Raw genomic sequence first — 71289 nt, forward strand, 5'->3', positions numbered from 1 at the left:
AAGGGAGCCCCCACAGGCAACAGTGGCTGGTTTGACAGTGCCAAGTGCCTCCTGCAAACTGACATCAGGAACCTGGCCTGGTGATTTTGTTTCTCTGGGGACAGGCCATTGTATATGTACAGGGCCTGGATGCTCTGAATGGCCGTCCGCCTGCTGAAATTCCACACGGCTGAGGATATCTCCCAGATGCAAGGTGCCCCTACAGGCAACTGTGGCTGGTTTGACAGTGCCAAGTGCCTCCTGCAAACTGACATCAGGAACCTGGCCTGGTGACTTTTGTTTCTCAGGGGAAAGGCCATCGTTCGTGTCCAGGGCCGGGTGGCCCGGCCTGCTCGGCTGCCTGCTGAAATTCCGCACGGATCAGGATGCCTCCCAGATGGAATGTGCCCCCACAGGCAGCTGTGGCTGGTTTGACAGTGCCAAGTGCCTCCTGCAAACTGACATCAGGAACCTGGCTTGGTGACTTTTGTTTCTCTGGGGACAGGCCATTGTACATGTCCAGGGCCCGGTGGCCCGGATTGGCCAGCTGCCTGCTGAAATTCCAAACGGATCAGGATACCTCTCAGACCGAAGGTACCTCCACAGGCAACAGTGGCTAGTTTGACAGTGCCAAGTGCCTCCTGCAAACTGACATCAGGAACCTGGCCTGGTGAGTTTTGTTTCTCTGTGGACAGGCCATTGTATATGTACAGGGCCTGGATGCTCTGAATGGCCGTCCGCCTGCTGAAATTCCACACGGCTGAGGATATCTCCCAGATGCAAGGTGCCCCTACAGGCAACTGTGGCTGGTTTGACAGTGTCAAGTGCCTCCTGCAAACTGACATCAGGAACCTGGCCTGGTGACTTTTGTTTCTCAGGGGAAAGGCCATCGTTCGTGTCCAGGGCCGGGTGGCCCGGCCTGCTCGGCTGCCTGCTGAAATTCCGCACGGATCAGGATGCCTCCCAGATGGAATGTGCCCCCACAGGCAACTGTGGCTGGTTTGACAGTGCCAAGTGCGTCCTGCAAACTGACATCAGGAACCTGGCCTGGTGACTTTTGTTTCTCTGGGGAAAGCCATGGTTCACATCCTGGACCCGAAGGCCCGGATTGGCCGGCTGCCTGCTGAAATTCCGCACGGATCAGGATACCTCCCAGATGCAAGGTGCCCCCACAGGCATCTGTGGCTGGTTTGACAGTGCCAAGTGCCTCCTGCAAACTGACATCAGGAACCTGACCTGGTGACTTTTGTTTCTCAGGGGAAAGGCCATCGTTCCTCTCCAGGGCCCGGTGGCCCAGAGTGGCCGGCTGCCTGCTGAAATTCGAAACGGATCAGGATACCTCTCAGACCGAAGGTACCTCCACAGGCAACAGTGGCTGGTTTGACAGTGCCAAGTGCCTCCTGCAAACTGACATCAGGAACCTGGCCTGGTGACTTTTGTTTCTCAGGGGAAAGGCCATGCTTCATATCCTGGACCCTTAGGCCCGGAGTGGCCAGCTGCCTGCTGAAATTCCGCACGGATCAGGATACTTCCCAGATGCAAGGTGCCCCCACAGGCATCTGTGGCTGGTTTGACAGTGCCAAGTGCCTCCTGCAAACTGACATCAGGAACCTGGCATGTTGACGTTTGTTTCTCTGGGGAAAGGCCATCGTTGCTATCCAGGGCCGGGTGGCCTGGATTGGCCGGCTGCCTGCTGAAATTCCGCACGGATCAGGATACCGCCTAGATGAAGGGAGCCCCCACAGGCAACAGTGGCTGGTTTGACAGTGCCAAGTGCCTCCTGCAAACTGACATCAGGAACCTGGCCTGGTGACTTTTGTTTCTCTGGGGACAGGCCATTGTATATGTACAGGGCCTGGATGCTCTGAATGGCCGTCCGCCTGCTGAAATTCCACACGGCTGAGGATATCTCCCAGATGCAAGGTGCCCCTACAGGCAACTGTGGCTGGTTTGACAGTGCCAAGTGCCTCCTGCAAACTGACATCAGGAACCTGGCCTGGTGACTTTTGTTTCTCAGGGGAAAGGCCATCGTTCGTGTCCAGGGCCGGGTGGCCCGGCCTGCTCGGCTGCCTGCTGAAATTCCGCACGGATCAGGATGCCTCTCAGATGGAATGTGCCCCCACAGGCAACTGTGGCTGGTTTGACAGTGCCAAGGGCCTCCTGCAAACTGACATCGGGAACCTGGCTTGGTGACTTTTGTTTCTCTGGGGAAAGGCCATTGTACATGTCCAGGGCCCGGTGGCCAGGAGTGGCCAGCTGCCTGCTGAAATTCCAAACGGATCAGGATACCTCTCAGACCGAAGGTACCTCCACAGGCAACAGTGGCTGGTTTGACAGTGCCAAGTGCCTCCTGCAAACTGACATCAGGAACCTGGCTTGGTGACTTTTGTTTCTCTGGGGACAGGCCATTGTATATGTACAGGGCCTGGATGCTCTGAATGGCCGTCCGCCTGCTGAAATTCCACAATTCTGAGGATATCTCCCAGATGCAAGGTGCCCCTACAGGCAACTGTGGCTGGTTTGACAGTGCCAAGTGCCTCCTGCAAACTGACATCAGGAACCTGGCCTGGTGACTTTTGTTTCTCAGGGGAAAGGCCATCGTTCATGTCCAGGGCCGGGTGGCCCGGCCTGCTCGGCTGCCTGCTGAAATTCCGCACGGATCAGGATGCCTCCCAGATGGAAAGTGCCCCCACAGGCAACTGTGGCTGGTTTGACAGTGCCTAGTGCCTCCTGCAAACTGACATCAGGAACCTGACCTGGTGACTTTTGTTTCTCTGTGGAAAGGCCATGCTTCATATCCTGGACCCTTAGGCCCGGAGTGGCCAGCTGCCTGCTGAAATTCCGCACGGATCAGGATACTTCCCAGATGCAAGGTGCCCCCACAGGCATCTGTGGCTGGTTTGACAGTGCCAAGTGCCTCCTGCAAACTGACATCAGGAACCTGGCCTGGTGACTTTTGTTTCTCTGTGGAAAGGCCATGCTTCATATCCTGGACACTTAGGCCCGGAGTGGCCAGCTGCCTGCTGAAATTCCGCACGGATCAGCATACCACCTAGATGAAGGGAGCCCCCACAGGCAACAGTGGCTGGTTTGACAGTGCCAAGTGCCTCCTGCAAACTGACATCAGGAACCTGGCCTGGTGACTTTTGTTTCTCTGTGGACAGGCCATTGTATATGTACAGGGCCTGGATGCTCTGAATGGCCGTCCGCCTGCTGAAATTCCACACGGCTGAGGATATCTCCCAGATGCAAGGTGCCCCTACAGGCAACTGTGGCTGGTTTGACAGTGCCAAGTGCCTCCTGCAAACTGACATCAGGAACCTGGCCTGGTGACTTTTGTTTCTCAGGGGAAAGGCCATCGTTCATGTCCAGGGCCGGGTGGCCCGGCCTGCTCGGCTGCCTGCTGAAATTCCGCACGGATCAGGATGCCTCCCAGATGGAAAGTGCCCCCACAGGCAACTGTGGCTGGTTTGACAGTGCCTAATGCCTCCTGCAAACTGACATCAGGAACCTGACCTGGTGACTTTTGTTTCTCTGTGGAAAGGCCATGCTTCATATCCTGGACCCTTAGGCCCGGAGTGGCCAGCTGCCTGCTGAAATTCCGCACGGATCAGGATACTTCCCAGATGCAAGGTGCCCCCACAGGCATCTGTGGCTGGTTTGACAGTGCCAAGTGCCTCCTGCAAACTGACATCAGGAACCTGGCCTGGTGACTTTTGTTTCTCTGTGGAAAGGCCATGCTTCATATCCTGGACACTTAGGCCCGGAGTGGCCAGCTGCCTGCTGAAATTCCGCACGGATCAGGATACCACCTAGATGAAGGGAGCCCCCACAGGCAACAGTGGCTGGTTTGACAGTGCCAAGTGCCTCCTGCAAACTGACATCAGGAACCTGGCCTGGTGACTTTTGTTTCTCTGGGGACAGGCCATTGTATATGTACAGGGCCTGGATGCTCTGAATGGCCGTCCGCCTGCTGAAATTCCACACGGCTGAGGATATCTCCCAGATGCAAGGTGCCCCTACAGGCAACTGTGGCTGGTTTGACAGTGCCAAGTGCCTCCTGCAAACTGACATCAGGAACCTGGCCTGGTGACTTTTGTTTCTCAGGGGAAAGGCCATCGTTCGTGTCCAGGGCCGGGTGGCCCGGCCTGCTCGGCTGCCTGCTGAAATTCCACACGGATCAGGATGCCTCCCAGATGGAATGTGGCCCCACAGGCAACTGTGGCTGGTTTGACAGTGCCAAGTGCCTCCTGCAAACTGACATCAGGAACCTGGCCTGGTGACTTTTGTTTCTCTGGGGAAAGGCCATTGTACATGTCCAGGGCCCGGTGGCCCGGATTGGCCAGCTGCCTGCTGAAATTCCGCAAGGATCAGGATACCTCTCAGACCGAAGGTACCTCCACAGGCAACAGTGGCTGGTTTGACAGTGCCAAGTGCCTCCTGCAAACTGACATCAGGAACCTGGCCTGGTGACTTTTGTTTCTCTGGGGACAGGCCATTGTATATGTACAGGGCCTGGATGGTCTGAATGGCCGTCCGCCTGCTGAAATTCTACACGGCTGAGGATATCTCCCAGATGCAAGGTGCCCCTACAGGCAACTGTGGCTGGTTTGACAGTGCCAAGTGCCTCCTGCAAACTGACATCAGGAACCTGGCCTGGTGACTTTTGTTTCTCAGGGGAAAGGCCATCGTTCGTGTCCAGGGCCGGGTGGCCCGGCCTGCTCGGCTGCCTGCTGAAATTCTGCACGGATCAGGATGCCTCCCAGATGGAATGTGCCCCCACAGGCAACAGTGGCTGGTTTGACAGTGCCAAGTGCGTCCTGCAAACTGACATCAGGAACCTGGCTTGGTGACTTTTGTTTCTCTGGGGAAAGCCATGGTTCACATCCTGGACCCGAAGGCCCGGATTGGCCGGCTGCCTGCTGAAATTCCGCACGGATCAGGATACCTCCCAGATGCAAGGTGCCCCCAAAGGCATCTGTGGCTGGTTTGACAGTGCCAAGTGCCTCCTGCAAACTGACATCAGGAACCTGACCTGGTGACTTTTGTTTCTCAGGGGAAAGGCCATCGTTCCTCTCCAGGGCCCGGTGGCCCAGAGTGGCCGGCTGCCTGCTGAAATTCGAAACGGATCAGGATACCTCTCAGACCGAAGGTACCTCCACAGGCAACAGTGGCTGGTTTGACAGTGCCAAGTGCCTCCTGCAAACTGACATCAGGAACCTGGCCTGGTGACTTTTGTTTCTCTGTGGAAAGGCCATGCTTCATATCCTGGACCCTTAGGCCCGGAGTGGCCAGCTGCCTGCTGAAATTCCGTACGGATCAGGATACTTCCCAGATGCAAGGTGCCCGCACAGGCATCTGTGGCTGGTTTGACAGTGCCAAGTGCCTCCTGCAAACTGACATCAGGAACCTGGCATGTTGACTTTTGTTTCTCTGTGGAAAGGCCATCGTTGCTATCCAGGGCCGGGTGGCCTGGATTGGCCGGCTGCCTGCTGAAATTCCGCACGGATCAGGATACCGCCTAGATGAAGGGAGCCCCCACAGGCAACAGTGGCTGGTTTGACAGTGCCAAGTGCCTCCTGCAAACTGACATCAGGAACCTGGCCTGGTGAGTTTTGTTTCTCTGGGGACAGGCCATTGTATATGTACAGGGCCTGGATGCTCTGAATGGCCGTCCGCCTGCTGAAATTCCACACGGCTGAGGATATCTCCCAGATGCAAGGTGCCCCTACAGGCAGCTGTGGCTGGTTTGACAGTGCCAAGTGCCTCCTGCAAACTGACATCAGGAACCTGGCCTGGTGACTTTTGTTTCTCAGGGGAAAGGCCATCGTTCGTGTCCAGGGCCGGGTGGCCCGGCCTGCTCGGCTGCCTGCTGAAATTCCGCACGGATCAGGATGCCTCCCAGATGGAATGTGCCCCCACAGGCAACTGTGGCTGGTTTGACAGTGCCAAGTGCCTCCTGCAAACTGACTTCAGCAACCTGGCTTGGTGACTTTTGTTTCTCTGGGGAAAGGCCATTGTACATGTCCAGGGCCCGGTGGCCCGGAGTGGCCAGCTGCCTGCTGAAATTCCAAACGGATCAGGATACCTCTCAGACCGAAGGTACCTCCACAGGCAACAGTGGCTGGTTTGACAGTGCCAAGTGCCTCCTGCAAACTGACATCAGGAACCTGGCCTGGTGACTTTTGTTTCTCTGGGGACAGGCCATTGTATATGTACAGGGCCTGGATGCTCTGAATGGCCGTCCGCCTGCTGAAATTCCACACGGCTGAGGATATCTCCCAGATGCAAGGTGCCCCTACAGGCAACTGTGGCTGGTTTGACAGTGCCAAGTGCCTCCTGCAAACTGACATCAGCAACCTGGCCTGGTGACTTTTGTTTCTCAGGGGAAAGGCCATCGTTCATGTCCAGGGCCGGGTGGCCCGGCCTGCTCGGCTGCCTGCTGAAATTCCGCACGGATCAGGATGCCTCCCAGATGGAAAGTGCCCCCACAGGCAACTGTGGCTGGTTTGACAGTGCCAAGTGCCTCCTGCAAACTGACATCAGGAACCTGACCTGGTGACTTTTGTTTCTCTGTGGAAAGGCCATGCTTCATATCCTGGACCCTTAGGCCCGGAGTGGCCAGCTGCCTGCTGAAATTCCGCACGGATCAGGATACTTCCCCGATGCAAGGTGCCCCCACAGGCATCTGTGGCTGGTTTGACAGTGCCAAGTGCCTCCTGCAAACTGACATCAGGAACCTGGCCTGGTGACTTTTGTTTCTCTGTGGAAAGGCCATGCTTCATATCCTGGACCCTTAGGCCCGGAGTGGCCAGCTGCCTGCTGAAATTCCGCACGGATCAGGATACCACCTAGATGAAGGGAGCCCCCACAGGCAACAGTGGCTGGTTTGACAGTGCCAAGTGCCTCCTGCAAACTGACATCAGGAACCTGGCCTGGTGACTTTTGTTTCTCTGGGGACAGGCCATTGTATATGTACAGGGCCTGGATGCTCTGAATGGCCGTCCGCCTGCTGAAATTCCACACGGCTGAGGATATCTCCCAGATGCAAGGTGCCCCTACAGGCAACTGTGGCTGGTTTGACAGTGCCAAGTGCCTCCTGCAAACTGACATCAGGAACCTGGCCTGGTGACTTTTGTTTCTCAGGGGAAAGGCCATCGTTCGTGTCCAGGGCCGGGTGGCCCGGCCTGCTCGGCTGCCTGCTGAAATTCCGCACGGATCAGGATGCCTCCCAGATGGAATGTGGCCCCACAGGCAACTGTGGCTGGTTTGACAGTGCCAAGTGCCTCCTGCAAACTGACATCAGGAACCTGGCTTGGAGACTTTTGTTTCTCTGGGGAAAGGCCATTGTACATGTCCAGGGCCCGGTGGCCCGGAGTGGCCAGCTGCCTGCTGAAATTCCAAACGGATCAGGATACCTCTCAGACCGAAGGTACCTCCACAGGCAACAGTGGCTGGTTTGACAGTGCCAAGTGCCTCCTGCAAACTGACATCAGGAACCTGGCCTGGTGACTTTTGTTTCTCTGGGGACAGGCCATTGTATATGTACAGGGCCTGGATGCTCTGAATGGCCGTCCGCCTGCTGAAATTCCACACGGCTGAGGATATCTCCCCGATGCAAGGTGCCCCTACAGGCAACTGTGGCTGGTTTGACAGTGCCAAGTGCCTCCTGCAAACTGACATCAGGAACCTGGCCTGGTGACTTTTGTTTCTCTGGGGAAAGGCCATCGTTCGTGTCCAGGGCCGGGTGGCCCGGCCTGCTCGGCTGCCTGCTGAAATTCTGCACGGATCAGGATGCCTCCCAGATGGAAAGTGCCCCCACAGGCAACTGTGGCTGGTTTGACAGTGCCAAGTGCCTCCTGCAAACTGACATCAGGAACCTGGCCTGGTGACTTTTGTTTCTCTGGGGAAAGGCCATCGTTCCTCTCTAGGGCCTGGTGGCCCGGAGTGGCCGGCTCCCTGCTGAAATTCGAAACGGATCAGGATACCTCTCAGACCGAAGGTACCTCCACAGGCAACTGTGGCTGGTTTGACAGTGCCAAGTGCCTCCTGCAAACTGACATCAGGAACCTGGCCTGGTGACTTTTGTTTCTCTGGGGAAAGGCCATCGTTCCTCTCTAGGGCCTGGTGGCCCGGAGTGGCCGGCTCCCTGCTGAAATTCGAAACGGATCAGGATACCTCTCAGACCGAAGGTACCTCCACAGGCAACTGTGGCTGGTTTGACAGTGCCAAGTGCCTCCTGCAAACTGACATCAGGAACCTGGCTTGGTGACTTTTGTTTCTCTGGGGACAGGCCATTGTACATGTCCAGGGCCCGGTGGCCCGGATTGGCCAGCTGCCTGCTGAAATTCCAAATGGATCAGGATACCTCTCAGACCGAAGGTACCTCCACAGGCAACAGTGGCTAGTTTGACAGTGCCAAGTGCCTCCTGCAAACTGATATCAGGAACCTGGCCTGGTGACTTTTGTTTCTCTGTGGACAGGCCATTGTATATGTACAGGGCCTGGATGCTCTGAATGGCCGTCCGCCTGCTGAAATTCCACACGGCTGAGGATATCTCCCAGATGCAAGGTGCCCCTACAGGCAACTGTGGCTGGTTTGACAGTGCCAAGTGCCTCCTGCAAACTGACATCAGGAACCTGGCCTGGTGACTTTTGTTTCTCAGGGGAAAGGCCATCGTTCGTGTCCAGGGTCGGGTGGCCCGGCCTGCTCGGCTGCCTGCTGAAATTCCGCACGGATCAGGATGCCTCCCAGATGGAATGTGCCCCCACAGGCAACTGTGGCTGGTTTGACAGTGCCAAGTGCGTCCTGCAAACTGACATCAGGAACCTGGCCTGGTGACTTTTGTTTCTCTGGGGAAAGCCATGGTTCACATCCTGGACCCGAAGGCCCGGATTGGCCGGCTGCCTGCTGAAATTCCGCACGGATCAGGATACCTCCCAGATGCAAGGTGCCCCCAGAGGCATCTGTGGCTGGTTTGACAGTGCCAAGTGCCTCCTGCAAACTGACATCAGGAACCTGACCTGGTGACTTTTGTTTCTCAGGGGAAAGGCCATCGTTCCTCTCCAGGGCCCGGTGGCCCAGAGTGGCCGGCTGCCTGCTGAAATTCGAAACGGATCAGGATACCTCTCAGACCGAAGGTACCTCCACAGGCAACAGTGGCTGGTTTGACAGTGCCAAGTGCCTCCTGCAAACTGACATCAGGAACCTGGCCTGGTGACTTTTGTTTCTCAGGGGAAAGGCCATGCTTCATATCCTGGACCCTTAGGCCCGGAGTGGCCAGCTGCCTGCTGAAATTCCGCACGGATCAGGATACTTCCCAGATGCAAGGTGCCCCCACAGGCATCTGTGGCTGGTTTGACAGTGCCAAGTGCCTCCTGCAAACTGACATCAGGAACCTGGCATGTTGACGTTTGTTTCTCTGGGGAAAGGCCATCGTTGCTATCCAGGGCCGGGTGGCCTGGATTGGCCGGCTGCCTGCTGAAATTCCGCACGGATCAGGATACCGCCTAGATGAAGGGAGCCCCCACAGGCAACAGTGGCTGGTTTGACAGTGCCAAGTGCCTCCTGCAAACTGACATCAGGAACCTGGCCTGGTGACTTTTGTTTCTCTGGGGACAGGCCATTGTATATGTACAGGGCCTGGATGCTCTGAATGGCCGTCCGCCTGCTGAAATTCCACACGGCTGAGGATATCTCCCAGATGCAAGGTGCCCCTACAGGCAACTGTGGCTGGTTTGACAGTGCCAAGTGCCTCCTGCAAACTGACATCAGGAACCTGGCCTGGTGACTTTTGTTTCTCAGGGGAAAGGCCATCGTTCGTGTCCAGGGCCGGGTGGCCCGGCCTGCTCGGCTGCCTGCTGAAATTCCGCACGGATCAGGATGCCTCCCAGATGGAATGTGCCCCCACAGGCAACTGTGGCTGGTTTGACAGTGCCAAGTGCCTCCTGCAAACTGACATCGGGAACCTGGCTTGGTGACTTTTGTTTCTCTGGGGAAAGGCCATTGTACATGTCCAGGGCCCGGTGGCCCGGAGTGGCCAGCTGCCTGCTGAAATTCCAAACGGATCAGGATACCTCTCAGACCGAAGGTACCTCCACAGGCAACAGTGGCTGGTTTGACAGTGCCAAGTGCCTCCTGCAAACTGACATCAGGAACCTGGCTTGGTGACTTTTGTTTCTCTGGGGACAGGCCATTGTATATGTACAGGGCCTGGATGCTCTGAATGGCCGTCCGCCTGCTGAAATTCCACACGGCTGAGGATATCTCCCAGATGCAAGGTGCCCCTACAGGCAACTGTGGCTGGTTTGACAGTGCCAAGTGCCTCCTGCAAACTGACATCAGGAACCTGGCCTGGTGACTTTTGTTTCTCTGGGGAAAGGCCATCGTTCATGTCCAGGGCCGGGTGGCCCGGCCTGCTCGGCTGCCTGCTGAAATTCCGCACGGATCAGGATGCCTCCCAGATGGAAAGTGCCCCCACAGGCAACTGTGGCTGGTTTGACAGTGCCTAGTGCCTCCTGCAAACTGACATCAGGAACCTGACCTGGTGACTTTTGTTTCTCTGTGGAAAGGCCATGCTTCATATCCTGGACCCTTAGGCCCGGAGTGGCCAGCTGCCTGCTGAAATTCCGCACGGATCAGGATACTTCCCAGATGCAAGGTGCCCCCACAGGCATCTGTGGCTGGTTTGACAGTGCCAAGTGCCTCCTGCAAACTGACATCAGGAACCTGGCCTGGTGACTTTTGTTTCTCTGTGGAAAGGCCATGCTTCATATCCTGGACCCTTAGGCCCGGAGTGGCCAGCTGCCTGCTGAAATTCCGCACGGATCAGGATACTTCCCTGATGCAAGGTGCCCCCACAGGCATCTGTGGCTGGTTTGACAGTGCCAAGTGCCTCCTGCAAACTGACATCAGGAACCTGACCTGGTGACTTTTGTTTCTCAGGGGAAAGGCCATCGTTCCTCTCCAGGCCCCGGTGGCCCAGAGTGGCCAGCTGCCTGCTGAAATTCGAAACGGATCAGGATACCTCTCAGACCGAAGGTACCTCCACAGGCAACTGTGGCTGGTTTGACAGTGCCAAGTGCCTCCTGCAAACTGACATCAGGAACCTGGCCTGGTGACTTTGTTTCTCTGTGGAAAGGCCATGCTTCATATCCTGGACCCTTAGGCCCGGAGTGGCCACCTGCCTGCTGAAATTCCGAATGGATCAGGATGCCGCCCAGATGCAAGGTACACCTACAGGCAACTGTGGCTGGTTTGACAGAGCCAAGTGCCTCCTGCAAACTGACATCAGGAACCTGGCCTGGTGACTTTTGTTTCTCTGGGGAAAGGTCATGGTTCATGTCCAGGGCCCGGTGTCCCGTGGTGGCCGGCTGCCTGGTTAAATTCCGCATGAATCAGGATAGCCTCAAGATGACAGGAGACCCCACAGGCAACAGTGGCTGGTTTGACAGTGCCAAGTGCCTCCTGCAAACTGACATCAGGAACCTGGCATGGTGACTTTTGTTTCTCTGGGGAAAGGCCATCGTTGCTATCCAGGGCCTGGTGGCCTTGATTTGCCGGCTGCCTGCTGAAATTCCGCACGGATCAGGATACCGCCTAGATGAAGGGAGCCCCCACAGGCAACAGTGGCTGGTTTGACAGTGCCAAGTGCCTCCTGCAAACTGACATCAGGAACCTGGCCTGGTGAGTTTTGTTTCTCTGGGGACAGGCCATTGTATATGTACAGGGCCTGGATGCTCTGAATGGCCGTCCGCCTGCTGAAATTCCACACGGCTGAGGATATCTCCCAGATGCAAGGTGCCCCTACAGGCAACTGTGGCTGGTTTGACAGTGCCAAGTGCCTCCTGCAAACTGACATCAGGAACCTGGCCTGGTGACTTTTGTTTCTCTGGGGAAAGGCCATCGTTCGTGTCCAGGGCCGGGTGGCCCGGCCTGCTCGGCTGCCTGCTGAAATTCTGCACGGATCAGGATGCCTCCCAGATGGAAAGTGCCCCCACAGGCAACTGTGGCTGGTTTGACAGTGCCAAGTGCCTCCTGCAAACTGACATCAGGAACCTGGCCTGGTGACTTTTGTTTCTCTGGGGAAAGGCCATCGTTCCTCTCTAGGGCCTGGTGGCCCGGAGTGGCCGGCTCCCTGCTGAAATTCGAAACGGATCAGGATACCTCTCAGACCGAAGGTACCTCCACAGGCAACTGTGGCTGGTTTGACAGTGCCAAGTGCCTCCTGCAAACTGACATCAGGAACCTGGCCTGGTGACTTTTGTTTCTCTGGGGAAAGGCCATCGTTCCTCTCTAGGGCCTGGTGGCCCGGAGTGGCCGGCTCCCTGCTGAAATTCGAAACGGATCAGGATACCTCTCAGACCGAAGGTACCTCCACAGGCAACTGTGGCTGGTTTGACAGTGCCAAGTGCCTCCTGCAAACTGACATCAGGAACCTGGCTTGGTGACTTTTGTTTCTCTGGGGACAGGCCATTGTACATGTCCAGGGCCCGGTGGCCCGGATTGGCCAGCTGCCTGCTGAAATTCCAAATGGATCAGGATACCTCTCAGACCGAAGGTACCTCCACAGGCAACAGTGGCTAGTTTGACAGTGCCAAGTGCCTCCTGCAAACTGATATCAGGAACCTGGCCTGGTGACTTTTGTTTCTCTGTGGACAGGCCATTGTATATGTACAGGGCCTGGATGCTCTGAATGGCCGTCCGCCTGCTGAAATTCCACACGGCTGAGGATATCTCCCAGATGCAAGGTGCCCCTACAGGCAACTGTGGCTGGTTTGACAGTGCCAAGTGCCTCCTGCAAACTGACATCAGGAACCTGGCCTGGTGACTTTTGTTTCTCAGGGGAAAGGCCATCGTTCGTGTCCAGGGTCGGGTGGCCCGGCCTGCTCGGCTGCCTGCTGAAATTCCGCACGGATCAGGATGCCTCCCAGATGGAATGTGCCCCCACAGGCAACTGTGGCTGGTTTGACAGTGCCAAGTGCGTCCTGCAAACTGACATCAGGAACCTGGCCTGGTGACTTTTGTTTCTCTGGGGAAAGCCATGGTTCACATCCTGGACCCGAAGGCCCGGATTGGCCGGCTGCCTGCTGAAATTCCGCACGGATCAGGATACCTCCCAGATGCAAGGTGCCCCCAAAGGCATCTGTGGCTGGTTTGACAGTGCCAAGTGCCTCCTGCAAACTGACATCAGGAACCTGACCTGGTGACTTTTGTTTCTCAGGGGAAAGGCCATCGTTCCTCTCCAGGGCCCGGTGGCCCAGAGTGGCCGGCTGCCTGCTGAAATTCGAAACGGATCAGGATACCTCTCAGACCGAAGGTACCTCCACAGGCAACAGTGGCTGGTTTGACAGTGCCAAGTGCCTCCTGCAAACTGACATCAGGAACCTGGCCTGGTGACTTTTGTTTCTCAGGGGAAAGGCCATGCTTCATATCCTGGACCCTTAGGCCCGGAGTGGCCAGCTGCCTGCTGAAATTCCGCACGGATCAGGATACTTCCCAGATGCAAGGTGCCCCCACAGGCATCTGTGGCTGGTTTGACAGTGCCAAGTGCCTCCTGCAAACTGACATCAGGAACCTGGCATGTTGACGTTTGTTTCTCTGGGGAAAGGCCATCGTTGCTATCCAGGGCCGGGTGGCCTGGATTGGCCGGCTGCCTGCTGAAATTCCGCACGGATCAGGATACCGCCTAGATGAAGGGAGCCCCCACAGGCAACAGTGGCTGGTTTGACAGTGCCAAGTGCCTCCTGCAAACTGACATCAGGAACCTGGCCTGGTGACTTTTGTTTCTCTGGGGACAGGCCATTGTATATGTACAGGGCCTGGATGCTCTGAATGGCCGTCCGCCTGCTGAAATTCCACACGGCTGAGGATATCTCCCAGATGCAAGGTGCCCCTACAGGCAACTGTGGCTGGTTTGACAGTGCCAAGTGCCTCCTGCAAACTGACATCAGGAACCTGGCCTGGTGACTTTTGTTTCTCAGGGGAAAGGCCATCGTTCGTGTCCAGGGCCGGGTGGCCCGGCCTGCTCGGCTGCCTGCTGAAATTCCGCACGGATCAGGATGCCTCCCAGATGGAATGTGCCCCCACAGGCAACTGTGGCTGGTTTGACAGTGCCAAGTGCCTCCTGCAAACTGACATCGGGAACCTGGCTTGGTGACTTTTGTTTCTCTGGGGAAAGGCCATTGTACATGTCCAGGGCCCGGTGGCCCGGAGTGGCCAGCTGCCTGCTGAAATTCCAAACGGATCAGGATACCTCTCAGACCGAAGGTACCTCCACAGGCAACAGTGGCTGGTTTGACAGTGCCAAGTGCCTCCTGCAAACTGACATCAGGAACCTGGCTTGGTGACTTTTGTTTCTCTGGGGACAGGCCATTGTATATGTACAGGGCCTGGATGCTCTGAATGGCCGTCCGCCTGCTGAAATTCCACACGGCTGAGGATATCTCCCAGATGCAAGGTGCCCCTACAGGCAACTGTGGCTGGTTTGACAGTGCCAAGTGCCTCCTGCAAACTGACATCAGGAACCTGGCCTGGTGACTTTTGTTTCTCTGGGGAAAGGCCATCGTTCATGTCCAGGGCCGGGTGGCCCGGCCTGCTCGGCTGCCTGCTGAAATTCCGCACGGATCAGGATGCCTCCCAGATGGAAAGTGCCCCCACAGGCAACTGTGGCTGGTTTGACAGTGCCTAGTGCCTCCTGCAAACTGACATCAGGAACCTGACCTGGTGACTTTTGTTTCTCTGTGGAAAGGCCATGCTTCATATCCTGGACCCTTAGGCCCGGAGTGGCCAGCTGCCTGCTGAAATTCCGCACGGATCAGGATACTTCCCAGATGCAAGGTGCCCCCACAGGCATCTGTGGCTGGTTTGACAGTGCCAAGTGCCTCCTGCAAACTGACATCAGGAACCTGGCCTGGTGACTTTTGTTTCTCTGTGGAAAGGCCATGCTTCATATCCTGGACCCTTAGGCCCGGAGTGGCCAGCTGCCTGCTGAAATTCCGCACGGATCAGGATACTTCCCAGATGCAAGGTGCCCCCACAGGCATCTGTGGCTGGTTTGACAGTGCCAAGTGCCTCCTGCAAACTGACATCAGGAACCTGACCTGGTGACTTTTGTTTCTCAGGGGAAAGGCCATCGTTCCTCTCCAGGCCCCGGTGGCCCAGAGTGGCCAGCTGCCTGCTGAAATTCGAAACGGATCAGGATACCTCTCAGACCGAAGGTACCTCCACAGGCAACTGTGGCTGGTTTGACAGTGCCAAGTGCCTCCTGCAAACTGACATCAGGAACCTGGCCTGGTGACTTTGTTTCTCTGTGGAAAGGCCATGCTTCATATCCTGGACCCTTAGGCCCGGAGTGGCCACCTGCCTGCTGAAATTCCGAATGGATCAGGATGCCGCCCAGATGCAAGGTACACCTACAGGCAACTGTGGCTGGTTTGACAGAGCCAAGTGCCTCCTGCAAACTGACATCAGGAACCTGGCCTGGTGACTTTTGTTTCTCTGGGGAAAGGTCATGGTTCATGTCCAGGGCCCGGTGGCCCGTGGTGGCCGGCTGCCTGGTTAAATTCCGCATGAATCAGGATAGCCTCAAGATGACAGGAGACCCCACAGGCAACAGTGGCTGGTTTGACAGTGCCAAGTGCCTCCTGCAAACTGACATCAGGAACCTGGCATGGTGACTTTTGTTTCTCTGGGGAAAGGCCATCGTTGCTATCCAGGGCCTGGTGGCCTTGATTTGCCGGCTGCCTGCTGAAATTCCGCACGGATCAGGATACCGCCTAGATGAAGGGAGCCCCCACAGGCAACAGTGGCTGGTTTGACAGTGCCAAGTGCCTCCTGCAAACTGACATCAGGAACCTGGCCTGGTGAGTTTTGTTTCTCTGGGGACAGGCCATTGTATATGTACAGGGCCTGGATGCCCAGAATGGCCGTCCGCCTGCTGAAATTCCACAATTCTGAGGATATCTCCCAGATGCAAGGTGCCCCTACAGGCAACTGTGGCTGGTTTGACAGTGCCAAGTGCCTCCTGCAAACTGACATCAGGAACCTGGCCTGGTGACTTTTGTTTCTCGGGGGAAAGGCCATGCTTCATATCCTGGACCCTTAGGCCCAGAGTGACTGGCTGCCTGCTGAAATTCCGAACGGATCAGGATGCCGCCCAGATTCAAGGTGCCCCCACAGACACCTGTGGCTGGTTTGACAGTGCCAAGTGCCTCCTGCAAACTGACATCAGGAACCTGGCCTGGTGACTTTTGTTTCTCTGTGGAGAGGCCATAGTTCGTGCCCAGCGCCGGTCGCCCGTAGTGGACGGCTGCCTCCTGAAATTCCAAACGGTTGAGGATACATCCCAGATGAAATGTGCTCCCACAGGCAACAGTGGCTGGTTTGACAGTGCCAAGTGCCTCCTGCAAACTGACATCAGCAACCTGGCCTGGTGACTTTTGTTTCTCTGGGGAAAGGCCATGGTTCACATCATGGACCCGAAGGCCCGGAGTGGCCGGCTGCCTGCTGAAATTCCGCACGGATCAGGATACCTCCCAGATGCAAGGTGCCCCCAGAGGCATCTCTGGCTGGTTTGACAGTGCCAAGTGCCTCCTGCAAACTGACATCAGGAACCTGACCTGGTGGCTTTTGTTTCTCTGGGGAAAGGCCATTGTACATGTCCAGGGCCCGGTGGCCCGGAGTGGCCAGCTGCCTGCTGAAATTCCAAACGGATCAGGATACCTCTCAGACCGAAGGTACCTCCACAGGCAACAGTGGCTGGTTTGACAGTGCCAAGTGCCTCCTGCAAACTGACATCAGGAACCTGGCCTGGTGACTTTTGTTTCTCTGGGGACAGGCCATTGTATATGTACAGGGCCTGGATGCTCTGAATGGCCGTCCGCCTGCTGAAATTCCACACGGCTGAGGATATCTCCCAGATGCAAGGTGCCCCTACAGGCAACTGTGGCTGGTTTGACAGTGCCAAGTGCCTCCTGCAAACTGACATCAGGAACCTGGCCTGGTGACTTTTGTTTCTCAGGGGAAAGGCCATCGTTCGTGTCCAGGGCCGGGTGGCCCGGCCTGCTCGGCTGCCTGCTGAAATTCTGCACGGATCAGGATGCCTCCAAGATGGAAAGTGCCCCCACAGGCAACTGTGGCTGGTTTGACAGTGCCAAGTGCCTCCTGCAAACTGACATCAGGAACCTGACCTGGTGACTTTTGTTTCTCAGGGGAAAGGCCATCCTTCCTCTCTAGGGCCCAGTGGCCCAGAGTGGCCGGCTGCCTGCTGAAATTCGAAACTGATCAGGATACCTCTCAGACCGAAGGTACCTCCACAGGCAACAGTGGCTGGTTTGACAGTGCCAAGTGCCTCCTGCAAACTGACATCAGGAACCTGGCCTGGCGACTTTTGTTTCTCTGTGGAAAGGCCATGCTTCATATCCTGGACCCTTAGGCCCGGAGTGGCCAGCTGCCTGCTGAAATTCCGCACGGATCAGGATACCGCCTAGATGAAGGGAGCCCCCACAGGCAACAGTGGCTGGTTTGACAGATCCAAGTGCCTCCTGCAAACTGACATCAGCAACCTGGCCTGGTGACTTTTGTTTCTCTGTGGAGAGGCCATAGTTCGTGCCCAGCGCCGGTCGCCCGTAGTGGACGGCTGCCTCCTGAAATTCCAAACGGTTGAGGATACATCCCAGATGAAATGTGCTCCCACAGGCAACAGTGGCTGGTTTGACAGTGCCAAGTGCCTCCTGCAAACTGACATCAGGAACCTGGCCTGGTGACTTTTGTTTCTCTGTGGACAGGCCATTGTATATGTACAGGGCCTGGATGCTCTGAATGGCCGTCCGCCTGCTGAAATTCCACACGGCTGAGGATATCTCCCAGATGCAAGGTGCCCCTACAGGCAACTGTGGCTGGTTTGACAGTGCCAAGTGCCTCCTGCAAACTGACATCAGGAACCTGGCCTGGTGACTTTTGTTTCTCAGGGGAAAGGCCATCGTTCGTGTCCAGGGCCGGGTGGCCCGGCCTGCTCGGCTGCCTGCTGAAATTCCGCACGGATCAGGATGCCTCCCAGATGGAATGTGCCCCCACAGGCAACTGTGGCTGGTTTGACAGTGCCAAGTGCGTCCTGCAAACTGACATCAGGAACCTGGCCTGGTGACTTTTGTTTCTCTGGGGAAAGCCATGGTTCACATCCTGGACCCGAAGGCCCGGATTGGCCGGCTGCCTGCTGAAATTCCGCACGGATCAGGATACCTCCCAGATGCAAGGTGCCCCCAAAGGCATCTGTGGCTGGTTTGACAGTGCCAAGTGCCTCCTGCAAACTGACATCAGGAACCTGACCTGGTGACTTTTGTTTCTCAGGGGAAAGGCCATCGTTCCTCTCCAGGGCCCGGTGGCCCAGAGTGGCCGGCTGCCTGCTGAAATTCGAAACGGATCAGGATACCTCTCAGACCGAAGGTACCTCCACAGGCAACAGTGGCTGGTTTGACAGTGCCAAGTGCCTCCTGCAAACTGACATCAGGAACCTGGCCTGGTGACTTTTGTTTCTCAGGGGAAAGGCCATGCTTCATATCCTGGACCCTTAGGCCCGGAGTGGCCAGCTGCCTGCTGAAATTCCGCACGGATCAGGATACTTCCCAGATGCAAGGTGCCCCCACAGGCATCTGTGGCTGGTTTGACAGTGCCAAGTGCCTCCTGCAAACTGACATCAGGAACCTGGCATGTTGACGTTTGTTTCTCTGGGGAAAGGCCATCGTTGCTATCCAGGGCCGGGTGGCCTGGATTGGCCGGCTGCCTGCTGAAATTCCGCACGGATCAGGATACCGCCTAGATGAAGGGAGCCCCCACAGGCAACAGTGGCTGGTTTGACAGTGCCAAGTGCCTCCTGCAAACTGACATCAGGAACCTGGCCTGGTGACTTTTGTTTCTCTGGGGACAGGCCATTGTATATGTACAGGGCCTGGATGCTCTGAATGGCCGTCCGCCTGCTGAAATTCCACACGGCTGAGGATATCTCCCAGATGCAAGGTGCCCCTACAGGCAACTGTGGCTGGTTTGACAGTGCCAAGTGCCTCCTGCAAACTGACATCAGGAACCTGGCCTGGTGACTTTTGTTTCTCAGGGGAAAGGCCATCGTTCGTGTCCAGGGCCGGGTGGCCCGGCCTGCTCGGCTGCCTGCTGAAATTCCGCACGGATCAGGATGCCTCCCAGATGGAATGTGCCCCCACAGGCAACTGTGGCTGGTTTGACAGTGCCAAGGGCCTCCTGCAAACTGACATCGGGAACCTGGCTTGGTGACTTTTGTTTCTCTGGGGAAAGGCCATTGTACATGTCCAGGGCCCGGTGGCCCGGAGTGGCCAGCTGCCTGCTGAAATTCCAAACGGATCAGGATACCTCTCAGACCGAAGGTACCTCCACAGGCAACAGTGGCTGGTTTGACAGTGCCAAGTGCCTCCTGCAAACTGACATCAGGAACCTGGCTTGGTGACTTTTGTTTCTCTGGGGACAGGCCATTGTATATGTACAGGGCCTGGATGCTCTGAATGGCCGTCCGCCTGCTGAAATTCCACACGGCTGAGGATATCTCCCAGATGCAAGGTGCCCCTACAGGCAACTGTGGCTGGTTTGACAGTGCCAAGTGCCTCCTGCAAACTGACATCAGGAACCTGGCCTGGTGACTTTTGTTTCTCAGGGGAAAGGCCATCGTTCATGTCCAGGGCCGGGTGGCCCGGCCTGCTCGGCTGCCTGCTGAAATTCCGCACGGATCAGGATGCCTCCCAGATGGAAAGTGCCCCCACAGGCAACTGTGGCTGGTTTGACAGTGCCTAGTGCCTCCTGCAAACTGACATCAGGAACCTGACCTGGTGACTTTTGTTTCTCTGTGGAAAGGCCATGCTTCATATCCTGGACCCTTAGGCCCGGAGTGGCCAGCTGCCTGCTGAAATTCCGCACGGATCAGGATACTTCCCAGATGCAAGGTGCCCCCACAGGCATCTGTGGCTGGTTTGACAGTGCCAAGTGCCTCCTGCAAACTGACATCAGGAACCTGGCCTGGTGACTTTTGTTTCTCTGTGGAAAGGCCATGCTTCATATCCTGGACACTTAGGCCCGGAGTGGCCAGCTGCCTGCTGAAATTCCGCACGGATCAGGATACCACCTAGATGAAGGGAGCCCCCACAGGCAACAGTGGCTGGTTTGACAGTGCCAAGTGCCTCCTGCAAACTGACATCAGGAACCTGGCCTGGTGACTTTTGTTTCTCTGGGGACAGGCCATTGTATATGTACAGGGCCTGGATGCTCTGAATGGCCGTCCGCCTGCTGAAATTCCACACGGCTGAGGATATCTCCCAGATGCAAGGTGCCCCTACAGGCAACTGTGGCTGGTTTGACAGTGCCAAGTGCCTCCTGCAAACTGACATCAGGAACCTGGCCTGGTGACTTTTGTTTCTCAGGGGAAAGGCCATCGTTCGTGTCCAGGGCCGGGTGGCCCGGCCTGCTCGGCTGCCTGCTGAAATTCCGCACGGATCAGGATGCCTCCCAGATGGAATGTGCCCCCACAGGCAACTGTGGCTGGTTTGACAGTGCCAAGGGCCTCCTGCAAACTGACATCGGGAACCTGGCTTGGTGACTTTTGTTTCTCTGGGGAAAGGCCATTGTACATGTCCAGGGCCCGGTGGCCCGGAGTGGCCAGCTGCCTGCTGAAATTCCAAACGGATCAGGATACCTCTCAGACCGAAGGTACCTCCACAGGCAACAGTGGCTGGTTTGACAGTGCCAAGTGCCTCCTGCAAACTGACATCAGGAACCTGGCTTGGTGACTTTTGTTTCTCTGGGGACAGGCCATTGTATATGTACAGGGCCTGGATGCTCTGAATGGCCGTCCGCCTGCTGAAATTCCACACGGCTGAGGATATCTCCCAGATGCAAGGTGCCCCTACAGGCAACTGTGGCTGGTTTGACAGTGCCAAGTGCCTCCTGCAAACTGACATCAGGAACCTGGCCTGGTGACTTTTGTTTCTCAGGGGAAAGGCCATCGTTCATGTCCAGGGCCGGGTGGCCCGGCCTGCTCGGCTGCCTGCTGAAATTCCGCACGGATCAGGATGCCTCCCAGATGGAAAGTGCCCCCACAGGCAACTGTGGCTGGTTTGACAGTGCCTAGTGCCTCCTGCAAACTGACATCAGGAACCTGACCTGGTGACTTTTGTTTCTCTGTGGAAAGGCCATGCTTCATATCCTGGACCCTTAGGCCCGGAGTGGCCAGCTGCCTGCTGAAATTCCGCACGGATCAGGGTACTTCCCAGATGCAAGGTGCCCCCACAGGCATCTGTGGCTGGTTTGACAGTGCCAAGTGCCTCCTGCAAACTGACATCAGGAACCTGGCCTGGTGACTTTTGTTTCTCTGTGGAAAGGCCATGCTTCATATCCTGGACACTTAGGCCCGGAGTGGCCAGCTGCCTGCTGAAATTCCGCACGGATCAGGATACCACCTAGATGAAGGGAGCCCCCACAGGCAACAGTGGCTGGTTTGACAGTGCCAAGTGCCTCCTGCAAACTGACATCAGGAACCTGGCCTGGTGACTTTTGTTTCTCTGGGGACAGGCCATTGTATATGTACAGGGCCTGGATGCTCTGAATGGCCGTCCGCCTGCTGAAATTCCACACGGCTGAGGATATCTCCCAGATGCAAGGTGCCCCTACAGGCAACTGTGGCTGGTTTGACAGTGCCAAGTGCCTCCTGCAAACTGACATCAGGAACCTGGCCTGGTGACTTTTGTTTCTCAGGGGAAAGGCCATCGTTCATGTCCAGGGCCGGGTGGCCCGGCCTGCTCGGCTGCCTGCTGAAATTCCGCACGGATCAGGATGCCTCCCAGATGGAAAGTGCCCCCACAGGCAACTGTGGCTGGTTTGACAGTGCCTAGTGCCTCCTGCAAACTGACATCAGGAACCTGACCTGGTGACTTTTGTTTCTCTGTGGAAAGGCCATGCTTCATATCCTGGACCCTTAGGCCCGGAGTGGCCAGCTGCCTGCTGAAATTCCGCACGGATCAGGATACTTCCCAGATGCAAGGTGCCCCCACAGGCATCTGTGGCTGGTTTGACAGTGCCAAGTGCCTCCTGCAAACTGACATCAGGAACCTGGCCTGGTGACTTTTGTTTCTCTGTGGAAAGGCCATGCTTCATATCCTGGACACTTAGGCCCGGAGTGGCCAGCTGCCTGCTGAAATTCCGCACGGATCAGGATACCACCTAGATGAAGGGAGCCCCCACAGGCAACAGTGGCTGGTTTGACAGTGCCAAGTGCCTCCTGCAAACTGACATCAGGAACCTGGCCTGGTGACTTTTGTTTCTCTGGGGACAGGCCATTGTATATGTACAGGGCCTGGATGCTCTGAATGGCCGTCCGCCTGCTGAAATTCCACACGGCTGAGGATATCTCCCAGATGCAAGGTGCCCCTACAGGCAACTGTGGCTGGTTTGACAGTGCCAAGTGCCTCCTGCAAACTGACATCAGGAACCTGGCCTGGTGACTTTTGTTTCTCAGGGGAAAGGCCATCGTTCGTGTCCAGGGCCGGGTGGCCCGGCCTGCTCGGCTGCCTGCTGAAATTCCACACGGATCAGGATGCCTCCCAGATGGAATGTGGCCCCACAGGCAACTGTGGCTGGTTTGACAGTGCCAAGTGCCTCCTGCAAACTGACATCAGGAACCTGGCCTGGTGACTTTTGTTTCTCTGGGGAAAGGCCATTGTACATGTCCAGGGCCCGGTGGCCCGGATTGGCCAGCTGCCTGCTGAAATTCCGCAAGGATCAGGATACCTCTCAGACCGAAGGTACCTCCACAGGCAACAGTGGCTGGTTTGACAGTGCCAAGTGCCTCCTGCAAACTGACATCAGGAACCTGGCCTGGTGACTTTTGTTTCTCTGGGGACAGGCCATTGTATATGTACAGGGCCTGGATGCTCTGAATGGCCGTCCGCCTGCTGAAATTCTACACGGCTGAGGATATCTCCCAGATGCAAGGTGCCCCTACAGGCAACTGTGGCTGGTTTGACAGTGCCAAGTGCCTCCTGCAAACTGACATCAGGAACCTGGCCTGGTGACTTTTGTTTCTCAGGGGAAAGGCCATCGTTCGTGTCCAGGGCCGGGTGGCCCGGCCTGCTCGGCTGCCTGCTGAAATTCTGCACGGATCAGGATGCCTCCCAGATGGAATGTGCCCCCACAGGCAACAGTGGCTGGTTTGACAGTGCCAAGTGCGTCCTGCAAACTGACATCAGGAACCTGGCTTGGTGACTTTTGTTTCTCTGGGGAAAGCCATGGTTCACATCCTGGACCCGAAGGCCCGGATTGGCCGGCTGCCTGCTGAAATTCCGCACGGATCAGGATACCTCCCAGATGCAAGGTGCCCCCAAAGGCATCTGTGGCTGGTTTGACAGTGCCAAGTGCCTCCTGCAAACTGACATCAGGAACCTGACCTGGTGACTTTTGTTTCTCAGGGGAAAGGCCATCGTTCCTCTCCAGGGCCCGGTGGCCCAGAGTGGCCGGCTGCCTGCTGAAATTCGAAACGGATCAGGATACCTCTCAGACCGAAGGTACCTCCACAGGCAACAGTGGCTGGTTTGACAGTGCCAAGTGCCTCCTGCAAACTGACATCAGGAACCTGGCCTGGTGACTTTTGTTTCTCTGTGGAAAGGCCATGCTTCATATCCTGGACCCTTAGGCCCGGAGTGGCCAGCTGCCTGCTGAAATTCCGTACGGATCAGGATACTTCCCAGATGCAAGGTGCCCGCACAGGCATCTGTGGCTGGTTTGACAGTGCCAAGTGCCTCCTGCAAACTGACATCAGGAACCTGGCATGTTGACTTTTGTTTCTCTGGGGAAAGGCCATCGTTGCTATCCAGGGCCGGGTGGCCTGGATTGGCCGGCTGCCTGCTGAAATTCCGCACGGATCAGGATACCGCCTAGATGAAGGGAGCCCCCACAGGCAACAGTGGCTGGTTTGACAGTGCCAAGTGCCTCCTGCAAACTGACATCAGGAACCTGGCCTGGTGAGTTTTGTTTCTCTGGGGACAGGCCATTGTATATGTACAGGGCCTGGATGCTCTGAATGGCCGTCCGCCTGCTGAAATTCCACACGGCTGAGGATATCTCCCAGATGCAAGGTGCCCCTACAGGCAACTGTGGCTGGTTTGACAGTGCCAAGTGCCTCCTGCAAACTGACATCAGGAACCTGGCCTGGTGACTTTTGTTTCTCAGGGGAAAGGCCATCGTTCGTGTCCAGGGCCGGGTGGCCCGGCCTGCTCGGCTGCCTGCTGAAATTCCGCACGGATCAGGATGCCTCCCAGATGGAATGTGCCCCTACAGGCAACTGTGGCTGGTTTGACAGTGCCAAGTGCCTCCTGCAAACTGACTTCAGCAACCTGGCTTGGTGACTTTTGTTTCTCTGGGGAAAGGCCATTGTACATGTCCAGGGCCCGGTGGCCCGGAGTGGCCAGCTGCCTGCTGAAATTCCAAACGGATCAGGATACCTCTCAGACCGAAGGTACCTCCACAGGCAACAGTGGCTGGTTTGACAGTGCCAAGTGCCTCCTGCAAACTGACATCAGGAACCTGGCCTGGTGACTTTTGTTTCTCTGGGGACAGGCCATTGTATATGTACAGGGCCTGGATGCTCTGAATGGCCGTCCGCCTGCTGAAATTCCACACGGCTGAGGATATCTCCCAGATGCAAGGTGCCCCTACAGGCAACTGTGGCTGGTTTGACAGTGCCAAGTGCCTCCTGCAAACTGACATCAGGAACCTGGCCTGGTGACTTTTGTTTCTCAGGGGAAAGGCCATCGTTCATGTCCAGGGCCGGGTGGCCCGGCCTGCTCGGCTGCCTGCTGAAATTCCGCACGGATCAGGATGCCTCCCAGATGGAAAGTGCCCCCACAGGCAACTGTGGCTGGTTTGACAGTGCCAAGTGCCTCCTGCAAACTGACATCAGGAACCTGACCTGGTGACTTTTGTTTCTCTGTGGAAAGGCCATGCTTCATATCCTGGACCCTTAGGCCCGGAGTGGCCAGCTGCCTGCTGAAATTCCGCACGGATCAGGATACTTCCCAGATGCAAGGTGCCCCCACAGGCATCTGTGGCTGGTTTGACAGTGCCAAGTGCCTCCTGCAAACTGACATCAGGAACCTGGCCTGGTGACTTTTGTTTCTCTGTGGAAAGGCCATGCTTCATATCCTGGACCCTTAGGCCCGGAGTGGCCAGCTGCCTGCTGAAATTCCGCACGGATCAGGATACCACCTAGATGAAGGGAGCCCCCACAGGCAACAGTGGCTGGTTTGACAGTGCCAAGTGCCTCCTGCAAACTGACATCAGGAACCTGGCCTGGTGACTTTTGTTTCTCTGGGGACAGGCCATTGTATATGTACAGGGCCTGGATGCTCTGAATGGCCGTCCGCCTGCTGAAATTCCACACGGCTGAGGATATCTCCCAGATGCAAGGTGCCCCTACAGGCAACTGTGGCTGGTTTGACAGTGCCAAGTGCCTCCTGCAAACTGACATCAGGAACCTGGCCTGGTGACTTTTGTTTCTCAGGGGAAAGGCCATCGTTCGTGTCCAGGGCCGGGTGGCCCGGCCTGCTCGGCTGCCTGCTGAAATTCCGCACGGATCAGGATGCCTCCCAGATGGAATGTGGCCCCACAGGCAACTGTGGCTGGTTTGACAGTGCCAAGTGCCTCCTGCAAACTGACATCAGGAACCTGGCCTGGTGACTTTTGTTTCTCTGGGGAAAGGCCATTGTACATGTCCAGGGCCCGGTGGCCCGGATTGGCCAGCTGCCTGCTGAAATTCCAAACGGATCAGGATACCTCTCAGACCGAAGGTACCTCCACAGGCAACAGTGGCTGGTTTGACAGTGCCAAGTGCCTCCTGCAAACTGACATCAGGAACCTGGCCTGGTGACTTTTGTTTCTCTGGGGACAGGCCATTGTATATGTACAGGGCCTGGATGCTCTGAATGGCCGTCCGCCTGCTGAAATTCTACACGGCTGAGGATATCTCCCAGATGCAAGGTGCCCCTACAGGCAACTGTGGCTGGTTTGACAGTGCCAAGTGCCTCCTGCAAACTGACATCAGGAACCTGGCCTGGTGACTTTTGTTTCTCAGGGGAAAGGCCATCGTTCGTGTCCAGGGCCGGGTGGCCCGGCCTGCTCGGCTGCCTGCTGAAATTCTGCACGGATCAGGATGCCTCCCAGATGGAATGTGCCCCCACAGGCAACTGTGGCTGGTTTGACAGTGCCAAGTGCGTCCTGCAAACTGACATCAGGAACCTGGCTTGGTGACTTTTGTTTCTCTGGGGAAAGCCATGGTTCACATCCTGGACCCGAAGGCCCGGATTGGCCGGCTGCCTGCTGAAATTCCGCACGGATCAGGATACCTCCCAGATGCAAGGTGCCCCCAAAGGCATCTGTGGCTGGTTTGACAGTGCCAAGTGCCTCCTGCAAACTGACATCAGGAACCTGACCTGGTGAATTTTGTTTCTCAGGGGAAAGGCCATCGTTCCTCTCCAGGGCCCGGTGGCCCAGAGTGGCCGGCTGCCTGCTGAAATTCGAAACGGATCAGGATACCTCTCAGACCGAAGGTACCTCCACAGGCAACAGTGGCTGGTTTGACAGTGCCAAGTGCCTCCTGCAAACTGACATCAGGAACCTGGCCTGGTGACTTTTGTTTCTCTGTGGAAAGGCCATGCTTCATATCCTGGACCCTTAGGCCCGGAGTGGCCAGCTGCCTGCTGAAATTCCGCACGGATCAGGATACTTCCCAGATGCAAGGTGCCCGCACAGGCATCTGTGGCTGGTTTGACAGTGCCAAGTGCCTCCTGCAAACTGACATCAGGAACCTGGCATGTTGACTTTTGTTTCTCTGGGGAAAGGCCATCGTTGCTATCCAGGGCCGGGTGGCCTGGATTGGCCGGCTGCCTGCTGAAATTCCGCACGGATCAGGATACCGCCTAGATGAAGGGAGCCCCCACAGGCAACAGTGGCTGGTTTGACAGTGCCAAGTGCCTCCTGCAAACTGACATCAGGAACCTGGCCTGGTGACTTTTGTTTCTCTGGGGACAGGCCATTGTATATGTACAGGGCCTGGATGCTCTGAATGGCCGTCCGCCTGCTGAAATTCCACACGGCTGAGGATATCTCCCAGATGCAAGGTGCCCCTACAGGCAACTGTGGCTGGTTTGACAGTGCCAAGTGCCTCCTGCAAACTGACATCAGGAACCTGGCCTGGTGACTTTTGTTTCTCAGGGGAAAGGCCATCGTTCGTGTCCAGGGCCGGGTGGCCCGGCCTGCTCGGCTGCCTGCTGAAATTCCGCACGGATCAGGATGCCTCCCAGATGGAATGTGCCCCCACAGGCAACTGTGGCTGGTTTGACAGTGCCAAGTGCCTCCTGCAAACTGACTTCAGCAACCTGGCTTGGTGACTTTTGTTTCTCTGGGGAAAGGCCATTGTACATGTCCAGGGCCCGGTGGCCCGGAGTGGCCAGCTGCCTGCTGAAATTCCAAACGGATCAGGATACCTCTCAGACCGAAGGTACCTCCACAGGCAACAGTGGCTGGTTTGACAGAGCAAAGTGCCTCCTGCAAACTGACATCAGGAACCTGGCCTGGTGACTTTTGTTTCTCTGGGGACAGGCCATTGTATATGTACAGGGCCTGGATGCTCTGAATGGCCGTCCGCCTGCTGAAATTCCACACGGCTGAGGATATCTCCCAGATGCAAGGTGCCCCTACAGGCAACTGTGGCTGGTTTGACAGTGCCAAGTGCCTCCTGCAAACTGACATCAGGAACCTGGCCTGGTGACTTTTGTTTCTCAGGGGAAAGGCCATCGTTCATGTCCAGGGCCGGGTGGCCCGGCCTGCTCGGCTGCCTGCTGAAATTCCGCACGGATCAGGATGCCTCCCAGATGGAAAGTGCCCCCACAGGCAACTGTGGCTGGTTTGACAGTGCCAAGTGCCTCCTGCAAACTGACATCAGGAACCTGACCTGGTGACTTTTGTTTCTCTGTGGAAAGGCCATGCTTCATATCCTGGACCCTTAGGCCCGGAGTGGCCAGCTGCCTGCTGAAATTCCGCACGGATCAGGATACTTCCCCGATGCAAGGTGCCCCCACAGGCATCTGTGGCTGGTTTGACAGTGCCAAGTGCCTCCTGCAAACTGACATCAGGAACCTGGCCTGGTGACTTTTGTTTCTCTGTGGAAAGGCCATGCTTCATATCCTGGACCCTTAGGCCCGGAGTGGCCAGCTGCCTGCTGAAATTCCGCACGGATCAGGATACCACCTAGATGAAGGGAGCCCCCACAGGCAACAGTGGCTGGTTTGACAGTGCCAAGTGCCTCCTGCAAACTGACATCAGGAACCTGGCCTGGTGACTTTTGTTTCTCTGGGGACAGGCCATTGTATATGTACAGGGCCTGGATGCTCTGAATGGCCGTCCGCCTGCTGAAATTCCACACGGCTGAGGATATCTCCCAGATGCAAGGTGCCCCTACAGGCAACTGTGGCTGGTTTGACAGTGCCAAGTGCCTCCTGCAAACTGACATCAGGAACCTGGCCTGGTGACTTTTGTTTCTCAGGGGAAAGGCCATCGTTCGTGTCCAGGGCCGGGTAGCCCGGCCTGCTCGGCTGCCTGCTGAAATTCCGCACGGATCAGGATGCCTCCCAGATGGAATGTGGCCCCACAGGCAACTGTGGCTGGTTTGACAGTGCCAAGTGCCTCCTGCAAACTGACATCAGGAACCTGGCTTGGAGACTTTTGTTTCTCTGGGGAAAGGCCATTGTACATGTCCAGGGCCCGGTGGCCCGGAGTGGCCAGCTGCCTGCTGAAATTCCAAACGGATCAGGATACCTCTCAGACCGAAGGTACCTCCACAGGCAACAGTGGCTGGTTTGACAGTGCCAAGTGCCTCCTGCAAACTGACATCAGGAACCTGGCCTGGTGACTTTTGTTTCTCTGGGGACAGGCCATTGTATATGTACAGGGCCTGGATGCTCTGAATGGCCGTCCGCCTGCTGAAATTCCACACGGCTGAGGATATCTCCCAGATGCAAGGTGCCCCTACAGGCAACTGCGGCTGGTTTGACAGTGCCAAGTGCCTCCTGCAAACTGACATCAGGAACCTGGCCTGGTGACTTTTGTTTCTCAGGGGAAAGGCCATCGTTCGTGTCCAGGGCCGGGTGGCCCGGCCTGCTCGGCTGCCTGCTGAAATTCTGCACGGATCAGGATGCCTCCCAGATGGAATGTGCCCCCACAGGCAACTGTGGCTGGTTTGACAGTGCCAAGTGCGTCCTGCAAACTGACATCAGGAACCTGGCTTGGTGACTTTTGTTTCTCTGGGGAAAGCCATGGTTCACATCCTGGACCCGAAGGCCCGGATTGGCCGGCTGCCTGCTGAAATTCCGCACGGATCAGGATACCTCCCAGATGCAAGGTGCCCCCAAAGGCATCTGTGGCTGGTTTGACAGTGCCAAGTGCCTCCTGCAAACTGACATCAGGAACCTGACCTGGTGAATTTTGTTTCTCAGGGGAAAGGCCATCGTTCCTCTCCAGGGCCCGGTGGCCCAGAGTGGCCGGCTGCCTGCTGAAATTCGAAACGGATCAGGATACCTCTCAGACCGAAGGTACCTCCACAGGCAACAGTGGCTGGTTTGACAGTGCCAAGTGCCTCCTGCAAACTGACATCAGGAACCTGGCCTGGTGACTTTTGTTTCTCTGTGGAAAGGCCATGCTTCATATCCTGGACCCTTAGGCCCGGAGTGGCCAGCTGCCTGCTGAAATTCCGCACGGATCAGGATACTTCCCAGATGCAAGGTGCCCGCACAGGCATCTGTGGCTGGTTTGACAGTGCCAAGTGCCTCCTGCAAACTGACATCAGGAACCTGGCATGTTGACTTTTGTTTCTCTGGGGAAAGGCCATCGTTGCTATCCAGGGCCGGGTGGCCTGGATTGGCCGGCTGCCTGCTGAAATTCCGCACGGATCAGGATACCGCCTAGATGAAGGGAGCCCCCACAGGCAACAGTGGCTGGTTTGACAGTGCCAAGTGCCTCCTGCAAACTGACATCAGGAACCTGGCCTGGTGACTTTTGTTTCTCTGGGGACAGGCCATTGTATATGTACAGGGCCTGGATGCTCTGAATGGCCGTCCGCCTGCTGAAATTCCACACGGCTGAGGATATCTCCCAGATGCAAGGTGCCCCTACAGGCAACTGTGGCTGGTTTGACAGTGCCAAGTGCCTCCTGCAAACTGACATCAGGAACCTGGCCTGGTGACTTTTGTTTCTCAGGGGAAAGGCCATCGTTCGTGTCCAGGGCCGGGTGGCCCGGCCTGCTCGGCTGCCTGCTGAAATTCCGCACGGATCAGGATGCCTCCCAGATGGAATGTGCCCCCACAGGCAACTGTGGCTGGTTTGACAGTGCCAAGTGCCTCCTGCAAACTGACTTCAGCAACCTGGCTTGGTGACTTTTGTTTCTCTGGGGAAAGGCCATTGTACATGTCCAGGGCCCGGTGGCCCGGAGTGGCCAGCTGCCTGCTGAAATTCCAAACGGATCAGGATACCTCTCAGACCGAAGGTACCTCCACAGGCAACAGTGGCTGGTTTGACAGTGCCAAGTGCCTCCTGCAAACTGACATCAGGAACCTGGCCTGGTGACTTTTGTTTCTCTGGGGACAGGCCATTGTATATGTACAGGGCCTGGATGCTCTGAATGGCCGTCCGCCTGCTGAAATTCCACACGGCTGAGGATATCTCCCAGATGCAAGGTGCCCCTACAGGCAACTGTGGCTGGTTTGACAGTGCCAAGTGCCTCCTGCAAACTGACATCAGGAACCTGGCCTGGTGACTTTTGTTTCTCAGGGGAAAGGCCATCGTTCGTGTCCAGGGCCGGGTGGCCCGGCCTGCTCGGCTGCCTGCTGAAATTCTGCACGGATCAGGATGCCTCCCAGATGGAAAGTGCCCCCACAGGCAACTGTGGCTGGTTTGACAGTGCCAAGTGCCTCCTGCAAACTGACATCAGGAACCTGGCCTGGTGACTTTTGTTTCTCTGGGGAAAGGCCATGGTTCACATCCTGGACCCGAAGGCCCGGATTGGCCGGCTGCCTGCTGAAATTCCGCACGGATCAGGATACCTCCCAGATGCAAGGTGCCCCCAAAGGCATCTGTGGCTGGTTTGACAGTGCCAAGTGCCTCCTGCAAACTGACATCAGGAACCTGACCTGGTGACTTTTGTTTCTCTGGGGAAAGGCCATCGTTCCTCTCTAGGGCCTGGTGGCCCGGAGTGGCCGGCTCCCTGCTGAAATTCGAAACGGATCAGGATACCTCTCAGACCGAAGGTACCTCCACAGGCAACTGTGGCTGGTTTGACAGTGCCAAGTGCCTCCTGCAAACTGACATCAGGAACCTGGCCTGGTGACTTTTGTTTCTCTGTGGAAAGGCCATGCTTCATATCCTGGACCCTTAGGCCCGGAGTGGCCAGCTGCCTGCTGAAATTCCGCAAGGATCAGGATACTTCCCAGATGCAAGGTGCCCCCACAGGCATCTGTGGCTGGTTTGACAGTGCCAAGTGCCTCCTGCAAACTGACATCAGGAACCTGGCATGTTGACTTTTGTTTCTCTGGGGAAAGGCCATCGTTGCTATCCAGGGCCGGGTGGCCTGGATTGGCCGGCTGCCTGCTGAAATTCCGCACGGATCAGGATACCGCCGAGATGAAGGGAGCCCCCACAGGCAACAGTGGCTGGTTTGACAGTGCCAAGTGCCTCCTGCAAACTGACATCAGGAACCTGGCCTGGTGAGTTTTGTTTCTCTGGGGACAGGCCATTGTATATGTACAGGGCCTGGATGCTCTGAATGGCCGTCCGCCTGCTGAAATTCCACATGGCTGAGGATATCTCCCAGATGCAAGGTGCCCCTACAGGCAACTGTGGCTGGTTTGACAGTGCCAAGTGCCTCCTGCAAACTGACATCAGGAACCTGGCCTGGTGACTTTTGTTTCTCAGGGGAAAGGCCATCGTTCGTGTCCAGGGCCGGGTGGCCCGGCCTGCTCGGCTGCCTGCTGAAATTCCGCACGGATCAGGATGCCTCCCAGATGGAAAGTGCCCCCACAGGCAACTGTGGCTGGTTTGACAGTGCCAAGTGCCTCCTGCAAACTGACATCAGCAACCTGACCTGGTGACTTTTGTTTCTCTGGGGAAAGGCCATTGTACATGTCCAGGGCCCGGTGGCCCGGAGTGGCCAGCGGCCTGCTGAAATTCCAAACGGATCAGGATACCTCTCAGACCGAAGGTACCTCCACAGGCAACTGTGGCTGGTTTGACAGTGCCAAGTGCCTCCTGCAAACTGACATCAGGAACCTGGCCTGGTGACTTTTGTTTCTCTGGGGAAAGGCCATGCTTCATATCCTGAACCCTTAGCCCCAGGGTGGCCGGCTGCCGGCTGAAATTCCGAACGGATCAGGATGCCGCCCAGATTCAAGGTGCCCCCACAGGCACCTGTGGCTGGTTTGACAGAGCCAAGTGCCTCCTGCAAACTGACATCAGCAACCTGGCCTGGTGACTTTTGTTTCTCTGTGGAGAGGCCATAGTTCGTGCCCAGCGCCGGTCGCCCGTAGTGGACGGCTGCCTCCTGAAATTCCAAACGGTTGAGGATACATCCCAGATGAAATGTGCTCCCACAGGCAACAGTGGCTGGTTTGACAGTGCCAAGTGCCTCCTGCAAACTGACATCAGGAACCTGGCCTGGTGACTTTTGTTTCTCAGGGGAAAGGCCATCGTTCCTCTCTAGGGCCCAGTGGCCCGGAGTGGCCGGCTGCCTGCTGAAATTCGAAACGGATCAGGATACCTCTCAGACCGAAGGTACCTCCACAGGCAACTGTGGCTGGTTTGACAGTGCCAAGTGCCTCCTGCAAACTGACATCAGGAACCTGGCCTGGTGACTTTTGTTTCTCAGGGGAAAGGCCATGCTTCATATCCTGGACCCTTAGGCCCGGCGTGGCCACCTGCCTGCTGAAATTCCGAATGGATCAGGATGCCGCCCAGATGCAAGGTACACCTACAGGCAACTGTGGCTGGTTTGACAGAGCCAAGTGCCTCCCGCAAACTGACATCAGGAACCTGGCCTGGTGACTTTTGTTTCTCTGGGGAAAGGTCATGGTTCATGTCCAGGGCCCGGTGGCCCGTGGTGGCCGGCTGCCTGGTTAAATTCCGCATGAATCAGGATAGCCTCCAGATGACAGGAGACCCCACAGGCAACAGTGGCTGGTTTGACAGTGCCAAGTGCCTCCTGCAAACTGACATCAGGAACCTGGCATGGTGACTTTTGTTTCTCTGGGGAAAGGCCATCATTGCTATCCAGGGCCTGGTGGCCTTGATTTGCCGGCTGCCTGCTGAAATTCCGCACGGATCAGGATACCGCCTAGATGAAGGGAGCCCCCACAGGCAACAGTGGCTGGTTTGACAGTGCCAAGTGCCTCCTGCAAACTGACATCAGGAACCTGGCCTGGTGACTTTTGTTTCTCTGGGGACAGGCCATTGTATATGTACAGGGCCTGGATGCCCTGAATGGCCGTCCGCCTGCTGAAATTCCACAATTCTGAGGATATCTCCCAGATGCAAGGTGCCCCTACAGGCAACTGTGGCTGGTTTGACAGTGCCAAGTGCCTCCTGCAAACTGACATCAGGAACCTGGCCTGGTGACTTTTGTTTCTCGGGGGAAAGGCCATCCTTCATATCCTGGACCCTTAGGCCCAGAGTGACCGGCTGCCTGCTGAAATTCCGAACGGATCAGGATGCCGCCCAGATTCAAGGTGCCCCCACAGACACCTGTGGCTGGTTTGACAGTGCCAAGTGCCTCCTGCAAACTGACATCAGCAACCTGGCCTGGTGACTTTTGTTTCTCTGTGGAGAGGCCATAGTTCGTGCCCAGCGCCTGTCGCCCATAGTGGACGGCTGCCTCCTGAAATTCCAAATGATTGAGGATACATCCCAGATGAAATGTGCTCCCACAGGCAACAGTGGCTGGTTTGACAGTGCCAAGTGCCTCCTGCAAACTGACATCAGCAACCTGGCCTGGTGACTTTTGTTTCTCTGGGGAAAGGCCATCGTTCCTCTCTAGGGCCCGGTGGCCCGGAGTGGCCGGCTGCCTGCTGAAATTCCGCACGGATCAGGATATCTCCCAGATGCAAGGTGCCCCCAGAGGCATCTCTGGCTAGTTTGACAGTGCCAAGTGCCTCCTGTAAACTGACATCAGGAACCTGACCTGGTGACTTTTGTTTCTCAGGGGAAAGGCCATCGTTCCTCTCTAGGGCCCGGTGGCCCAGAGTGGCCGGCTGCCTGCTGAAATTCCAAACGGATCAGGATACCGCCTAGATGAAGGGAGGCCCCACAGGCAACAGTGGCTGGTTTGACAGTGCCAAGTGCCTCCTGCAAACTGACATCAGGAACCTGGCCTGGTGACTTTTGTTTCTCTGGGGACAGGCCATTGTATATGTAAAGGGCCTGGATGCTCTGAATGGCCGTCCGCCTGCTGAAATTCCACACGGCTGAGGATATCTCCCAGATGCAAGGTGCCCCTACAGGCAACTGTGGCTGGTTTGACAGTGCCAAGTGCCAAGTGCCTCCTGCAAACTGACATCAGGAACCTGGCCTGGTGACCTTTGTTTCTCAGGGGAAAGGCCATCGTTCGTGTCCAGGGCCGGGTGGCCCGGCCTGCTCGGCTGCCTGCTGAAATTCCGCACGGATCAGGATGCCTCCCAGATGGAATGTGCCCCCACAGGCAACTGTGGCTGGTTTGACAGTGCCAAGTGCCTCCTGCAAACTGACATCAGGAACCTGGCTTGGTGGCTTTTGTTTCTCTGGGGAAAGGCCATTGTACATGTCCAGGGCCCGGTGGCCCGGAGTGGCCAGCTGCCTGCTGAAATTCCAAACGGATCAGGATACCTCTCAGACCGAAGGTACCTCCACAGGCAACAGTGGCTGGTTTGACAGTGCCAAGTGCCTCCTGCAAACTGACATCAGGAACCTGGCCTGGTGACTTTTGTTTCTCTGGGGACAGGCCATTGTATATGTACAGGGCCTGGATGCTCTGAATGGCCGTCCGCCTGCTGAAATTCCACACGGCTGAGGATATCTCCCAGATGCAAGGTGCCCCTACAGGCAACTGTGGCTGGTTTGACAGTGCCAAGTGCCTCCTGCAAACTGACATCAGGAACCTGGCCTGGTGACTTTTGTTTCTCAGGGGAAAGGCCATCGTTCGTGTCCAGGGCCGGGTGGCCCGGCCTGCTCGGCTGCCTGCTGAAATTCTGCACGGATCAGGATGCCTCCAAGATGGAAAGTGCCCCCACAGGCAACAGTGGCTGGTTTGACAGTGCCAAGTGCCTCCTGCAAACTGACATCAGGAACCTGACCTGGTGACTTTTGTTTCTCAGGGGAAAGGCCATCCTTCCTCTCCAGGGCCCGGTGGCCCGGAGTGGCCGGCTGCCTGCTGAAATTCTAAACGGATCAGGATACCTCTCAGACCGAAGGTACCTCCACAGGCAACAGTGGCTGGTTTGACAGTGCCAAGTGCCTCCTGCAAACTGACATCAGGAACCTGGCATGGTGACTTTTGTTTCTCTGGGGAAAGGCCATCGTTGCTATCCAGGGCCTGGTGGCCTTGATTTGCCGGCTGCCTGCTGAAATTCCGCACGGATCAGGATACCGCCTAGATGAAGGGAGCCCCCACAGGCAACAGTGGCTGGTTTGACAGTGCCAAGTGCCTCCTGCAAACTGACATCAGGAACCTGGCCTGGTGACTTTTGTTTCTCTGGGGACAGGCCATTGTATATGTACAGGGCCTGGATGCCCTGAATGGCCGTCCGCCTGCTGAAATTCCACAATTCTGAGGATATCTCCCAGATGCAAGGTGCCCCTACAGGCAACTGTGGCTGGTTTGACAGTGCCAAGTGCCTCCTGCAAACTGACATCAGGAACCTGGCCTGGTGACTTTTGTTTCTCGGGGGAAAGGCCATGCTTCATATCCTGGACCCTTAGGCCCAGAGTGACCGGCTGCCTGCTGAAATTCCGAACGGATCAGGATGCCGCCCAGATTCAAGGTGCCCCCACAGACACCTGTGGCTGGTTTGACAGTGCCAAGTGCCTCCTGCAAACTGACATCAGGAACCTGGCCTGGTGACTTTTGTTTCTCATTGGAGAGGCCATAGTTCGTGCCCAGCGCCGGTCGCCCACAGTGGACGGCTGCCTCCTGAAATTCCAAACGGTTGAGGATACATCCCAGATGAAATGTGCTCCCACAGGCAACAGTGGCTGGTTTGACAGTGCCAAGTGCCTCCTGCAAACTGACATCAGCAACCTGGCCTGGTGACTTTTGTTTCTCTGGGGAAAGGCCATGGTTCACATCCTGGACCCGAAGGCCCGGATTGGCCGGCTGCCTGCTGAAATTCCGCACGGATCAGGATATCTCCCAGATGCAAGGTGCCCCCAGAGGCATCTCTGGCTAGTTTGACAGTGCCAAGTGCCTCCTGTAAACTGACATCAGGAACCTGACCTGGTGACTTTTGTTTCTCAGGGGAAAGGCCATCGTTCCTCTCTAGGGCCCGGTGGCCCAGAGTGGCCGGCTGCCTGCTGAAATTCGAAACGGATCAGGATACCTCTCAGACCGAAGGTACCTCCACAGGCAACAGTGGCTGGTTTGACAGTGCCAAGTGCCTCCTGCAAACTGACATCAGGAACCTGGCCTGGTGACTTTTGTTTCTCTGTGGAAAGACCATGCTTCATATCCTGGACCCTTAGGCCCGGAGTGGCCAGCTGCCTGCTGAAATTCCGCACGGATCAGGATACTTCCCAGATGCAAGGTGCCCCCACAGGCATCTGTGGCTGGTTTGACAGTGCCAAGTGCCTCCTGCAAACTGACATCAGCAACCTGGCCTGGTGACTTTTGTTTCTCTGGGGAAAGGCCATCGTTGCTATCCAGGGCCGGGTGGCCTGGATTGGCCGGCTGCCTGCTGAAATTCCAAACGGATCAGGATACCGCCTAGATGAAGGGAGGCCCCACAGGCAACAGTGGCTGGTTTGACAGTGCCAAGTGCCTCCTGCAAACTGACATCAGGAACCTGGCCTGGTGACTTTTGTTTCTCTGGGGACAGGCCATTGTATATGTAAAGGGCCTGGATGCTCTGAATGGCCGTCCGCCTGCTGAAATTCCACACGGCTGAGGATATCTCCCAGATGCAAGGTGCCCCTACAGGCAACTGTGGCTGGTTTGACAGTGCCAAGTGCCAAGTGCCTCCTGCAAACTGACATCAGGAACCTGGCCTGGTGACTTTTGTTTCTCAGGGGAAAGGCCATCGTTCGTGTCCAGGGCCGGGTGGCCCGGCCTGCTCGGCTGCCTGCTGAAATTCCGCACGGATCAGGATGCCTCCCAGATGGAATGTGCCCCCACAGGCAACTGTGGCTGGTTTGACAGTGCCAAGTGCCTCCTGCAAACTGACATCAGGAACCTGGCTTGGTGGCTTTTGTTTCTCTGGGAAAAGGCCATTGTACATGTCCAGGGCCCGGTGGCCCGGAGTGGCCAGCTGCCTGCTGAAATTCCAAACGGATCAGGATACCTCTCAGACCGAAGGTACCTCCACAGGCAACAGTGGCTGGTTTGACAGTGCCAAGTGCCTCCTGCAAACTGACATCAGGAACCTGGCCTGGTGACTTTTGTTTCTCTGGGGACAGGCCATTGTATATGTACAGGGCCTGGATGCTCTGAATGGCCGTCCGCCTGCTGAAATTCCACACGGCTGAGGATATCTCCCAGATGCAAGGTGCCCCTACAGGCAACTGTGGCTGGTTTGACAGTGCCAAGTGCCTCCTGCAAACTGACATCAGGAACCTGGCCTGGTGACTTTTGTTTCTCAGGGGAAAGGCCATCGTTCGTGTCCAGGGCCGGGTGGCCCGGCCTGCTCGGCTGCCTGCTGAAATTCTGCACGGATCAGGATGCCTCCAAGATGGAAAGTGCCCCCACAGGCAACAGTGGCTGGTTTGACAGTGCCAAGTGCCTCCTGCAAACTGACATCAGGAACCTGACCTGGTGACTTTTGTTTCTCAGGGGAAAGGCCATCCTTCCTCTCCAGGGCCCGGTGGCCCGGAGTGGCCGGCTGCCTGCTGAAATTCTAAACGGATCAGGATACCTCTCAGACCGAAGGTACCTCCACAGGCAACAGTGGCTGGTTTGACAGTGCCAAGTGCCTCCTGCAAACTGACATCAGGAACCTGGCCTGGTGACTTTTGTTTCTCTGTGGAAAGGCCATGCTTCATATCCTGGACCCTTAGGCCCGGAGTGGCCAGCTGCCTGCTGAAATTCCGCACGGATCAGGATACTTCCCAGATGCAAGGTGCCCCCACAGGCATCTGTGGCTGGTTTGACAGTGCCAAGTGCCTCCTGCAAACTGACATCAGGAACCTGGCCTGGCGACTTTTGTTTCTCTGGGGACAGGCCATTGTATATGTACAGGGCCTGGATGCTCTGAATGGCCGTCCGCCTGCTGAAATTCCACACGGCTGAGGATATCTCCCAGATGCAAGGTGCCCCTACAGGCAACTGTGGCTGGTTTGACAGTGCCAAGTGCCTCCTGCAAACTGACATCAGGAACCTGGCCTGGTGACTTTTGTTTCTCTGGGGAAAGGCCATCGTTCGTGTCCAGGGCCGGGTGGCCCGGCCTGCTCGGCTGCCTGCTGAAATTCTGCACGGATCAGGATGCCTCCAAGATGGAAAGTGCCCCCACAGGCAACAGTGGCTGGTTTGACAGTGCCAAGTGCCTCCTGCAAACTGACATCAGCAACCTGGCCTGGTGACTTTTGTTTCTCTGGGGAAAGGCCATGGTTCATATACCGGACCCGAAGGCCCGGATTGGCCGGCTGCCTGCTGAAATTCTGCACGGATCAGGATACCTCCCAGATGCAAGGTGCCCCCAAAGGCATCTGTGGCTGGTTTGACAGTGCCAAGTGCCTCCTGCAAACTGACATCAGGAACCTGACCTGGTGACTTTTGTTTCTCAGGGGAAAGGCCATCCTTCCTCTCCAGGGCCCGGTGGCCCAGATTGGCCGGCTGTCTGCTGAAATTCGAAACGGATCAGGATACCTCTCAGACCGAAGGTACCTCCACAGGCAACAGTGGCTGGTTTGACAGTGCCAAGTGCCTCCTGCAAACTGACATCGGGAACCTGGCCTGGTGACTTTTGTTTCTCTGGGGAAAGGCCATGCTTCATATCCTGGACCCTTAGGCCCGGAGTGGCCAGCTGCCTGCTGAAATTCCGCAAGGATCAGGATACTTCCCAGATGCAAGGTGCCCCCACAGGCATCTGTGGCTGGTTTGACAGTGCCAAGTGCCTCCTGCAAACTGACATCAGGAACCTGGCATGTTGACTTTTGTTTCTCTGGGGAAAGGCCATCGTTGCTATCCAGGGCCGGGTGGCCTGGATTGGCCGGCTGCCTGCTGAAATTCCGCACGGATCAGGATACCGCCTAGATGAAGGGAGCCCCCACAGGCAACAGTGGCTGGTTTGACAGTGCCAAGTGCCTCCTGCAAACTGACATCAGGAACCTGGCCTGGTGACTTTTGTTTCTCTGGGGACAGGCCATTGTATATGTACAGGGCCTGGATGCTCTGAATGGCCGTCCGCCTGCTGAAATTCCACACGGCTGAGGATATCTCCCAGATGCAAGGTGCCCCTACAGGCAACTGTGGCTGGTTTGACAGTGCCAAGTGCCTCCTGCAAACTGACATCAGGAACCTGGCCTGGTGACTTTTGTTTCTCTGGGGAAAGCCATGGTTCACATCCTGGACCCGAAGGCCTGGATTGGCCGGCTGCCTGCTGAAATTCCGCACGGATCAGGATACCTCCCAGATGCAAGGTGCCCCCAAAGGCATCTGTGGCTGGTTTGACAGTGCTAAGTGCCTCCTGCAAACTGACATCAGGAACCTGACCTGGTGACTTTTGTTTCTCAGGGGAAAGGCCATCGTTCCTCTCCAGGGCCCGGTGGCCCAGAGTGGCCGGCTGCCTGCTGAAATTCGAAACGGATCAGGATACCTCTCAGACCGAAGGTACCTCCACAGGCAACAGTGGCTGGTTTGACAGTGCCAAGTGCCTCCTGCAAACTGACATCAGGAACCTGGCCTGGTGACTTTTGTTTCTCTGTGGAAAGGCCATGCTTCATATCCTGGACCCTTAGGGCCGGAGTGGCCAGCTGCCTGCTGAAATTCCGCACGGATCAGGATACTTCCCAGATGCAAGGTGCCCCCACAGGCATCTGTGGCTGGTTTGACAGTGCCAAGTGCCTCCTGCAAACTGACATCAGGAACCTGGCATGTTGACTTTTGTTTCTCTGGGGAAAGGCCATCGTTGCTCTCCAGGGCCGGGTGGCCTGGATTGGCCGGCTGCCTGCTGAAATTCCGCACGGATCAGGATACCGCCTAGATGAAGGGAGCCCCCACAGGCAACAGTGGCTGGTTTGACAGTGCCAAGTGCCTCCTGCAAACTGACATCAGGAACCTGGCCTGGTGATTTTGTTTCTCTGGGGACAGGCCATTGTATATGTACAGGGCCTGGATGCTCTGAATGGCCGTCCGCCTGCTGAAATTCCACACGGCTGAGGATATCTCCCAGATGCAAGGTGCCCCTACAGGCAACTGTGGCTGGTTTGACAGTGCCAAGTGCCTCCTGCAAACTGACATCAGGAACCTGGCCTGGTGACTTTTGTTTCTCAGGGGAAAGGCCATCGTTCGTGTCCAGGGCCGGGTGGCCCGGCCTGCTCGGCTGCCTGCTGAAATTCCGCACGGATCAGGATGCCTCCCAGATGGAATGTGGCCCCACAGGCAACTGTGGCTGGTTTGACAGTGCCAAGTGCCTCCTGCAAACTGACATCAGGAACCTGGCTTGGTGACTTTTGTTTCTCTGGGGAAAGGCCATTGTACATGTCCAGGGCCCGGTGGCCCGGATTGGCCAGCTGCCTGCTGAAATTCCAAACGGATCAGGATACCTCTCAGACCGAAGGTACCTCCACAGGCAACAGTGGCTAGTTTGACAGTGCCAAGTGCCTCCTGCAAACTGACATCAGGAACCTGGCCTGGTGACTTTTGTTTCTCTGGGGACAGGCCATTGTATATGTACAGGGCCTGGATGCTCTGAATGGCCGTCCGCCTGCTGAAATTCCACACGGCTGAGGATATCTCCCAGATGCAAGGTGTCCCTACAGGCAACTGTGGCTGGTTTGACAGTGCCAAGTGCCTCCTGCAAACTGACATCAGGAACCTGGCCTGGTGACTTTTGTTTCTCAGGGGAAAGGCCATCGTTCGTGTCCAGGGCCGGGTGGCCCGGCCTGCTCGGCTGCCTGCTGAAATTCCGCACGGATCAGGATGCCTCCCAGATGGAATGTGCCCCCACAGGCAACTGTGGCTGGTTTGACAGTGCCAAGTGCCTCCTGCAAACTGACATCAGGAACCTGGCCTGGTGACTTTTGTTTCTCTGGGGAAAGCCATGGTTCACATCCTGGACCCGAAGGCCCGGATTGGCCGGCTGCCTGCTGAAATTCCGCACGGATCAGGATACCTCCCAGATGCAAGGTGCCCCCAAAGGCATCTGTGGCTGGTTTGACAGTGCCAAGTGCCTCCTGCAAACTGACATCAGGAACCTGACCTGGTGACTTTTGTTTCTCAGGGGAAAGGCCATCGTTCCTCTCCAGGGCCCGGTGGCCCAGAGTGGCCGGCTGCCTGCTGAAATTCGAAACGGATCAGGATACCTCTCAGACCGAAGGTACCTCCACAGGCAACAGTGGCTGGTTTGACAGTGCCAAGTGCCTCCTGCAAACTGACATCAGGAACCTGGCCTGGTGACTTTTGTTTCTCTGTGGAAAGGCCATGCTTCATATCCTGGACCCTTAGGCCCGGAGTGGCCAGCTGCCTGCTGAAATTCCGCACGGATCAGGATACTTCCCAGATGCAAGCTGCCCGCACAGGCATCTGTGGCTGGTTTGACAGTGCCAAGTGCCTCCTGCAAACTGACATCAGGAACCTGGCATGTTGACTTTAGTTTCTCTGGGGAAAGGCCATCGTTGCTATCCAGGGCCGGGTGGCCTGGATTGGCCGGCTGCCTGCTGAAATTCCAAACGGATCAGGATACCGCCTAGATGAAGGGAGCCCCCACAGGCAACAGTGGCTGGTTTGACAGTGCCAAGTGCCTCCTGCAAACTGACATCAGGAACCTGGCCTGGTGACTTTTGTTTCTCTGGGGACAGGCCATTGTATATGTACAGGGCCTGGATGCTCTGAATGGCCGTCCGCCTGCTGAAATTCCACACGGCTGAGGATATCTCCCAGATGCAAGGTGCCCCTACAGGCAACTGTGGCTGGTTTGACAGTGCCAAGTGCCTCCTGCAAACTGACATCAGGAACCTGGCCTGGTGACTTTTGTTTCTCAGGGGAAAGGCCATCGTTCGTGTCCAGGGCCGGGTGGCCCGGCCTGCTCGGCTGCCTGCTGAAATTCCGCACGGATCAGGATGCCTCCCAGATGGAATGTGGCCCCACAGGCAACTGTGGCTGGTTTGACAGTGCCAAGTGCCTCCTGCAAACTGACATCAGGAACCTGGCTTGGAGACTTTTGTTTCTCTGGGGACAGGCCATTGTACATGTCCAGGGCCCGGTGGCCCGGAGTGGCCAGCTGCCTGCTGAAATTCCAAACGGATCAGGATACCTCTCAGACCGAAGGTACCTCCACAGGCAACAGTGGCTGGTTTGACAGTGCCTAGTGCCTCCTGCAAACTGACATCAGGAACCTGGCCTGGTGACTTTTGTTTCTCTGGGGACAGGCCATTGTATATGTACAGGGCCTGGATGCTCTGAATGGCCGTCCGCCTGCTGAAATTCCACACGGCTGAGGATATCTCCCAGATGCAAGGTGCCCCTACAGGCAACTGTGGCTGGTTTGACAGTGCCAAGTGCCTCCTGCAAACTGACATCAGGAACCTGGCCTGGTGACTTTTGTTTCTCAGGGGAAAGGCCATCGTTCGTGTCCAGGGCCGGGTGGCCCGGCCTGCTCGGCTGCCTGCTGAAATTCCGCACGGATCAGGATGCCTCCCAGATGGAATGTGCCCCCACAGGCAACTGTGGCTGGTTTGACAGTGCCAAGTGCCTCCTGCAAACTGACATCAGGAACCTGGCCTGGTGACTTTTGTTTCTCTGGGGAAAGCCATGGTTCACATCCTGGACCCGAAGGCCCGGATTGGCCGGCTGCCTGCTGAAATTCCGCACGGATCAGGATACCTCCCAGATGCAAGGTGCCCCCAAAGGCATCTGTGGCTGGTTTGACAGTGCCAAGTGCCTCCTGCAAACTGACATCAGGAACCTGACCTGGTGACTTTTGTTTCTCAGGGGAAAGGCCATCGTTCCTCTCCAGGGCCCGGTGGCCCAGAGTGGCCGGCTGCCTGCTGAAATTCGAAACGGATCAGGATACCTCTCAGACCGAAGGTACCTCCACAGGCAACAGTGGCTGGTTTGACAGTGCCAAGTGCCTCCTGCAAACTGACATCAGGAACCTGGCCTGGTGACTTTTGTTTCTCTGTGGAAAGGCCATGCTTCATATCCTGGACCCTTAGGCCCGGAGTGGCCAGCTGCCTGCTGAAATTCCGCACGGATCAGGATACTTCCCAGATGCAAGGTGCCCCCACAGGCATCTGTGGCTGGTTTGACAGTGCCAAGTGCCTCCTGCAAACTGACATCAGGAACCTGGCATGTTGACTTTTGTTTCTCTGGGGAAAGGCCATCGTTGCTATCCAGGGCCGGGTGGCCTGGATTGGCCGGCTGCCTGCTGAAATTCCGCACGGATCAGGATACCGCCTAGATGAAGGGAGCCCCCACAGGCAACAGTGGCTGGTTTGACAGTGCCAAGTGCCTCCTGCAAACTGACATCAGGAACCTGGCCTGGTGACTTTTGTTTCTCTGGGGACAGGCCATTGTATATGTACAGGGCCTGGATGCTCTGAATGGCCGTCCGCCTGCTGAAATTCCACACGGCTGAGGATATCTCCCAGATGCAAGGTGCCCCTACAGGCAACTGTGGCTGGTTTGACAGTGCCAAGTGCCTCCTGCAAACTGACATCAGGAACCTGGCCTGGTGACTTTTGTTTCTCAGGGGAAAGGCCATCGTTCGTGTCCAGGGCCGGGTGGCCCGGCCTGCTCGGCTGCCTGCTGAAATTCTGCACGGATCAGGATGCGTCCAAGATGGAAAGTGCCCCCACAGGCAACAGTGGCTGGTTTGACAGTGCCAAGTGCCTCCTGCAAACTGACATCAACAACCTGGCCTGGTGACTTTTGTTTCTCTGGGGAAAGGCCATGGTTCACATCCTGGACCCGAAGGCCCGGATTGGCCGGCTGCCTGCTGAAATTCTGCACGGATCAGGATACCTCCCAGATGCAAGGTGCCCCCAAAGGCATCTGTGGCTGGTTTGACAGTGCCAAGTGCCTCCTGCAAACTGACATCAGGAACCTGACCTGGTGACTTTTGTTTCTCAGGGGAAAGGCCATCCTTCCTCTCCAGGTCCCGGTGGCCCAGATTGGCCGGCTGCCTGCTGAAATTCGAAACGGATCAGGATACCTCTCAGACCGAAGGTACCTCCACAGGCAACAGTGGCTGGTTTGACAGTGCCAAGTGCCTCCTGCAAACTGACATCAGGAACCTGGCCTGGTGACTTTTGTTTCTCTGTGGAAAGGCCATGCTTCATATCCTGGACCCTTAGGCCCGGAGTGGCCAGCTGCCTGCTGAAATTCCGCAAGGATCAGGATACTTCCCAGATGCAAGGTGCCCCCACAGGCATCTGTGGCTGGTTTGACAGTGCCAAGTGCCTCCTGCAAACTGACATCAGGAACCTGGCATGTTGACTTTTGTTTCTCTGGGGAAAGGCCATCGTTGCTATCCAGGGCCGGGTGGCCTGGATTGGCCGGCTGCCTGCTGAAATTCCGCACGGATCAGGATACCGCCTAGATGAAGGGAGCCCCCACAGGCAACAGTGGCTGGTTTGACAGTGCCAAGTGCCTCCTGCAAACTGACATCAGGAACCTGGCCTGGTGAGTTTTGTTTCTCTGGGGACAGGCCATTGTATATGTACAGGGCCTGGATGCTCTGAATGGCCGTCCGCCTGCTGAAATTCCACACGGCTGAGGATATCTCCCAGATGCAAGGTGCCCCTACAGGCAACTGTGGCTGGTTTGACAGTGCCAAGTGCCTCCTGCAAACTGACATCAGGAACCTGGCCTGGTGACTTTTGTTTCTCTGGGGACAGGCCATTGTATATGTACAGGGCCTGGATGCTCTGAATGGCCGTCCGCCTGCTGAAATTCCACACGGCTGAGGATATCTCCCAGATGCAAGGTGCCCCTACAGGCAACTGTGGCTGGTTTGACAGTGCCAAGTGCCTCCTGCAAACTGACATCAGGAACCTGGCCTGGTGACTTTTGTTTCTCAGGGGAAAGGCCATCGTTCGTGTCCAGGGCCGGGTGGCCCGGCCTGCTCGGCTGCCTGCTGAAATTCCGCACGGATCAGGATGCCTCCCAGATGGAAAGTGCCCCCACAGGCAACTGTGGCTGGTTTGACAGTGCCAAGTGCCTCCTGCAAACTGACATCAGGAACCTGGCCTGGTGACTTTTGTTTCTCTGGGGAAAGCCATGGTTCACATCCTGGACCCGAAGGCCCGGATTGGCCGGCTGCCTGCTGAAATTCCGCACGGATCAGGATACCTCCCAGATGCAAGGTGCCCCCAAAGGCATCTGTGGCTGGTTTGACAGTGCCAAGTGCCTCCTGCAAACTGACATCAGGATCCTGACCTGGTGACTTTTGTTTCTCAGGGGAAAGGCCATCGTTCCTCTCCAGGGCCCGGTGGCCCAGAGTGGCCGGCTGCCTGCTGAAATTCGAAACGGATCAGGATACCTCTCAGACCGAAGGTACCTCCACAGGCAACAGTGGCTGGTTTGACAGTGCCAAGTGCCTCCTGCAAACTGACATCAGGAACCTGGCCTGGTGATTTTGTTTCTCTGGGGACAGGCCATTGTATATGTACAGGGCCTGGATGCTCTGAATGGCCGTCCGCCTGCTGAAATTCCACACGGCTGAGGATATCTCCCAGATGCAAGGTGCCCCTACAGGCAACTGTGGCTGGTTTGACAGTGCCAAGTGCCTCCTGCAAACTGACATCAGGAACCTGGCCTGGTGACTTTTGTTTCTCAGGGGAAAGGCCATCGTTCGTGTCCAGGGCCGGGTGGCCCGGCCTGCTCGGCTGCCTGCTGAAATTCCGCACGGATCAGGATGCCTCCCAGATGGAATGTGGCCCCACAGGCAACTGTGGCTGGTTTGACAGTGCCAAGTGCCTCCTGCAAACTGACATCAGGAACCTGGCTTGGTGACTTTTGTTTCTCTGGGGAAAGGCCATTGTACATGTCCAGGGCCCGGTGGCCCGGATTGGCCAGCTGCCTGCTGAAATTCCAAACGGATCAGGATACCTCTCAGACCGAAGGTACCTCCACAGGCAACAGTGGCTAGTTTGACAGTGCCAAGTGCCTCCTGCAAACTGACATCAGGAACCTGGCCTGGTGACTTTTGTTTCTCTGGGGACAGGCCATTGTATATGTACAGGGCCTGGATGCTCTGAATGGCCGTCCGCCTGCTGAAATTCCACACGGCTGAGGATATCTCCCAGATGCAAGGTGCCCCTACAGGCAACTGTGGCTGGTTTGACAGTGCCAAGTGCCTCCTGCAAACTGACATCAGGAACCTGGCCTGGTGACTTTTGTTTCTCAGGGGAAAGGCCATCGTTCGTGTCCAGGGCCGGGTGGCCCGGCCTGCTCGGCTGCCTGCTGAAATTCCGCACGGATCAGGATGCCTCCCAGATGGAATGTGCCCCCACAGGCAACTGTGGCTGGTTTGACAGTGCCAAGTGCCTCCTGCAAACTGACATCAGGAACCTGGCCTGGTGACTTTTGTTTCTCTGGGGAAAGCCATGGTTCACATCCTGGACCCGAAGGCCCGGATTGGCCGGCTGCCTGCTGAAATTCCGCACGGATCAGGATACCTCCCAGATGCAAGGTGCCCCCAAAGGCATCTGTGGCTGGTTTGACAGTGCCAAGTGCCTCCTGCAAACTGACATCAGGAACCTGACCTGGTGACTTTTGTTTCTCAGGGGAAAGGCCATCGTTCCTCTCCAGGGCCCGGTGGCCCAGAGTGGCCGGCTGCCTGCTGAAATTCGAAACGGATCAGGATACCTCTCAGACCGAAGGTACCTCCACAGGCAACAGTGGCTGGTTTGACAGTGCCAAGTGCCTCCTGCAAACTGACATCAGGAACCTGGCCTGGTGACTTTTGTTTCTCTGGGGACAGGCCATTGTATATGTACAGGGCCTGGATGCTCTGAATGGCCGTCCGCCTGCTGAAATTCCACACGGCTGAGGATATCTCCCAGATGCAAGGTGCCCCTACAGGCAACTGTGGCTGGTTTGACAGTGCCAAGTGCCTCCTGCAAACTGACATCAGGAACCTGGCCTGGTGACTTTTGTTTCTCAGGGGAAAGGCCATCGTTCGTGTCCAGGGCCGGGTGGCCCGGCCTGCTCGGCTGCCTGCTGAAATTCTGCACGGATCAGGATGCGTCCAAGATGGAAAGTGCCCCCACAGGCAACAGTGGCTGGTTTGACAGTGCCAAGTGCCTCCTGCAAACTGACATCAACAACCTGGCCTGGTGACTTTTGTTTCTCTGGGGAAAGGCCATGGTTCACATCCTGGACCCGAAGGCCCGGATTGGCCGGCTGCCTGCTGAAATTCTGCACGGATCAGGATACCTCCCAGATGCAAGGTGCCCCCAAAGGCATCTGTGGCTGGTTTGACAGTGCCAAGTGCCTCCTGCAAACTGACATCAGGAACCTGACCTGGTGACTTTTGTTTCTCAGGGGAAAGGCCATCCTTCCTCTCCAGGTCCCGGTGGCCCAGATTGGCCGGCTGCCTGCTGAAATTCGAAACGGATCAGGATACCTCTCAGACCGAAGGTACCTCCACAGGCAACAGTGGCTGGTTTGACAGTGCCAAGTGCCTCCTGCAAACTGACATCAGGAACCTGGCCTGGTGACTTTTGTTTCTCTGTGGAAAGGCCATGCTTCATATCCTGGACCCTTAGGCCCGGAGTGGCCAGCTGCCTGCTGAAATTCCGCAAGGATCAGGATACTTCCCAGATGCAAGGTGCCCCCACAGGCATCTGTGGCTGGTTTGACAGTGCCAAGTGCCTCCTGCAAACTGACATCAGGAACCTGGCATGTTGACTTTTGTTTCTCTGGGGAAAGGCCATCGTTGCTATCCAGGGCCGGGTGGCCTGGATTGGCCGGCTGCCTGCTGAAATTCCGCACGGATCAGGATACCGCCTAGATGAAGGGAGCCCCCACAGGCAACAGTGGCTGGTTTGACAGTGCCAAGTGCCTCCTGCAAACTGACATCAGGAACCTGGCCTGGTGAGTTTTGTTTCTCTGGGGACAGGCCATTGTATATGTACAGGGCCTGGATGCTCTGAATGGCCGTCCGCCTGCTGAAATTCCACACGGCTGAGGATATCTCCCAGATGCAAGGTGCCCCTACAGGCAACTGTGGCTGGTTTGACAGTGCCAAGTGCCTCCTGCAAACTGACATCAGGAACCTGGCCTGGTGACTTTTGTTTCTCTGGGGACAGGCCATTGTATATGTACAGGGCCTGGATGCTCTGAATGGCCGTCCGCCTGCTGAAATTCCACACGGCTGAGGATATCTCCCAGATGCAAGGTGCCCCTACAGGCAACTGTGGCTGGTTTGACAGTGCCAAGTGCCTCCTGCAAACTGACATCAGGAACCTGGCCTGGTGACTTTTGTTTCTCAGGGGAAAGGCCATCGTTCGTGTCCAGGGCCGGGTGGCCCGGCCTGCTCGGCTGCCTGCTGAAATTCCGCACGGATCAGGATGCCTCCCAGATGGAAAGTGCCCCCACAGGCAACTGTGGCTGGTTTGACAGTGCCAAGTGCCTCCTGCAAACTGACATCAGGAACCTGGCCTGGTGACTTTTGTTTCTCTGGGGAAAGCCATGGTTCACATCCTGGACCCGAAGGCCCGGATTGGCCGGCTGCCTGCTGAAATTCCGCACGGATCAGGATACCTCCCAGATGCAAGGTGCCCCCAAAGGCATCTGTGGCTGGTTTGACAGTGCCAAGTGCCTCCTGCAAACTGACATCAGGATCCTGACCTGGTGACTTTTGTTTCTCAGGGGAAAGGCCATCGTTCCTCTCCAGGGCCCGGTGGCCCAGAGTGGCCGGCTGCCTGCTGAAATTCGAAACGGATCAGGATACCTCTCAGACCGAAGGTACCTCCACAGGCAACAGTGGCTGGTTTGACAGTGCCAAGTGCCTCCTGCAAACTGACATCAGGAACCTGGCCTGGTGATTTTGTTTCTCTGGGGACAGGCCATTGTATATGTACAGGGCCTGGATGCTCTGAATGGCCGTCCGCCTGCTGAAATTCCACACGGCTGAGGATATCTCCCAGATGCAAGGTGCCCCTACAGGCAACTGTGGCTGGTTTGACAGTGCCAAGTGCCTCCTGCAAACTGACATCAGGAACCTGGCCTGGTGACTTTTGTTTCTCAGGGGAAAGGCCATCGTTCGTGTCCAGGGCCGGGTGGCCCGGCCTGCTCGGCTGCCTGCTGAAATTCCGCACGGATCAGGATGCCTCCCAGATGGAATGTGCCCCCACAGGCAACTGTGGCTGGTTTGACAGTGCCAAGTGCCTCCTGCAAACTGACATCAGGAACCTGGCCTGGTGACTTTTGTTTCTCTGGGGAAAGCCATGGTTCACATCCTGGACCCGAAGGCCCGGATTGGCCGGCTGCCTGCTGAAATTCCGCACGGATCAGGATACCTCCCAGATGCAAGGTGCCCCCAAAGGCATCTGTGGCTGGTTTGACAGTGCCAAGTGCCTCCTGCAAACTGACATCAGGAACCTGACCTGGTGACTTTTGTTTCTCAGGGGAAAGGCCATCGTTCCTCTCCAGGGCCCGGTGGCCCAGAGTGGCCGGCTGCCTGCTGAAATTCGAAACGGATCAGGATACCTCTCAGACCGAAGGTACCTCCACAGGCAACAGTGGCTGGTTTGACAGTGCCAAGTGCCTCCTGCAAACTGACATCAGGAACCTGGCCTGGTGACTTTTGTTTCTCTGTGGAAAGGCCATGCTTCATATCCTGGACCCTTAGGCCCGGAGTGGCCAGCTGCCTGCTGAAATTCCGCACGGATCAGGATACTTCCCAGATGCAAGGTGCCCCCACAGGCATCTGTGGCTGGTTTGACAGTGCCAAGTGCCTCCTGCAAACTGACATCAGGAACCTGGCATGTTGACTTTTGTTTCTCTGGGGAAAGGCCATCGTTGCTATCCAGGGCCGGGTGGCCTGGATTGGCCGGCTGCCTGCTGAAATTCCGCACGGATCAGGATACCGCCTAGATGAAGGGAGCCCCCACAGGCAACAGTGGCTGGTTTGACAGTGCCAAGTGCCTCCTGCAAACTGACATCAGGAACCTGGCCTGGTGACTTTTGTTTCTCTGGGGACAGGCCATTGTATATGTACAGGGCCTGGATGCTCTGAATGGCCGTCCGCCTGCTGAAATTCCACACGGCTGAGGATATCTCCCAGATGCAAGGTGCCCCTACAGGCAACTGTGGCTGGTTTGACAGTGCCAAGTGCCTCCTGCAAACTGACATCAGGAACCTGGCCTGGTGACTTTTGTTTCTCAGGGGAAAGGCCATCGTTCGTGTCCAGGGCCGGGTGGCCCGGCCTGCTCGGCTGCCTGCTGAAATTCTGCACGGATCAGGATGCGTCCAAGATGGAAAGTGCCCCCACAGGCAACAGTGGCTGGTTTGACAGTGCCAAGTGCCTCCTGCAAACTGACATCAACAACCTGGCCTGGTGACTTTTGTTTCTCTGGGGAAAGGCCATGGTTCACATCCTGGACCCGAAGGCCCGGATTGGCCGGCTGCCTGCTGAAATTCTGCACGGATCAGGATACCTCCCAGATGCAAGGTGCCCCCAAAGGCATCTGTGGCTGGTTTGACAGTGCCAAGTGCCTCCTGCAAACTGACATCAGGAACCTGACCTGGTGACTTTTGTTTCTCAGGGGAAAGGCCATCCTTCCTCTCCAGGTCCCGGTGGCCCAGATTGGCCGGCTGCCTGCTGAAATTCGAAACGGATCAGGATACCTCTCAGACCGAAGGTACCTCCACAGGCAACAGTGGCTGGTTTGACAGTGCCAAGTGCCTCCTGCAAACTGACATCAGGAACCTGGCCTGGTGACTTTTGTTTCTCTGTGGAAAGGCCATGCTTCATATCCTGGACCCTTAGGCCCGGAGTGGCCAGCTGCCTGCTGAAATTCCGCAAGGATCAGGATACTTCCCAGATGCAAGGTGCCCCCACAGGCATCTGTGGCTGGTTTGACAGTGCCAAGTGCCTCCTGCAAACTGACATCAGGAACCTGGCATGTTGACTTTTGTTTCTCTGGGGAAAGGCCATCGTTGCTATCCAGGGCCGGGTGGCCTGGATTGGCCGGCTGCCTGCTGAAATTCCGCACGGATCAGGATACCGCCTAGATGAAGGGAGCCCCCACAGGCAACAGTGGCTGGTTTGACAGTGCCAAGTGCCTCCTGCAAACTGACATCAGGAACCTGGCCTGGTGAGTTTTGTTTCTCTGGGGACAGGCCATTGTATATGTACAGGGCCTGGATGCTCTGAATGGCCGTCCGCCTGCTGAAATTCCACACGGCTGAGGATATCTCCCAGATGCAAGGTGCCCCTACAGGCAACTGTGGCTGGTTTGACAGTGCCAAGTGCCTCCTGCAAACTGACATCAGGAACCTGGCCTGGTGACTTTTGTTTCTCTGGGGACAGGCCATTGTATATGTACAGGGCCTGGATGCTCTGAATGGCCGTCCGCCTGCTGAAATTCCACACGGCTGAGGATATCTCCCAGATGCAAGGTGCCCCTACAGGCAACTGTGGCTGGTTTGACAGTGCCAAGTGCCTCCTGCAAACTGACATCAGGAACCTGGCCTGGTGACTTTTGTTTCTCAGGGGAAAGGCCATCGTTCGTGTCCAGGGCCGGGTGGCCCGGCCTGCTCGGCTGCCTGCTGAAATTCCGCACGGATCAGGATGCCTCCCAGATGGAAAGTGCCCCCACAGGCAACTGTGGCTGGTTTGACAGTGCCAAGTGCCTCCTGCAAACTGACATCAGGAACCTGGCCTGGTGACTTTTGTTTCTCTGGGGAAAGCCATGGTTCACATCCTGGACCCGAAGGCCCGGATTGGCCGGCTGCCTGCTGAAATTCCGCACGGATCAGGATACCTCCCAGATGCAAGGTGCCCCCAAAGGCATCTGTGGCTGGTTTGACAGTGCCAAGTGCCTCCTGCAAACTGACATCAGGATCCTGACCTGGTGACTTTTGTTTCTCAGGGGAAAGGCCATCGTTCCTCTCCAGGGCCCGGTGGCCCAGAGTGGCCGGCTGCCTGCTGAAATTCGAAACGGATCAGGATACCTCTCAGACCGAAGGTACCTCCACAGGCAACAGTGGCTGGTTTGACAGTGCCAAGTGCCTCCTGCAAACTGACATCAGGAACCTGGCCTGGTGATTTTGTTTCTCTGGGGACAGGCCATTGTATATGTACAGGGCCTGGATGCTCTGAATGGCCGTCCGCCTGCTGAAATTCCACACGGCTGAGGATATCTCCCAGATGCAAGGTGCCCCTACAGGCAACTGTGGCTGGTTTGACAGTGCCAAGTGCCTCCTGCAAACTGACATCAGGAACCTGGCCTGGTGACTTTTGTTTCTCAGGGGAAAGGCCATCGTTCGTGTCCAGGGCCGGGTGGCCCGGCCTGCTCGGCTGCCTGCTGAAATTCCGCACGGATCAGGATGCCTCCCAGATGGAATGTGGCCCCACAGGCAACTGTGGCTGGTTTGACAGTGCCAAGTGCCTCCTGCAAACTGACATCAGGAACCTGGCTTGGTGACTTTTGTTTCTCTGGGGAAAGGCCATTGTACATGTCCAGGGCCCGGTGGCCCGGATTGGCCAGCTGCCTGCTGAAATTCCAAACGGATCAGGATACCTCTCAGACCGAAGGTACCTCCACAGGCAACAGTGGCTAGTTTGACAGTGCCAAGTGCCTCCTGCAAACTGACATCAGGAACCTGGCCTGGTGACTTTTGTTTCTCTGGGGACAGGCCATTGTATATGTACAGGGCCTGGATGCTCTGAATGGCCGTCCGCCTGCTGAAATTCCACACGGCTGAGGATATCTCCCAGATGCAAGGTGCCCCTACAGGCAACTGTGGCTGGTTTGACAGTGCCAAGTGCCTCCTGCAAACTGACATCAGGAACCTGGCCTGGTGACTTTTGTTTCTCAGGGGAAAGGCCATCGTTCGTGTCCAGGGCCGGGTGGCCCGGCCTGCTCGGCTGCCTGCTGAAATTCCGCACGGATCAGGATGCCTCCCAGATGGAATGTGCCCCCACAGGCAACTGTGGCTGGTTTGACAGTGCCAAGTGCCTCCTGCAAACTGACATCAGGAACCTGGCCTGGTGACTTTTGTTTCTCTGGGGAAAGCCATGGTTCACATCCTGGACCCGAAGGCCCGGATTGGCCGGCTGCCTGCTGAAATTCCGCACGGATCAGGATACCTCCCAGATGCAAGGTGCCCCCAAAGGCATCTGTGGCTGGTTTGACAGTGCCAAGTGCCTCCTGCAAACTGACATCAGGAACCTGACCTGGTGACTTTTGTTTCTCAGGGGAAAGGCCATCGTTCCTCTCCAGGGCCCGGTGGCCCAGAGTGGCCGGCTGCCTGCTGAAATTCGAAACGGATCAGGATACCTCTCAGACCGAAGGTACCTCCACAGGCAACAGTGGCTGGTTTGACAGTGCCAAGTGCCTCCTGCAAACTGACATCAGGAACCTGGCCTGGTGACTTTTGTTTCTCTGGGGACAGGCCATTGTATATGTACAGGGCCTGGATGCTCTGAATGGCCGTCCGCCTGCTGAAATTCCACACGGCTGAGGATATCTCCCAGATGCAAGGTGCCCCTACAGGCAACTGTGGCTGGTTTGACAGTGCCAAGTGCCTCCTGCAAACTGACATCAGGAACCTGGCCTGGTGACTTTTGTTTCTCAGGGGAAAGGCCATCGTTCGTGTCCAGGGCCGGGTGGCCCGGCCTGCTCGGCTGCCTGCTGAAATTCTGCACGGATCAGGATGCGTCCAAGATGGAAAGTGCCCCCACAGGCAACAGTGGCTGGTTTGACAGTGCCAAGTGCCTCCTGCAAACTGACATCAACAACCTGGCCTGGTGACTTTTGTTTCTCTGGGGAAAGGCCATGGTTCACATCCTGGACCCGAAGGCCCGGATTGGCCGGCTGCCTGCTGAAATTCTGCACGGATCAGGATACCTCCCAGATGCAAGGTGCCCCCAAAGGCATCTGTGGCTGGTTTGACAGTGCCAAGTGCCTCCTGCAAACTGACATCAGGAACCTGACCTGGTGACTTTTGTTTCTCAGGGGAAAGGCCATCCTTCCTCTCCAGGTCCCGGTGGCCCAGATTGGCCGGCTGCCTGCTGAAATTCGAAACGGATCAGGATACCTCTCAGACCGAAGGTACCTCCACAGGCAACAGTGGCTGGTTTGACAGTGCCAAGTGCCTCCTGCAAACTGACATCAGGAACCTGGCCTGGTGACTTTTGTTTCTCTGTGGAAAGGCCATGCTTCATATCCTGGACCCTTAGGCCCGGAGTGGCCAGCTGCCTGCTGAAATTCCGCAAGGATCAGGATACTTCCCAGATGCAAGGTGCCCCCACAGGCATCTGTGGCTGGTTTGACAGTGCCAAGTGCCTCCTGCAAACTGACATCAGGAACCTGGCATGTTGACTTTTGTTTCTCTGGGGAAAGGCCATCGTTGCTATCCAGGGCCGGGTGGCCTGGATTGGCCGGCTGCCTGCTGAAATTCCGCACGGATCAGGATACCGCCTAGATGAAGGGAGCCCCCACAGGCAACAGTGGCTGGTTTGACAGTGCCAAGTGCCTCCTGCAAACTGACATCAGGAACCTGGCCTGGTGAGTTTTGTTTCTCTGGGGACAGGCCATTGTATATGTACAGGGCCTGGATGCTCTGAATGGCCGTCCGCCTGCTGAAATTCCACACGGCTGAGGATATCTCCCAGATGCAAGGTGCCCCTACAGGCAACTGTGGCTGGTTTGACAGTGCCAAGTGCCTCCTGCAAACTGACATCAGGAACCTGGCCTGGTGACTTTTGTTTCTCTGGGGACAGGCCATTGTATATGTACAGGGCCTGGATGCTCTGAATGGCCGTCCGCCTGCTGAAATTCCACACGGCTGAGGATATCTCCCAGATGCAAGGTGCCCCTACAGGCAACTGTGGCTGGTTTGACAGTGCCAAGTGCCTCCTGCAAACTGACATCAGGAACCTGGCCTGGTGACTTTTGTTTCTCAGGGGAAAGGCCATCGTTCGTGTCCAGGGCCGGGTGGCCCGGCCTGCTCGGCTGCCTGCTGAAATTCCGCACGGATCAGGATGCCTCCCAGATGGAAAGTGCCCCCACAGGCAACTGTGGCTGGTTTGACAGTGCCAAGTGCCTCCTGCAAACTGACATCAGGAACCTGGCCTGGTGACTTTTGTTTCTCTGGGGAAAGCCATGGTTCACATCCTGGACCCGAAGGCCCGGATTGGCCGGCTGCCTGCTGAAATTCCGCACGGATCAGGATACCTCCCAGATGCAAGGTGCCCCCAAAGGCATCTGTGGCTGGTTTGACAGTGCCAAGTGCCTCCTGCAAACTGACATCAGGATCCTGACCTGGTGACTTTTGTTTCTCAGGGGAAAGGCCATCGTTCCTCTCCAGGGCCCGGTGGCCCAGAGTGGCCGGCTGCCTGCTGAAATTCGAAACGGATCAGGATACCTCTCAGACCGAAGGTACCTCCACAGGCAACAGTGGCTGGTTTGACAGTGCCAAGTGCCTCCTGCAAACTGACATCAGGAACCTGGCCTGGTGATTTTGTTTCTCTGGGGACAGGCCATTGTATATGTACAGGGCCTGGATGCTCTGAATGGCCGTCCGCCTGCTGAAATTCCACACGGCTGAGGATATCTCCCAGATGCAAGGTGCCCCTACAGGCAACTGTGGCTGGTTTGACAGTGCCAAGTGCCTCCTGCAAACTGACATCAGGAACCTGGCCTGGTGACTTTTGTTTCTCAGGGGAAAGGCCATCGTTCGTGTCCAGGGCCGGGTGGCCCGGCCTGCTCGGCTGCCTGCTGAAATTCCGCACGGATCAGGATGCCTCCCAGATGGAATGTGGCCCCACAGGCAACTGTGGCTGGTTTGACAGTGCCAAGTGCCTCCTGCAAACTGACATCAGGAACCTGGCTTGGTGACTTTTGTTTCTCTGGGGAAAGGCCATTGTACATGTCCAGGGCCCGGTGGCCCGGATTGGCCAGCTGCCTGCTGAAATTCCAAACGGATCAGGATACCTCTCAGACCGAAGGTACCTCCACAGGCAACAGTGGCTAGTTTGACAGTGCCAAGTGCCTCCTGCAAACTGACATCAGGAACCTGGCCTGGTGACTTTTGTTTCTCTGGGGACAGGCCATTGTATATGTACAGGGCCTGGATGCTCTGAATGGCCGTCCGCCTGCTGAAATTCCACACGGCTGAGGATATCTCCCAGATGCAAGGTGCCCCTACAGGCAACTGTGGCTGGTTTGACAGTGCCAAGTGCCTCCTGCAAACTGACATCAGGAACCTGGCCTGGTGACTTTTGTTTCTCAGGGGAAAGGCCATCGTTCGTGTCCAGGGCCGGGTGGCCCGGCCTGCTCGGCTGCCTGCTGAAATTCCGCACGGATCAGGATGCCTCCCAGATGGAATGTGCCCCCACAGGCAACTGTGGCTGGTTTGACAGTGCCAAGTGCCTCCTGCAAACTGACATCAGGAACCTGGCCTGGTGACTTTTGTTTCTCTGGGGAAAGCCATGGTTCACATCCTGGACCCGAAGGCCCGGATTGGCCGGCTGCCTGCTGAAATTCCGCACGGATCAGGATACCTCCCAGATGCAAGGTGCCCCCAAAGGCATCTGTGGCTGGTTTGACAGTGCCAAGTGCCTCCTGCAAACTGACATCAGGAACCTGACCTGGTGACTTTTGTTTCTCAGGGGAAAGGCCATCGTTCCTCTCCAGGGCCCGGTGGCCCAGAGTGGCCGGCTGCCTGCTGAAATTCGAAACGGATCAGGATACCTCTCAGACCGAAGGTACCTCCACAGGCAACAGTGGCTGGTTTGACAGTGCCAAGTGCCTCCTGCAAACTGACATCAGGAACCTGGCCTGGTGACTTTTGTTTCTCTGTGGAAAGGCCATGCTTCATATCCTGGACCCTTAGGCCCGGAGTGGCCAGCTGCCTGCTGAAATTCCGCACGGATCAGGATACTTCCCAGATGCAAGGTGCCCCCACAGGCATCTGTGGCTGGTTTGACAGTGCCAAGTGCCTCCTGCAAACTGACATCAGGAACCTGGCATGTTGACTTTAGTTTCTCTGGGGAAAGGCCATCGTTGCTATCCAGGGCCGGGTGGCCTGGATTGGCCGGCTGCCTGCTGAAATTCCGCACGGATCAGGATACCGCCTAGATGAAGGGAGCCCCCACAGGCAACAGTGGCTGGTTTGACAGTGCCAAGTGCCTCCTGCAAACTGACATCAGGAACCTGGCCTGGTGACTTTTGTTTCTCTGGGGACAGGCCATTGTATATGTACAGGGCCTGGATGCTCTGAATGGCCGTCCGCCTGCTGAAATTCCACACGGCTGAGGATATCTCCCAGATGCAAGGTGCCCCTACAGGCAACTGTGGCTGGTTTGACAGTGCCAAGTGCCTCCTGCAAACTGACATCAGGAACCTGGCCTGGTGACTTTTGTTTCTCTGGGGACAGGCCATTGTATATGTACAGGGCCTGGATGCTCTGAATGGCCGTCCGCCTGCTGAAATTCCACACGGCTGAGGATATCTCCCAGATGCAAGGTGCCCCTACAGGCAACTGTGGCTGGTTTGACAGTGCCAAGTGCCTCCTGCAAACTGACATCAGGAACCTGGCCTGGTGACTTTTGTTTCTCAGGGGAAAGGCCATCGTTCGTGTCCAGGGCCGGGTGGCCCGGCCTGCTCGGCTGCCTGCTGAAATTCCGCACGGATCAGGATGCCTCCCAGATGGAAAGTGCCCCCACAGGCAACTGTGGCTGGTTTGACAGTGCCAAGTGCCTCCTGCAAACTGACATCAGGAACCTGGCCTGGTGACTTTTGTTTCTCTGGGGAAAGCCATGGTTCACATCCTGGACCCGGTGGCCCGGATTGGCCGGCTGCCTGCTGAAATTCCGCACGGATCAGGATACCTCCCAGATGCAAGGTGCCCCCAAAGGCATCTGTGGCTGGTTTGACAGTGCCAAGTGCCTCCTGCAAACTGACATCAGGATCCTGACCTGGTGACTTTTGTTTCTCAGGGGAAAGGCCATCGTTCCTCTCCAGGGCCCGGTGGCCCAGAGTGGCCGGCTGCCTGCTGAAATTCGAAACGGATCAGGATACCTCTCAGACCGAAGGTACCTCCACAGGCAACAGTGGCTGGTTTGACAGTGCCAAGTGCCTCCTGCAAACTGACATCAGGAACCTGGCCTGGTGCTTTTGTTTCTCTGGGGAAAGGCCATTGTATATGTACAGGGCCTGGATGCTCTGAATGGCCGTCCGCCTGCTGAAATTCCACACGGCTGAGGATATCTCCCAGATGCAAGGTGCCCCTACAGGCAACTGTGGCTGGTTTGACAGTGCCAAGTGCCTCCTGCAAACTGACATCAGGAACCTGGCCTGGTGACTTTTGTTTCTCAGGGGAAAGGCCATCGTTCGTGTCCAGGGCCGGGTGGCCCGGCCTGCTCGGCTGCCTGCTGAAATTCCGCACGGATCAGGATGCCTCCCAGATGGAATGTGGCCCCACAGGCAACTGTGGCTGGTTTGACAGTGCCAAGTGCCTCCTGCAAACTGACATCAGGAACCTGGCTTGGTGACTTTTGTTTCTCTGGGGAAAGGCCATTGTACATGTCCAGGGCCCGGTGGCCCGGATTGGCCAGCTGCCTGCTGAAATTCCAAACGGATCAGGATACCTCTCAGACCGAAGGTACCTCCACAGGCAACAGTGGCTAGTTTGACAGTGCCAAGTGCCTCCTGCAAACTGACATCAGGAACCTGGCCTGGTGACTTTTGTTTCTCTGGGGACAGGCCATTGTATATGTACAGGGCCTGGATGCTCTGAATGGCCGTCCGCCTGCTGAAATTCCACACGGCTGAGGATATCTCCCAGATGCAAGGTGCCCCTACAGGCAACTGTGGCTGGTTTGACAGTGCCAAGTGCCTCCTGCAAACTGACATCAGGAACCTGGCCTGGTGACTTTTGTTTCTCAGGGGAAAGGCCATCGTTCGTGTCCAGGGCCGGGTGGCCCGGCCTGCTCGGCTGCCTGCTGAAATTCCGCACGGATCAGGATGCCTCCCAGATGGAATGTGCCCCCACAGGCAACTGTGGCTGGTTTGACAGTGCCAAGTGCCTCCTGCAAACTGACATCAGGAACCTGGCCTGGTGACTTTTGTTTCTCTGGGGAAAGCCATGGTTCACATCCTGGACCCGAAGGCCCGGATTGGCCGGCTGCCTGCTGAAATTCCGCACGGATCAGGATACCTCCCAGATGCAAGGTGCCCCCAAAGGCATCTGTGGCTGGTTTGACAGTGCCAAGTGCCTCCTGCAAACTGACATCAGGATCCTGACCTGGTGACTTTTGTTTCTCAGGGGACAGGCCATCGTTCCTCTCCAGGGCCCGGTGGCCCAGAGTGGCCGGCTGCCTGCTGAAATTCGAAACGGATCAGGATACCTCTCAGACCGAAGGTACCTCCACAGGCAACAGTGGCTGGTTTGACAGTGCCAAGTGCCTCCTGCAAACTGACATCAGGAACCTGGCCTGGTGACTTTTGTTTCTCTGTGGAAAGGCCATGCTTCATATCCTGGACCCTTAGGCCCGGAGTGGCCAGCTGCCTGCTGAAATTCCGCACGGATCAGGATACTTCCCAGATGCAAGGTGCCCCCACAGGCATCTGTGGCTGGTTTGACAGTGCCAAGTGCCTCCTGCAAACTGACATCAGGAACCTGGCATGTTGACTTTTGTTTCTCTGGGGAAAGGCCATCGTTGCTATCCAGGGCCGGGTGGCCTGGATTGGCCGGCTGCCTGCTGAAATTCCGCACGGATCAGGATACCGCCTAGATGAAGGGAGCCCCCACAGGCAACAGTGGCTGGTTTGACAGTGCCAAGTGCCTCCTGCAAACTGACATCAGGAACCTGGCCTGGTGATTTTGTTTCTCTGGGGACAGGCCATTGTATATGTACAGGGCCTGGATGCTCTGAATGGCCGTCCGCCTGCTGAAATTCCACACGGCTGAGGATATCTCCCAGATGCAAGGTGCCCCTACAGGCAACTGTGGCTGGTTTGACAGTGCCAAGTGCCTCCTGCAAACTGACATCAGGAACCTGGCCTGCTGACTTTTGTTTCTCAGGGGAAAGGCCATCGTTCGTGTCCAGGGCCGGGTGGCCCGGCCTGCTCGGCTGCCTGCTGAAATTCCGCACGGATCAGGATGCCTCCCAGATGGAATGTGGCCCCACAGGCAACTGTGGCTGGTTTGACAGTGCCAAGTGCCTCCTGCAAACTGACATCAGGAACCTGGCTTGGTGACTTTTGTTTCTCTGGGGAAAGGCCATTGTACATGTCCAGGGCCCGGTGGCCCGGATTGGCCAGCTGCCTGCTGAAATTCCAAACGGATCAGGATACCTCTCAGACCGAAGGTACCTCCACAGGCAACAGTGGCTAGTTTGACAGTGCCAAGTGCCTCCTGCAAACTGACATCAGGAACCTGGCCTGGTGACTTTTGTTTCTCTGGGGACAGGCCATGCTTCATATCCTGGACCCTTAGGCCCGGAGTGGCCAGCTGCCTGCTGAAATTCCGCAAGGATCAGGATACTTCCCAGATGCAAGGTGCCCCCACAGGCATCTGTGGCTGGTTTGACAGTGCCAAGTGCCTCCTGCAAACTGACATCAGGAACCTGGCATGTTGACTTTTGTTTCTCTGGGGAAAGGCCATCGTTGCTATCCAGGGCCGGGTGGCCTGGATTGGCCGGCTGCCTGCTGAAATTCCGCACGGATCAGGATACCGCCTAGATGAAGGGAGCCCCCACAGGCAACAGTGGCTGGTTTGACAGTGCCAAGTGCCTCCTGCAAACTGACATCAGGAACCTGGCCTGGTGACTTTTGTTTCTCTGGGGACAGGCCATTGTATATGTACAGGGCCTGGATGCTCTGAATGGCCGTCCGCCTGCTGAAATTCCACACGGCTGAGGATATCTCCCAGATGCAAGGCGCCCCTACAGGCAACTGTGGCTGGTTTGACAGTGCCAAGTGCCTCCTGCAAACTGACATCAGGAACCTGGCCTGGTGACTTTTGTTTCTCTGGGGACAGGCCATTGTATATGTACAGGGCCTGGATGCTCTGAATGGCCGTCCGCCTGCTGAAATTCCACACGGCTGAGGATATCTCCCAGATGCAAGGTGCCCCTACAGGCAACTGTGGCTGGTTTGACAGTGCCAAGTGCCTCCTGCAAACTGACATCAGGAACCTGGCCTGGTGACTTTTGTTTCTCAGGGGAAAGGCCATCGTTCGTGTCCAGGGCCGGGTGGCCCGGCCTGCTCGGCTGCCTGCTGAAATTCCGCACGGATCAGGATGCCTCCCAGATGGAAAGTGCCCCCACAGGCAACTGTGGCTGGTTTGACAGTGCCAAGTGCCTCCTGCAAACTGACATCAGGAACCTGGCCTGGTGACTTTTGTTTCTCTGGGGAAAGCCATGGTTCACATCCTGGACCCGAAGGCCCGGATTGGCCAGCTGCCTGCTGAAATTCCGCACGGATCAGGATACCTCCCAGATGCAAGGTGCCCCCAAAGGCATCTGTGGCTGGTTTGACAGTGCCAAGTGCCTCCTGCAAACTGACATCAGGATCCTGACCTGGTGACTTTTGTTTCTCAGGGGAAAGGCCATCGTTCCTCTCCAGGGCCCGGTGGCCCAGAGTGGCCGGCTGCCTGCTGAAATTCGAAACGGATCAGGATACCTCTCAGACCGAAGGTACCTCCACAGGCAACAGTGGCTGGTTTGACAGTGCCAAGTGCCTCCTGCAAACTGACATCAGGAACCTGGCCTGGTGACTTTTGTTTCTCTGTGGAAAGGCCATGCTTCATATCCTGGACCCTTAGGCCCGGAGTGGCCAGCTGCCTGCTGAAATTCCGCACGGATCAGGATACTTCCCAGATGCAAGGTGCCCCCACAGGCATCTGTGGCTGGTTTGACAGTGCCAAGTGCCTCCTGCAAACTGACATCAGGAACCTGGCATGTTGACTTTTGTTTCTCTGGGGAAAGGCCATCGTTGCTATCCAGGGCCGGGTGGCCTGGATTGGCCGGCTGCCTGCTGAAATTCCGCACGGATCAGGATACCGCCTAGATGAAGGGAGCCCCCACAGGCAACAGTGGCTGGTTTGACAGTGCCAAGTGCCTCCTGCAAACTGACATCAGGAACCTGGCCTGGTGATTTTGTTTCTCTGGGGACAGGCCATTGTATATGTACAGGGCCTGGATGCTCTGAATGGCCGTCCGCCTGCTGAAATTCCACACGGCTGAGGATATCTCCCAGATGCAAGGTGCCCCTACAGGCAACTGTGGCTGGTTTGACAGTGCCAAGTGCCTCCTGCAAACTGACATCAGGAACCTGGCCTGGTGACTTTTGTTTCTCAGGGGAAAGGCCATCGTTCGTGTCCAGGGCCGGGTGGCCCGGCCTGCTCGGCTGCCTGCTGAAATTCCGCACGGATCAGGATGCCTCCCAGATGGAATGTGGCCCCACAGGCAACTGTGGCTGGTTTGACAGTGCCAAGTGCCTCCTGCAAACTGACATCAGGAACCTGGCTTGGTGACTTTTGTTTCTCTGGGGAAAGGCCATTGTACATGTCCAGGGCCCGGTGGCCCGGATTGGCCAGCTGCCTGCTGAAATTCCAAACGGATCAGGATACCTCTCAGACCGAAGGTACCTCCACAGGCAACAGTGGCTAGTTTGACAGTGCCAAGTGCCTCCTGCAAACTGACATCAGGAACCTGGCCTGGTGACTTTTGTTTCTCTGGGGACAGGCCATTGTATATGTACAGGGCCTGGATGCTCTGAATGGCCGTCCGCCTGCTGAAATTCCACACGGCTGAGGATATCTCCCAGATGCAAGGTGCCCCTACAGGCAACTGTGGCTGGTTTGACAGTGCCAAGTGCCTCCTGCAAACTGACATCAGGAACCTGGCCTGGTGACTTTTGTTTCTCAGGGGAAAGGCCATCGTTCGTGTCCAGGGCCGGGTGGCCCGGCCTGCTCGGCTGCCTGCTGAAATTCCGCACGGATCAGGATGCCTCCCAGATGGAATGTGCCCCCACAGGCAACTGTGGCTGGTTTGACAGTGCCAAGTGCCTCCTGCAAACTGACATCAGGAACCTGGCCTGGTGACTTTTGTTTCTCTGGGGAAAGCCATGGTTCACATCCTGGACCCGAAGGCCCGGATTGGCCGGCTGCCTGCTGAAATTCCGCACGGATCAGGATACCTCCCAGATGCAAGGTGCCCCCAAAGGCATCTGTGGCTGGTTTGACAGTGCCAAGTGCCTCCTGCAAACTGACATCAGGAACCTGACCTGGTGACTTTTGTTTCTCAGGGGAAAGGCCATCGTTCCTCTCCAGGGCCCGGTGGCCCAGAGTGGCCGGCTGCCTGCTGAAATTCGAAACGGATCAGGATACCTCTCAGACCGAAGGTACCTCCACAGGCAACAGTGGCTGGTTTGACAGTGCCAAGTGCCTCCTGCAAACTGACATCAGGAACCTGGCTTGGTGACTTTTGTTTCTCTGGGGAAAGGCCATTGTACATGTCCAGGGCCCGGTGGCCCGGATTGGCCAGCTGCCTGCTGAAATTCCAAACGGATCAGGATACTTCCCAGATGCAAGGTGCCCGCACAGGCATCTGTGGCTGGTTTGACAGTGCCAAGTGCCTCCTGCAAACTGACATCAGGAACCTGGCATGTTGACTTTAGTTTCTCTGGGGAAAGGCCATCGTTGCTATCCAGGGCCGGGTGGCCTGGATTGGCCGGCTGCCTGCTGAAATTCCGCACGGATCAGGATACCGCCTAGATGAAGGGAGCCCCCACAGGCAACAGTGGCTGGTTTGACAGTGCCAAGTGCCTCCTGCAAACTGACATCAGGAACCTGGCCTGGTGACTTTTGTTTCTCTGGGGACAGGCCATTGTATATGTACAGGGCCTGGATGCTCTGAATGGCCGTCCGCCTGCTGAAATTCCACACGGTTGAGGATATCTCCCAGATGCAAGGTGCCCCTACAGGCAACTGTGGCTGGTTTGACAGTGCCAAGTGCCTCCTGCAAACTGACATCAGGAACCTGGCCTGGTGACTTTTGTTTCTCTGGGGACAGGCCATTGTATATGTACAGGGCCTGGATGCTCTGAATGGCCGTCCGCCTGCTGAAATTCCACACGGCTGAGGATATCTCCCAGATGCAAGGTGCCCCTACAGGCAACTGTGGCTGGTTTGACAGTGCCAAGTGCCTCCTGCAAACTGACATCAGGAACCTGGCCTGGTGACTTTTGTTTCTCAGGGGAAAGGCCATCGTTCGTGTCCAGGGCCGGGTGGCCCGGCCTGCTCGGCTGCCTGCTGAAATTCCGCACGGATCAGGATGCCTCCCAGATGGAAAGTGCCCCCACAGGCAACTGTGGCTGGTTTGACAGTGCCAAGTGCCTCCTGCAAACTGACATCAGGAACCTGGCCTGGTGACTTTTGTTTCTCTGGGGAAAGCCATGGTTCACATCCTGGACCCGAAGGCCCGGATTGGCCAGCTGCCTGCTGAAATTCCGCACGGATCAGGATACCTCCCAGATGCAAGGTGCCCCCAAAGGCATCTGTGGCTGGTTTGACAGTGCCAAGTGCCTCCTGCAAACTGACATCAGGATCCTGACCTGGTGACTTTTGTTTCTCAGGGGAAAGGCCATCGTTCCTCTCCAGGGCCCGGTGGCCCAGAGTGGCCGGCTGCCTGCTGAAATTCGAAACGGATCAGGATACCTCTCAGACCGAAGGTACCTCCACAGGCAACAGTGGCTGGTTTGACAGTGCCAAGTGCCTCCTGCAAACTGACATCAGGAACCTGGCCTGGTGACTTTTGTTTCTCTGTGGAAAGGCCATGCTTCATATCCTGGACCCTTAGGCCCGGAGTGGCCAGCTGCCTGCTGAAATTCCGCACGGATCAGGATACTTCCCAGATGCAAGGTGCCCCCACAGGCATCTGTGGCTGGTTTGACAGTGCCAAGTGCCTCCTGCAAACTGACATCAGGAACCTGGCATGTTGACTTTTGTTTCTCTGGGGAAAGGCCATCGTTGCTATCCAGGGCCGGGTGGCCTGGATTGGCCGGCTGCCTGCTGAAATTCCGCACGGATCAGGATACCGCCTAGATGAAGGGAGCCCCCACAGGCAACAGTGGCTGGTTTGACAGTGCCAAGTGCCTCCTGCAAACTGACATCAGGAACCTGGCCTGGTGATTTTGTTTCTCTGGGGACAGGCCATTGTATATGTACAGGGCCTGGATGCTCTGAATGGCCGTCCGCCTGCTGAAATTCCACACGGCTGAGGATATCTCCCAGATGCAAGGTGCCCCTACAGGCAACTGTGGCTGGTTTGACAGTGCCAAGTGCCTCCTGCAAACTGACATCAGGAACCTGGCCTGGTGACTTTTGTTTCTCAGGGGAAAGGCCATCGTTCGTGTCCAGGGCCGGGTGGCCCGGCCTGCTCGGCTGCCTGCTGAAATTCCGCACGGATCAGGATGCCTCCCAGATGGAATGTGGCCCCACAGGCAACTGTGGCTGGTTTGACAGTGCCAAGTGCCTCCTGCAAACTGACATCAGGAACCTGGCTTGGTGACTTTTGTTTCTCTGGGGAAAGGCCATTGTACATGTCCAGGGCCCGGTGGCCCGGATTGGCCAGCTGCCTGCTGAAATTCCAAACGGATCAGGATACCTCTCAGACCGAAGGTACCTCCACAGGCAACAGTGGCTAGTTTGACAGTGCCAAGTGCCTCCTGCAAACTGACATCAGGAACCTGGCCTGGTGACTTTTGTTTCTCTGGGGACAGGCCATTGTATATGTACAGGGCCTGGATGCTCTGAATGGCCGTCCGCCTGCTGAAATTCCACACGGCTGAGGATATCTCCCAGATGCAAGGTGCCCCTACAGGCAACTGTGGCTGGTTTGACAGTGCCAAGTGCCTCCTGCAAACTGACATCAGGAACCTGGCCTGGTGACTTTTGTTTCTCAGGGGAAAGGCCATCGTTCGTGTCCAGGGCCGGGTGGCCCGGCCTGCTCGGCTGCCTGCTGAAATTCCGCACGGATCAGGATGCCTCCCAGATGGAATGTGCCCCCACAGGCAACTGTGGCTGGTTTGACAGTGCCAAGTGCCTCCTGCAAACTGACATCAGGAACCTGGCCTGGTGACTTTTGTTTCTCTGGGGAAAGCCATGGTTCACATCCTGGACCCGAAGGCCCGGATTGGCCGGCTGCCTGCTGAAATTCCGCACGGATCAGGATACCTCCCAGATGCAAGGTGCCCCCAAAGGCATCTGTGGCTGGTTTGACAGTGCCAAGTGCCTCCTGCAAACTGACATCAGGAACCTGACCTGGTGACTTTTGTTTCTCAGGGGAAAGGCCATCGTTCCTCTCCAGGGCCCGGTGGCCCAGAGTGGCCGGCTGCCTGCTGAAATTCGAAACGGATCAGGATACCTCTCAGACCGAAGGTACCTCCACAGGCAACAGTGGCTGGTTTGACAGTGCCAAGTGCCTCCTGCAAACTGACATCAGGAACCTGGCTTGGTGACTTTTGTTTCTCTGGGGAAAGGCCATTGTACATGTCCAGGGCCCGGTGGCCCGGATTGGCCAGCTGCCTGCTGAAATTCCAAACGGATCAGGATACTTCCCAGATGCAAGGTGCCCGCACAGGCATCTGTGGCTGGTTTGACAGTGCCAAGTGCCTCCTGCAAACTGACATCAGGAACCTGGCATGTTGACTTTAGTTTCTCTGGGGAAAGGCCATCGTTGCTATCCAGGGCCGGGTGGCCTGGATTGGCCGGCTGCCTGCTGAAATTCCGCACGGATCAGGATACCGCCTAGATGAAGGGAGCCCCCACAGGCAACAGTGGCTGGTTTGACAGTGCCAAGTGCCTCCTGCAAACTGACATCAGGAACCTGGCCTGGTGACTTTTGTTTCTCTGGGGACAGGCCATTGTATATGTACAGGGCCTGGATGCTCTGAATGGCCGTCCGCCTGCTGAAATTCCACACGGTTGAGGATATCTCCCAGATGCAAGGTGCCCCTACAGGCAACTGTGGCTGGTTTGACAGTGCCAAGTGCCTCCTGCAAACTGACATCAGGAACCTGGCCTGGTGACTTTTGTTTCTCTGGGGACAGGCCATTGTATATGTACAGGGCCTGGATGCTCTGAATGGCCGTCCGCCTGCTGAAATTCCACACGGCTGAGGATATCTCCCAGATGCAAGGTGCCCCTACAGGCAACTGTGGCTGGTTTGACAGTGCCAAGTGCCTCCTGCAAACTGACATCAGGAACCTGGCCTGGTGACTTTTGTTTCTCAGGGGAAAGGCCATCGTTCGTGTCCAGGGCCGGGTGGCCCGGCCTGCTCGGCTGCCTGCTGAAATTCCGCACGGATCAGGATGCCTCCCAGATGGAAAGTGCCCCCACAGGCAACTGTGGCTGGTTTGACAGTGCCAAGTGCCTCCTGCAAACTGACATCAGGAACCTGGCCTGGTGACTTTTGTTTCTCTGGGGAAAACCATGGTTCACATCCTGGACCCGAAGGCCCGGATTGGCCGGCTGCCTGCTGAAATTCCGCACGGATCAGGATACCTTCCAGATGCAAGGTGCCCCCAAAGGCATCTGTGGCTGGTTTGACAGTGCCAAGTGCCTCCTGCAAACTGACATCAGGAACCTGACCTGGTGACTTTTGTTTCTCAGGGGAAAGGCCATCGTTCCTCTCCAGGGCCCGGTGGCCCAGAGTGGCCGGCTGCCTGCTGAAATTCGAAACGGATCAGGATACCTCTCAGACCGAAGGTACCTCCACAGGCAACAGTGGCTGGTTTGACAGTGCCAAGTGCCTCCTGCAAACTGACATCAGGAACCTGGCCTGGTGACTTTTGTTTCTCTGTGGAAAGGCCATGCTTCATATCCTGGACCCTTAGGCCCGGAGTGGCCAGCTGCCTGCTGAAATTCCGCACGGATCAGGATACTTCCCAGATGCAAGGTGCCCCCACAGGCATCTGTGGCTGGTTTGACAGTGCCAAGTGCCTCCTGCAAACTGACATCAGGAACCTGGCCTGGTGACTTTTGTTTCTCTGGGGAAAGGCCATCGTTGCTATCCAGGGCCGGGTGGCCTGGATTGGCCGGCTGCCTGCTGAAATTCCAAACGGATCAGGATACCGCCTAGATGAAGGGAGCCCCCACAGGCAACAGTGGCTGGTTTGACAGTGCCAAGTGCCTCCTGCAAACTGACATCAGGAACCTGGCCTGGTGACTTTTGTTTCTCTGGGGACAGGCCATTGTATATGTACAGGGCCTGGATGCTCTGAATGGCCGTCCGCCTGCTGAAATTCCACACGGCTGAGGATATCTCCCAGATGCAAGGTGCCCCTACAGGCAACTGTGGCTGGTTTGACAGTGCCAAGTGCCTCCTGCAAACTGACATCAGGAACCTGGCCTGGTGACTTTTGTTTCTCAGGGGAAAGGCCATCGTTCGTGTCCAGGGCCGGGTGGCCCGGCCTGCTCGGCTGCCTGCTGAAATTCCGCACGGATCAGGATGCCTCCCAGATGGAATGTGCCCCCACAGGCAACTGTGGCTGGTTTGACAGTGCCAAGTGCGTCCTGCAAACTGACATCAGGAACCTGGCCTGGTGACTTTTGTTTCTCTGGGGAAAGCCATGGTTCACATCCTGGACCCGAAGGCCCGGATTGGCCGGCTGCCTGCTGAAATTCCGCACGGATCAGGATACCTCCCAGATGCAAGGTGCCCCCAAAGGCATCTGTGGCTGGTTTGACAGTGCCAAGTGCCTCCTGCAAACTGACATCAGGAACCTGGCCTGGTGACTTTTGTTTCTCTGGGGAAAGGCCATCGTTCGTGCCCAGTGCCCTTTGGCACGCAGTTGGCGGCTGCTTCCTGCTGAAATTCCTCACGGTTGAGGATACCTCCAAGAAGAAAGGAGCCCCAAAAGGGAACTGTGGCTGGTTTGACAGTGTCTAGTGCCTCCTGCAAACTGACATCAGGAACCTGGCCTGGTGACTTTTGTTTCTCTGGGGAAAGCCCATTGTTCATGTCCAGGGCCTGGTGGCCCGCAATGGCCGGCTGCCTGCTGAAATTCCGCATGGATCAGGATACCTCCCAGACCGAAAGTACCACCTCAGGCAACTGTGGCTGGTTTGACAGTGCCTAGTGCCTCCTGCAAACTGACATCAGGAACCTGGCCTGGTGACTTTTGTTTCTCTGGGGAAAGGCCATGGTTCATGTCCAGGGCCTGGTGGCCCGCAATGGCCGGCTGCCTGCTGAAATTCCGCATGGATCAGGATACCTCCCAGACCGAAAGTACCACCTCAGGCAACTGTGGCTGGTTTGACAGTGCCTAGTGCCTCCTGCAAACTGACATCAGGAACCTGGCCTGGTGACTTTTGTTTCTCTGGGAAAGGGCCATCATTCTTGTCCAGTGCCCAGTGGACCGGAGTTGCCGGTTGCCTGCTGAAATTCCGCACGGATCAGGATACCTCCCAGATGCAAGATGCCCCCACTAGGCAACTGTGGCTGATTTGAGAGTGCCAAGTGCCTCCTGCAAACTGACATCAGGAACCTGGCCTGGTGCTTTTGTTTCTCTGGGGAAAGGCCATAGATCGTGTACAGTGCCCGGTGGCCCGGAGTGGCCTGCTGCCTGCTGAAATTCCACACGGATCACGATACCTCCCAGACCGAAAGTACCACCGCAGGCAACTGTGGCTGATTTGAGAGTGCCAAGTGGCTCCTGCAAACTGACATGAGGAACCTGGCCTGGTGACTTTTGTTTCTCTGGGGAAAGGCCATTGTACGTTTCCAGGGCCGGGTGGCCCCTAGTGTCCGGCCGCCTGCTGAAATTCTGAACGGATCAGGATACCTCCCAGACCGAAAATATCACCAAAGGCAACTGTGGCTGGTTTGAGAGTGCCAAGTGCCTCCTGCAAACTGACATCAGGAACCTGGCCTGGTGACTTTTGTTTCTCTGGGGAAAGGCCATCGTTCGTGCCCAGTGCCCTTTGGCACGCAGTTGGCGGCTGCTTCCTGCTGAAATTCCACACGGTTGAGGATACCTCCAAGATGAAAGGAGACCCAAAAGGGAACTGTGGCTGGTTTGACAGTGCCAAGTGCCTCCTGCAAACTGACATCAGGAACCTGGCCTGGTGACTTTTGTTTCTCTGGGGAATGGCCATGTTTCATGTCCAGCGCCAGGTGGCCCGCAGTGGCCGGCTGCCTGCTGAAATTCCGCATGGATCAGGATACCTCCCATACCGAAAGTACCACGACAGGCAACTGTGGCTGGTTTGACAGTGCCAGGTGCCTCTTGCAAACTGACATCAGGAACCTGGCCTGGTGACTTTTGTTTCTCTGGGAAAGGGCCATCATTCTTGTCCAGTGCCCAGTGGACCGGAGTGGCCGGCTGCCTGCTGAAATTCCGCACGGATCAGGATACGTCCCAGATGCAAGGTGCCCCCACTAGGCAACAGTGGCTGGTTTGACAGTGCCAAGTGCCTCCTGCAAACTGACATCAGGAACCTGGCCTGGTGACTTTTGTTTCTCAGGGGAAAGGCCATAGATCGTGTACAGTGCCCGGTGGCCCGGAGTGGCCGGCTGCCTGCTGAAATTCCACACGGATCACGATACCTCCCAGACCGAAAGTACCACCTCAGGCAACTGTGGCTGGTTTGACAGTGCCAAGTGCCTCCTGAAAACTGA

This window comes from Passer domesticus, chromosome 11 (genome assembly GCF_036417665.1).
Source record: "Passer domesticus isolate bPasDom1 chromosome 11, bPasDom1.hap1, whole genome shotgun sequence".
Taxonomy (NCBI): domain Eukaryota; kingdom Metazoa; phylum Chordata; class Aves; order Passeriformes; family Passeridae; genus Passer; species Passer domesticus.